Genomic DNA, 72,089 nt, shown 5'->3' with positions numbered 1-72,089 from the left:
CTGACAGTTGAAGCTTTACCTATGAGAATTGAAGATCGAAAGCTGAAACAATTGCGTGGCAAAGAGATACCACTGGTTAGAGTAGCTTGGGGAGGACCAGCAGGTGGGAATGTGACTTGAGAACTGGAAAGTCAGATGAAGGATTCCTACCCGGAACTATTCGCCTAAGGTATGTTTTCGAGGACGAAAACATCTTTAGTGGGGGAGAGTTGTAACACCCCATAAAATTCTTTATTTAATTTAATTAATTTTTAGATTAAATATTAGAATTATTGGAGTTAATTGAGAATTATTGGGAAATTAATCAGATGGGCTTGAGTCGTGATTAGTAAAGGAGGGGGTGCATTGATAGGCCCTATTACTAATTAAAATAGTTTTATTTTATTTTCCACAAAATAGAGGAATTGTGGGAAAGAGGAATAGAACCAAGGAGAAGAGAAAGGCTTGAACGTGAAAAGAGAAGAGAAGCAGAGAAGTGCGACAGAGGAAGAGCGAAGAATCAACCTTCAGGTAAGGGGGGACTCTTCCTTTTATCTTCTATTATGGGATTATAGGTAGTAGGATAGAATTGATCATGTTGTTTATGTCAATTGAGTTATGCTTAGGTTGTAGAAATGTTAGGTTTTTGGGAGAATTGATTGATAATGTTGCATTGATCATGTATGGTGTTGATTGAATGGTTGAAATGTATTATAAATGTGTTATAATATACGGTTGTTTTACTGTATGCGAAATCTGGTTGAAATGGAATTGGTTTGGTAATGATTCGGTGAAAGAAGGGCGAAATCGTAGGCTGTTCTCTGCGATTCGGAGTTCTGAAAATCACCAGTTCGCGCCGCGTCCTGGGGTTGGCGCCGCGAACTGCTTGGCAGAAAGCCAGGAAGTTTTGTTGTGTTCAGTACGTGCCGCGAGCACAAGGCTGCGCCGCGAAGGCGTACTTCCCTTCTCGTTTCGCGCCGCGAACACATGTTTGCGCCGCGAAGTGCTTGGCAGAATGTTGGGGATTTCTGACTCGTTCAATTGGCGCCGCGAACCAAGGTTGGCGCCGCGTGCTGTTGGTGACAGACCATTTTGAAAAGTTAAAAATGTGTAACTTTTAAACCGTAAACCGGATTTTGGTGCCGTTTCCAGCATGGTGAAGCTATTCAAATAATTTACATAATAAAATGGTGTTTTGAGTCGTGACTCCAAATTATTTTAAAATACTCTATTTTATTTGGTTGTGGTGGTTTATGCTTACAGGTGCACTAATGAATGTTTTACCTGTATGATGTTGTGGTTGTAACCGATGTTTCTTATACATGTATTGATGGTATAACATATGTGTTTTACTATGGTTGAGAAATAGCATGATTTTGTGTAGCTATTGATTATTGTGGTTGATGATTATGAAATTTGGTTGATTTATGTGGGTGATGAGCATGTTATGGTTGATACATGCATTTCATAATCATTGTGTGGCTGGTCCTTGACGATGGTGGATCAGTGGTAGCTAATTCCCATCGTGAGGAATTAGTGAGTGGGTGTTGCTGTATCCTTGACGATGGTGGGTCAGTGAGTTGGGTTATCCCATATTTTGGTACCACATGCATGTAGTTGCATTGCATTAGGTTACTTGTGCTATTATAACATGAATGGAAGATTGTCCAATGTTATAATACGTGTGATTATGTATTGGTTGTGACTAATTATGTTGTTGTGAACCTGATCGTAACTGTAATTGGGTGAATGGCATGTGATTTGATATTTTGTGATCTATACCTTATAACATTAGTTAAATGTGAATGAGACTCACCCTTACTGTTGTTATTTTTCAGATTGAGGAGTAGCTCTTGTACTTGGTGAGGATTAGCTCGTTAAGTAGTTCGTTAGAGTCGGTTGGGTCTGTGTCATGCTCTGGTCGTGTAACACTGGGGACGTTGTTTAGAGTTACTTGTTAAACTCTTTTATTTGGGTGTTTCATTATGGTGGTGTTTTAAGTCTATGACTTTGGATGTTGCATTATTCAGATGTTAAATATATTTCCGCTGTGTTAACATGATGATCTGAATAATTTTGGGTTTAACGTTCTATTTTATGGCATGACATGAGTATTTGTTTGATTAATGGAAGTTGTAATGCCCTTTTCATGTTTTACTCTGATTATTTTTTAATATTTTTGCGGGGTATTAGAAGGGTGTTACACATAATTACTTTCATGATGAAGACTTCACTTAGTGAACATGACTATGAAGACAAAAGTTCTATGATCAGATCAACACAGCTAAGGATAAAGGAGAATCTCTTTTGTTCAAGGAGTATGTTAATCAATGTGTGAGATTGAAAAACACCTTATCAAGAAGGATTTCGAAGTGTCTTAAGCAGATCAATATCTGATTCAAACATGATAGGGTTAGGCTCAACAAAATTCAAGGAGTGGCAGTTCTGTTTGTTGAGATTGTGGCAACCTCTCTGTGTGTGATTCTAGTATCAAGAGGTCATTTGTTGATCGTTTCTGAAGGAGATAAGTTCTTAGGCAAGGGTCTGTTGGAAAAAAAGGGATGAAATTTGTGAATATTACTAGTAGTACAAATGTTAGACACAATGTTATGACATTCTACTTCTGGTGTAAGTATTTAGTGTGAGGATCAAATTTGCTATAATGAGTGTGTTCAGCAGGATTGTTGTGCTTCTGGTGTAAGTATTTAGTGTGAGGAACAAATTTGCTATAATGAGTGTGTTCAGCAGGATTGTTGAACAGAGGGTGCGGCTCTTAAAGATATGAAGACGAGTCTTATATTTCCCATTCATCATTTCAAGCTTATTCCGTTGGGGAAGCTCAGACTATCTCGGATAGGGGGAGTAACTTCTTTTGTCAAGAAAAATTCTTGGTTAAAAATACTTTTACATCATGAAGAAAATGTGATACTTTTGTCAGTTATTTGAATGGTTCAAGTTAACCATGAGCAACTGGTAACCACTATTCCTTCTCTACACTAATGAGGTAGCTGTGTGCTTACAGTCTCAAGGTGTCCAAAACAATAGAAGTCTATGTCTATGACTAGTGAGTAAGTAGGGAGTCTATTAATTGGTCCAAATGATGCTCTATCTTAATTTTATACGGAATCTTGGGCTATGTGCCTGAAGGAAAGAAAAGTGACAATGTTTGACATAATGTCATGACATGTTTAAAGACATTGAATCTTCAAAGTCAAACAAGGAAATCTGAATTGAAGTTTATCTACACATCAACGTTCGGTGTAAAGTTCATTCAATGACTATGCATGCACTGGTAATTTCAGATAACTCCTATCAGAAAAACACTCAAAAACTGCTTTGGAAAGAGTAATAGCTTTTGAAACTGTTTCCTATTTAACTGTTTGACCATTGAACAAGACAAAAGACCATAGTTATTTCCAATAATCTCCATTTGCTATATAATAGCATCTCCGTGAATTGCAGAAATCAAACTGACTCAAAATGTTGTTCGTGTGCGTTCTTGTGAGTCGAGTCTGGGTTTGGTATTGTGATGGGTTACTATACCAAAACCATCTCAAAAAAAGAAAAACACGGGCTGGGGATGTTGATGGTCTCTACCATGGGTTTTTATGCAATAACAACAAAGATGTTCCACTATATACAACCTTCAGTATAGGAATCTTTTTCGTTGTGATTTGTGATCTGGGTTATGAACACAAATTGTGATTTGTGTTCTGAGTTACAAGGAAGAACGGCAAGAATCCAGTCTTGGTTCTCTTGAGAACTTGAGCTAGGAGTAAATTGTGACACACACAACAAGTATCTCCCAGTCTTTGTCATATTATGGCTAAAAAGGGGGAGAGATACAGATGCTACTGAAAGTAATGACCAAGTCCTTGTTGTCTAGAAAATTGAAGTTGTTGCTGACTGTTACAAGAATAGTTTTAGCCAAAATAAGCCAAAGGGGGAGATTGTTGATGCTCTGTTTGTTCTGTATTATTGTCTAATGTTTTGCTAAAACATATAATAGCAGTAAATGGTCAAAATGTGAATCTTGCAAGTTTATAAAGAACAAAACAGGTTTAAGCAAGATGTTAGATGGAATGTTATGACATCAACTCATGACACCGCGCCTGCAGAACTGGAAGGAAGATTCAGTTTGTACTTAACAGATACAGAATATTCTATGTGAATATTATGTAATCCTATGTGGCGCATATTTAAAGGTCAAAAGAATAATTGAAGAATCAAATTAGAAGATTGAAGATTCAGGAAGAATCAGATCAGAAGATTGAAGATTCAGCAGTTTCTAATTTAGGAAACTCATGATTGAAAGACCTTATTTGTAGCAGAATATTTTCTGCATATTTGTAACAACAAAGTGCTGCGATTTGTAAGCCCAAATCCAATTGGGATCAGGTTATAAATAGGAAACTTTTGTAACCTAGTTAAAAATAGAAAACCTGGTTTTAACGATGTAGTCATTAGGGTTTCTATAGGTAGACCACCCAAGTTGTGGGATGGCTGCCTTGTCCTTCTCGAAACCTGTAGGTTAGAGAAGTGATTGTCCTCACTCAAAACCTGTAGGTAATAGTTGAGTATTGTAAGCTTGATTGAAGCTGTGAAGCAAGATCAAGTATGTGTTCATTGTTAATTGTGTAAATAGTTGTTCCAGGGTTGTAACAATTAAGTATCACCAGGGAGTGAGCAGAGGTTTTCTTATCTTGGATGGAGTTCTGAGATAAAGGTTGCATTGGGTAGTGACTAGGTAAACCAGAGGTTATTTATCTGTAAACCAGAGGTTGTTTATATAAAATAGTACTATTGATAGTGGAATCTTCTTCCTGGCTTGGTAGCTCCCAGAGTAGGTAGTTAGACCGAGCTGGGTTAACAATTAACTGTGTTATTTATCTTCTGCATTGTTTGTTCATTTATGAATGTTATGACTTTGTTTATAACATCAGGTTCAGAAGTGTTAGCTGTTCCTATACAGAACCATGTAAAAATTATAATCTGGTTATGTATGCTGAATGTGTGTGTCCCAGGTCTCATTGACTCTTTTCTAAGAGTAATTATATAATGGCGGATCCTTCTATTCTGCTTGTGCTACGTGATCGCGACTTTGCGTGTCTATTAGTCGGGGTAACTGCAAGTGCACAGTCGTGTCGTGTAGTTTTAAAAGATATCGAATCCACAGGGACTATAAATCGACCTACCGTTATCTAAAGTTACTATGTAAAGCTAAGGCTAATGATATTTGGGTTTTTTATAAATGGGGAAACTAAAATCTTAAATCAAGGTAAAAATATAATAATAAACGGATATCAGTATGTATTTCATCTAACTTAGGTGATCCGAAGTTCCATTGGCCAGATTCTAATTAAATCAAAGATCTTTACTAACTATGTTATTTAAAAGTCCTCCTCTCAAACTCTCGCTCTATTGATTCAGGCTACGATCCTAACTCTTAATGTACGCTTTCGCCATCCCACCAGATTTAGAAACGCTGTTTGAAAACAACATTGTTAATAAAATGCTTGTTTTATGAAGTCGTTATCTACTTAAATCTCCTAATCTCAAACTCTCGCTCTGTTGACTCGGAACATGCTAATATCCCTAACGTACGCTTTCGCCATCCCGCGTGGGTTTAAAAACACTTTTTGAAAATACATAAGTTCTAATTAGTTCTAATACGCTTTCGCCATCCTTAAAACTAATGTCCTATGTCTACTATCCAGTTAAAGATCTCAAACTTTCGCTCTATTGATTTTAACCTTTGACCGTCTTAAGCCATCAAACTTTCGCTCTATTGGTTTTAAGACTTACTAATTAAATTAGACATACAAACCAAAAACAAGTGATATTTAATAAAACATAATTAAGCCAATTTATTTTGGATCCCACGGTTAACTTACTTTACATACCGATATCTAAATAAATTAGCCAGACATATTAATATGGTTAAACATGCATAAATAAATTCGGTTCATAATATTAGGCATATTAAATGGCATACAATATATCATGCAAATAAATATAAATAAAGGCGGTAAATAATAAACCTGAATAAAATTAATCTGGAATAAATCTTTAGATCTTCAAGTACTCGAACTTCTACCACAAATCGGTTAGATTGTTCTTCGATAAATTCTTCGATCAAATAATTATAAAAACAAGGAAATAAAATACTATGATCTAACGTAAGGTTAGATCCAGTAAAAGGTTCACAACAATTTCCGGTGGAGAAATTGTTGTGAGAAAAGATGAACGAGATAGAAAATAATTGCTGGAAATATAATGCTGGAAATAAAATACTGGAATAAAAATAATACGAAAGCTTAAAACTAAAATGTTGATCCTTGCTGAAAAACTCGGACACTAGAAACTGAAGTATCAGTCTCCTTTTATAGCTCAGCGTAGGCAGTTTCGTTCCGTGAATATAGCACCTTCTGACGCAGACTTGGGAGACGCGCGTCTCCACTTCTTCAGGAAGACTAGGCAAACAGACTTGAGACGTGCGTCTCAAGTGGAGCTTTTTTAGGGAGGGTTGGAGACGTGCGCCTTGTGTGAGAAAGAAGTGGAGAAAATAGTGGAGAGGTGGAGACGGGCATCTCCATTTGTGACGTGGTCATTTGTGGGCTTTGGGCCTTTGGAGACGGGGGTCTCCAACTTTGGAGATGGGCATCTCAACTTTGGAGATGGGGGTCTCAGTTTGGAGACGGGGGTCTCCATTTGGAGATGGGCATCTCCCTCTATCTTCGTGGATTGGGCTTGCATCTTTGCACAATTGGGTCTTCTTTGCACCCCTTTCTTACTTCAGCACCCCTTTTTCATCATTTAAGCATAAATAGTAGTGGATTTAGCTCCATTTCTTCTCCTTTTCACAAATAGTCCTCAAAACGAACATAAAACCTAAAACAATGAAAATACCAGCATAATACCAACATAAAGCAACATAATTAAGATAAAATAGGGAAATAATATATGTAAATCAAGCCAAATATGTGATACATTTTCGTGTTATCACTACGTTAATAATAGATCAGATGTCTTGACATCGGGATTGACATCCAAGTCTGTCATACAAGAATTTTCAAGAAAGACTTAAACTTAGGGTAGGTTAAATGCTTACTCATTATTCAAATTCAAACACTTTTTTTCCACTTCTTTTCAAAGAATATTTTCAAAAAGACTACGCTTATTTACAAGCTAAAGTTCTTATTCAAACATTTTCTTATTCACACATTACACTTCAAACATTTTGAAAACTAAGTGAGCTAAGCAATTAAGAGCCCATAGATAACCATGGATTCAAAGGGTGCTTACACCTTCCCTTTGTATAACCTACCTCTCGAACTCAAAATCTTTTTAAAAGGTCTTTTTCTGTTCTTTTAGACTTTCTAAAATTGGATAAAATAAAAGTCGGTGGCGACTCTTGCTATCCCCAACATTTCAAAAAGTCAGTTCTCCCACCGTATTACACAATTACACCTGGTCATCAAGGTAACACCTTTCACTTGTCACAATTTATCAAGAATATGCATTCACAGTGGAAATAATAAATACTCTGCATTTCATAAATGACATGTCCCATACCATAATCATATTTCAATAATATTCCTTAAGATAATATAACGTCATATCCAAGATATTCGGCACTATGACCTCTCAACAACAAATAACAAACATACATGTTCACAAGATAGTATCATAATACATATCCAAAATAAAAAATAAGTTCAATACTACTAATCCCAACCCAGTGTTACATGACCAGAGCATTAACTCACTACCTAATCACACAACCAATAAACTCGGATGCTTTCCGGCTAAACCTCGCACGAGATACTAAGCGTCAGAACCTGCATGTTACCAACAAAGGGTAGCATTTAAACAGAAGGGTGAGAATTCAAATCATCATGAAGAAAGTATAATAAAGTACAATAATTTAATTAAAATCATAGGAATTCATCACACCTTGCATAATCATGTAAATAGTATTATTCAATATACTTCACATGTTCAAGTATGCAACAAAGTTCAATAGTATAATATTCAAAAGGATTCAATACTATTATTCCAAATATGTACACAAGCCATCATTATCACATATTCACATTTATCACCAAATTGTGTATCCAAACATCACCAAATTCAATTATCATATCTCATACACACATAACAATCACACAATTGCATATATTCAAATATCACATAACATCAATGTGACTCGATGCAAGACATGTGACTCTATGCATGTGGTACCGAATGTGAACCCAACGTTTCACCGCTTTCCAATTCAATATCTAGAATCCAAGCCACGCTTCCGATCCGAAAAAGACCAAAGCCAATACGCCTATCTCCAATTACGGATCACGTCTTCTACGCCTATTTACATTCAAGGATCAATGTCTCTTAGCATGTGAACCCATAGTTTCACCGCTTATATCTCCATTACGGATCAAAGCCACTACGCCTATTTCCAATTAAGTATCAACGTCTATCTTGTGAACCCAAAGTTTCACTGCCTCTATTTCAAAGCCACCAATGCCATGAATGCATGTACAATCATTATCAAACATATGCAATTAAGATCCTCCAATAATCTTAACATACAGCATACCATAATATTTCAAAAACTTGAAATATCCACCAATTGTACATGACACATTCATAATACCAACATTCTCAATAATGTATAGCATTTAGCAATTACAATCACCACACCAAACAATTAACGTAACCAACTCATGCCATTACATGTTAATCTCAACAATTGCTAAACACAATACATTCATCATGTAAACAATCACAACAATACATACCAATTAGCATTCACTACTCAACACATTACCAAGAACATATAGCAATTCTAGCTCTACAAGGTTATTATCACCCAACATCAATCCACATATTACTTTCATACAATTCAAGCAACATGTTATCACTCACCTATTAATCACATTTAGAGCATTCATAAATTTAACACATCACAATAACATAAGGTAAACAATACCAACACATGTTATTCACATTTAACATTATTTTATGACATACATGTATATAAACACATGTAATTTTCACAATCACCAAATGATTAAATCATCTAATGCAAACAAACCTAGTTTTATGATAAAGATTATTTTGTTAGCTTTCTAACGCTTCGAACGGCGCTTAAAACGGACTTACGGTTCAAAAGATATGAACTTTTTCAGTTTTATAAAAATGTTGTCCCAGCATTGTGCAATCGATTGCACCCAGACAGCAATCGATTGCACCCTATCCAGAAGCTATTTTTCGCTAATTTTTAACAGTGCAATCGATTGCACTCTAATGCCAATTGATTGCTTACTGAACATAAGTAGTTTTTAACCAATTTGAAGTACGAAAATCAATATCTTTCAATCCTAAACCCCATACTTGAACCCAAAATCATAATTCTTCATACATCACTTCATACCCACATATCACATAACATATTGCTTCAATTCAAAGTATCAAAACATCATTCAAAAATCAATTTCATAGATTTCTATACAAACCCTAACATGTAAATCATGAAATCAAAACCCCAATCCTAATACATGTATCACTACCAATTGCAATCATTATACAAGTCCATAATAATGAAGATTCTCCCCTTACCTCTCGATAGATCTCCTTCTTCTTCAAGTTTCTACACTTTCCTCTTCTTCTCCTCTTTGCCTCTTCTCTTCTTTTCTCCCCAAATGAAATGTTATCTTTCCAATCTCACAAAACCCTTACTATCTCTATTCTCTTATTGGGCTTACTAACTTAGCACCTCACTTATTATTTATGTCACTAATATCTAGACCCAATTAGCTATATCTCATAAATAACTCAACTAGCCCAAATAATACTAATAAACACATAATTAAATAATTAAATAATTATCATACCACATAATAATTAAATAAATAAATAATTAATTAAAGACCAAACAAAATAATTAAATAAAATAGCTAATAATAATCAGGATGTTACATCGTTGCCCAGGGGAATGAGCTTGAAATTGCCACTGGGACAGGACGGATGGGGTGAGTGGGCGCTTTACTGCTCACTGATGTCTGAGGTCCTTCTCCATTCTTCTTTGAGCTCGTCTTTTGTGAAGCGATTGTCGAGGTCAATTGAGCCGACATTTGGTAGGGTCTTTGAGTATTCCCGAGCAGGCTTGTCCTCCACTCGCAGTTTCTGGTTGGTGATGATTGACTGGTAGCCTTTTATAGAAGCGTCGAAGACCCTTCTTGTAACACCCTTCTAATACCCCACATAATTATTAAACGATAATCAGAGTAAAACATGAAAAGGGCATTACAACTTCCATATAATTAAACAATACTCATGTCATGCCATAAAAAGGAACGTCAAACCAAATTATTTAGATCATCATGTTAACACAGCGGAATTATCTTTAACATCTGAATAATAAAACAACCAAGTCATGTACTTAAAACACAACATAAATAATCCACCCAAATAAAAAAAAGAGTTTAACAAGTAACTCTAAACAACGTCCCCAGTGTTACACGACCAGAGCATGACACGGACCCAACTGACTCTAACGAACTACTTGACGAGCTAATCCTCACCAAGTACAAGAGCTACTCCTCAATCTAAAAAATAACAATAGTAAGGGTGAGTCTCATTCACATTTAACCAATGTTATAGGATATAGATAATAAAATATCAATCACACATTATTCACCCAATTACAGTTACGATCAGATTCAAAACCACACAATTAGCCACAACCAATACACAATCACACATATTATATCGTTGAACAATCTTCCATTCATGTTATAATAACACAAGTAGCCTAATGCAATGCAACTACATGCATGTGGTACCAAAATCTGGGATAACCCATCTCACCGATCCACCATCGTCAAGGATACGGCAACGCCCACTCACTAATTCCACACAATGGGAATTAGCTACCACTGATCCACCATCGTCAAGGATCAGCCACATAATGATAATGAAATGCATGTATCAACCATAACATGCTCATCACCCACATAAACCAACCAAATGTCATAATCATCAACCAACAATAATCAATAGCCACACAAAATCATGCTATTACTCAACCATAATAAAACACATATTTTATACCAACAATATATGTATAACAAACACCAATTACAACCACAACATCATAACAGGTAAAATATTCATTAATATACATGTACGCATAAACCACCACAACCAGACAAAATCAAGTGTTTCAAAATAATTTCGAGTCACGATCCAAAAAACTATTTTATTATGTAAATCATTTGATTAGCTTTACTATGCTCAAAACGGCACCAAAATCTGATTTACGGTTTAAAAGTTAGGAGTTTTCAAAATTAAGAAAATTTAGAAAAGTTAGGCAGAACCCGGTTCCTCCATACGTGGGAACCGGTTCCTGAAATCCTTCAGAAACTCCTCTCTGATTTTTACTACTAGGAACCGGGTTGTACCTACATGGGAACCGGTTCCTGCTGTTCAGAATTCCTTCGCCTCTAGTTTCTACTACGGGAACTCGGTTCCTCCCATCTAGAAGCCGGTTCCTACGCTGCTGTGACAGAAAATTATCATTTTTCCGACATCGTATCGACTCGAATCCATACCAATTCGCACCCAAATGTATTATAACACCAAAAGAGCAACCACAAACACCAATAACACATTTATAGCACATTTTAATCATCTAATTTACACCATACATGATCAATACAACATTATTAATCAATTCTCCCAAAACCTAACATCTCTACAACCTAAACATAACTCAATTGACATGAACAACATGTTCAATTCTATCCTACTACCTATAACCCCATAATAGAAGATAAATGGAAGAGTCCCCCCTTACCTGAAGGTTGATTCTTCGCTCTTCCTCTGTCGCACTTCTCTGCTCCTCTTCTCTTTTCACGTTCAAGCTTTTTCTCTTCTCCTTGGTTCTATTCTTCTTTTCTCACAATCCCTCTATTTTGTGGAAAATAAAATAAAACTATTTTAATTAGTAATAGGGCCTACCAATGCACCCCCTCTTTACTAACCACAACTCAAGCCCAATTGCTTAATTCCTCAATAATTCTCAATAATTCCAATAATTCCCCATAGTTCAATTAAATTAATTTTAAATTAAATTATGAAAATATGGAGTGTTACAACTCTCCCCCACTAAAAGAGTTTTCATCCTCGAAAACATACCTTAGGCAAATAACTCTGGATAGGAATCCTTCATCTGACTTTCCAGCTCCCAAGTCACATTCCCACCTGCTGGTCCTCCCCAAGCTACTCTGACCAGTGCTATCTCTTTGTCGCGCAATTGTTTCAGCTTCCGATCTTCAATTCTCATAGGCAAAGCTTCAACTGTCATGTTATCTTTTACCTGCACATCATCTACTTGGATCACATGAGATGGATCCGCGATGTATTTCCTCAACTGTGATACGTGGAATACATCATGCAGATTCACAAGCGTTGGTGGCAACACAACACGGTAAGCCACCTCTCCAATCCTCTCTGTAATCTGATACGGACCAATGAAGCGCGAAGTCAACTTCCTCGATTTCTGTGCTCTACCAACACCAGTCGTAGGAGTCACCCTCAAGAACACATGATCTCCTTCTTGAAATTCAAGTGTCCTTTTTCTTTTATCATGGTAACTTTTCCGGTGACTCTAAGATGCCTTCATCTTCTCTTGAATCAATTTAATCTTCTCTGTGGTCTCTTGTACAATTTCTGGTCCAATCACCGTACTCTCACCAGATTCATACCAACACAAAGGTGTTCTACATCTCCTACCATACAAAGCTTCAAATGGAGCCATACCAATGCTTGAATGAAAACTATTGTTGTAGGTAAATTCGATCAACGGCAAATAGCTATCCCATGCACCAGCTTTCTCCAATACGCAGGCACGTAACAAATCTTCTAATGACTGAATTGTCCTCTCAGTCTGACCATCAGTCTGCAGATGATAAGCAGAACTCAACCTCAATTTAGACCCAAAGCCTTCTGCAAACCTTCCCAGAATCGAGATGTAAACCTTGGATCTCTATCTGACACGATACTCAAAGGAATACCATGCAGACTTACTATCTTCTCAATATCCAATTGAGCTAACCTCTCCATCGGATAATCCATTCTCATCGGTATAAAGTGAGCAGACTTCGTCAACCTATCCACAATAACCCAAATAGCTTCACAATTCTTCACCGTCCTCGGCAAACCAGAAACAAAATCCATAGATATACTATCCCACTTCCATTCAGGAATAAATAACGGTTGCATAGTTCCATACGGCTTCTGATGCTCAATCTTCGACTTCTGGCAAGTCAAACAAGCATAAACAAATTTAGCTATTTCCTTTTTCATTCCAGGCCACCAAAACAGCTTCTTTAATTCATGATACATCTTGGTAGCACCAAGATGAATACTCAATCCACTACGATGTCCTTTTAATGGCGGTACTGTTGAAACCCTGGAGATCGGATCCCACATAAGGAGTGAGGTGGGAGTCGTCGAGCTGGAGTGTCTTGAACAGTTGGGAGTACATTATGTCGATGGAGCTACCCTCGTCCATTAGGATTCAATGGACGTCAAAGTTGGCCATTCTTTCCCGCATGAGTAGTGGAATGTTAGCATTGGGGGAACCCCCGGACAGCTCCTCGAGATAGAATGTAATGGGCTCGGACTTCCCTTTGAATTTGTTGAGGGTTGGGCCCAAGTCCGAGTTGGCGCTGATTAACTCGTCAAATTTTCTTTTCACCGAGCTAATCGTTATTGATGACCTATTACCTCTATTGAGCTAGCAACCAAGAAAAAAACTTTTGTCTAATATGATTGATGAAAAAAATTAAGTAATGAATCTTTGTCATGTATTTTAAAGTAACAATAGTCAATACATTTCCAACTAATCAATCCACGTGAAAAATCAGTTATCCACGTGAAACTCTCACCAACCAATCAAAACGTGAATGTCACAATGATCCATCTTGAATGCAAAGTGTTGAAATGCAAACTTAACGTAATAAAAATTGTGAGAATGAAAGTGGTTACATGAAGTACAACACCATTCTTTGAGATAGATAACAAGAGCATGAAAATGTTTCAACATTGGTTATGTTCTGGACCGACCCAATTGTCTCAATTGGGCCATCCTACTCTTTGATCCAAGACGCCATGGCCCAAGGCATCCGAGTGAACACCAGATGCAACCGAGCACGCTGTAGCCTCGTGCTCGGTAACGACCAACTCGCGTCATTCCCCCACCGAGAAATACCGTTCCACATCCTCGAGACGATCTAACAGCATATTCGTCCCCAAAAGGTTTCCACGACGATACCGTCCATCACCTCGGAGATACCAGCGGCAAAGACAACCACGAAGAGGTCCTGGAAAACCCTTTCTCCTCCAACGGTCCGACTCCCCAGGACCAGACTATGGCGCCGGTCTAGCCGCCCTTGCGCAGACAAACGCCCTTATCAAACAACAGAAGGACAGGATCGGGGTACTCGAGCAGAAGCGCCGCTCAAAGATTCCCCCCGGCCGCAAAACTCGCCCCCATCATGAGGAAGTCCCCAAGAAACGCCCCGTTCCCCCTCCCCTAGGGAAAACGCGGACCCCATTTCCAAGAAAGGGTCTGACGACCACCGTTCCCGGCACCGTTCGCAATCTCTTCGACCAAAAAGAAGATCCAAATCACCTCCCGCGAGACATGATGACAATTGAGGCGACGCAGGCGAAGCCGCGGCTGGTCCACCACGCCTTCCGCCAGCGACGAGGAGGAGGAGCGCCGGGGCCCTCTGTCCCACACAATCTTGGAGGCGCCCCTAACGACCGGTCTTGAGAAGCCTCCGCCACTAGGCACATACGACGGGACAACCGACCCAGACGAACACATCGAGAACATCGACGCCCTCCTGGATTATAGAGGGGTGTCGGGCGCAATCCAATGCCGGTTATTTCCGACCATTTTACGCAAACGAGCCATGACGTGGTACAAGAGTCTGCCCAACGAATCCATCACATCATGGAAAGTGCTCGAAAAGCTTTTCTCCATGCACTTCACGGCCTCTCGCAGACATCCAAAGTTGGAAGCTTCCCTAGAAGCCATCATCCAAGGAAAAGACGAATCGCTTCAAGCCTACATAGAAAGATTCAACAAAGAAGCCGTGCAGGTGTCCACAACCGCCCACATGAAGACGTTTCTACTCGAACGAGGTCTCCAACCGCGTTCAGATTTTGCCAAAGCCTTCAGGATCCAGACGCCCGCCACTCTGGACGGATTTTTCCTCAAAGCCTAAACATATATACAATACGAGGAAAAAGAAGCTGCCCACGTAGTCCTCAACTCCAGGCAGGAAGAAAATACCAAAGGCATCTGTCAGAACGATTCTCGTCGGGGATTTGACAAAAAGAAAGAAGACAAAAGTCGAGATCTGAAGGACTACAAAACCCCAGCGGGGAAATTCCGGGAGTACACCCCACTGAACGCATCCTGAACGAATGCGCGAACGCCGAGTTCCAAACGGACAAAGTCCGTTTCCCAAAATCCATGCCTACACGGCCAAACATCGACAAATCAAAGTTCTGCCGTTTCCACAAAAGCCACGGGCATAACACCGAGGACTGTATCCACCTAAAGGACGCAATAGAAATCTTGATCCGAGAAGGCCACCTGAAGTAGTACGCAAAGAAACAAGAGGCCACCAAAGAAGCCAATCCGGTTGTCGAAGAGAAGCCAGCAGAAGACACGCCCGTCATGCAAGTGGCCATGTGTATCACCAGACCGAAAGACTTTTACCTCCCTGACTGGGCTAGGGTGTCTTCCACCCTCTCTCCTTACAGTCCTTGGGAATTCTTCCCCTCCGCCATGGTCATCTCCAGAGGAGGATTCAGCAAACTCACCGTCGGATCCGTAAAACGGAAGTTCAACAAGCTAATTTCAGCGAACTCGAGCAAAGCCGCTATTCTCGACCTTGCCAAGGGTGGCTCATCACCCATAGCGTTCTACAGGGAAGAACTTCCTGGCGGAGCGCCCAACGCAACCATTCCCCTCCTTACTCGAGCTCAAATGGCCAACTTTGACGTATGCCGCATTTTGGTCGATCAAGGGAGCTCGGTGGATATTATGTACTCCTAGCTATTCAAAACATTGCAGCTGAACGACAACCACCTCACTCCTTACGTAGGCTCCGACCTACAAGGTTGTAATGGCATTGTGACGAAACCATGGGGATTCGTTGAGCTTATTGTCTCGGTTGGATTTGCAGAAACCGCAAGGGCAATCAAAGTCCAATTCCTAGTCATCGACTGCCCCTCGATCTACCAATGCATCTTGGGGTTCCCAACACTGGTCGAACTGGTCGCTGTCCCCTCAACCGTGCATCTCAAACTCAAATATTACCCGGCTAAAGGACAAGTCGCCACGTTCCACGGAGACATCGAAGCAGCCAAGAGATGTTTCGAGGCCTCCGCCAAAGACCTCAGTTCAATAAAGGCAGCCGCTCACGACAAAGCAGCGACCAACCCAAGTTCCGAGCTCAACAAATCAATGCCTCGCATCGACACCATCGACCTGGACAGCAGCTTCCGTAAAGAATCTGAGGGGAAAGCAGATACGAAGACATCAGAAGAGGGTCTCTGACCAATCCCTGACGGGGATTTCGAGTTAATAGCCCTCGGAGATGATCCGACCAGAAGAGTCAAGGTCGGGACAGACCTGCCCTGGCTAGAAGACAATTCAAAGCCTGTCTCAGGGAGAATGCCGACCTATTCGCCTGGAGTGCAGCAGAGATTCCCGGCCTCGACCCCGATGTAGCGTGTCACCACCTAACGATCGATCCCGCCTGCAAGGCTGTCGCTTAGAGGAGAAGGAAGCAATCCCCGGAGAAAACGACAGCGGCCGAACTAGTTGTTAAAGACCTCTTAGATGCTAAATTCATATCCGAGGCCAAGTAAACTACTTGGCTCTCCAATGTCGTACTTGTAAAAAAATCCAATGGAAAATGGCGCATGTGCATTGACTACACCGATCTTAATAGGCCTTGCCCAAAAGATGCTTATCCTCTACCTAACATAGATAAATTAGTTGATAATTCCGCGGGTTTTAAATTGTTATCATTTATGGTCGCGTATTCTGGGTACAACCAAATACCCATGTCTAAAACAGATAAAAAATATACGGCTTTCATGACTGAATCAGGCAACTATTACTACAACGTAATTCCATTCGGCCTAAAAAACGCCGGAGCAACGTACCAACGAATGATGAATAAAGTATTCCGAGTTGAAATCGGCGATATGCTCGAGGTATATATGAACGATATGATTGTTAAATCCCAAGAGGAAACCTACCATGCCGCTCATCTCAAAAAAGTCTTCGAGCAAGCTCGAAAATGCAAAATGAGGTTTAATCCCAAAAAATGCACTTTTGGAGTACGAGCGGGAAAATTCCTTGGATTCTACTTGACAAAAAGAGGAATCGAAGCAAATCCGGACAAATGCTGAGCCTTCTCAGGTTTCCCTACACCAAACTCGAAGAAATCTATCCAATCCCTGAGCGGCATGCTCACGTCCCTATCCAAGTTCGTGGCCAAATCAGCCCAGCACGCCCTCCCGCTCTTCAAACTCCTGCGTAAGGAAACCACTTTCAAATGGACAAACGAATGCGAGCGCGCCCTCTCCCATCTCAAGCAAGCCCTCTCCTGCCCACCTGTCCTCTCGAGACCTGAAAACGGAGAAATCCCCTACCTCTACCTCACCGTCGCCGCCGAGGTTGTCAGCACTGCCCTCATCAGAGAAACCCTAGAGGGCCAGAGGCCCATCTATTTCACGAGCAAAGCGCTCCAAGTTCCCGAGGTCATGTACCAGCAGATCGAGAAAGTCGCGCTTGCACTAATCACCACAGTCAGATGACTGAGACACTACTTCTTAGCACACACCATAGTCGTGCGCACCGAGCAACCCATAAAGCAGTTACTCGGACGCCCTGACATGGCCGGAAGGATGCTTAGCTGGTCACTAGAACTCTCAGAATTCGACATAAAATATGAAGGGGAAAAGCCCTTAAAGGACAGGTCCTAGCGGACTTCATAGCCGAAATGGCCTTCCCCGAGACAATGACCTGCAACGCCCGAAGATGGACCTTATACGTGGATGGAGCTTCTAGCTCGTCCGGAAGCGGGGTAGGTATCATATTAGAAAACGGAGAAGGGACTCTAATAGAAGTATCACTATCGCTCTCTTTCCCGACCTCCAACAACCAAGCGGAGTACGAAGCGTTGCTCGCTAGACTACGCCTCGCTAACAACCTAGAGGCCGAGGAGATCGAAGTGTTCACTGATTCCTAACTAGTAGCATCTCACGTCTCGAGTGAATATCAAGTCAAAAGCGGCCACCTCGCTGAGTACCTGAACCTCGTACGCGAAAGGATGGCTCGATTCAAAAACGCCAAGGTAAGGCATATCCCGAGGGAACATAATTCCTAGGCAGATGTTCTGCCAAAACTAGCCAGCACAAGGAAAAAGAGGGGCACTAAGTCCGTGATCCAGGAGATACTGCTCAGATCCAGAAGAGCCTGCTCATACGTCCTGGTCAAAAGATGATTATATCGACGAGGATTCTCCATTACCATCCTTAAGTGCATCGACGAAGGCACAGCCCCTCGCATACTCTAGGAAATACACGAAGGAATCAACTCCCAACACCTAGAGGGAAGGTCCCTCGCCAGGGAAGCGTTTTGGGAAGGATACTACTAGCCCACCATGCAGCACGACACAGAAGAATACATAAAGAAATGTGATAAGTGCCAGCGCTTCGGGGACATGCACCTCGCACCCCCCCAACAAACTTAAGTCTCTATCATCTCCCTGGCCATTCGCGTGGTGGGCATGGACCTTCTCGGTCCATTCGTGACTGGAAGCAACCAGAACAAATACCTCATAGTCGCCGTCAACTACTTCACCAAATGGATCGAGGTCGAGCCATTGGCCAAAATCACATCCTTAAACGTGCTGTGTTTCTATAAAAGAAACATCCTCGCTCAATTCAGAGTGCCCTTGGCCATCATCACCGACAACGACACCCAGTTCACTGACAGACGCTTCCATGAATTCGTCACGAAATTAGGAACTAAACAGCACTTCGCATCGGTCGAACACCCCCAGACAAACGGGCAAGCCGAAGCCACTAACAGAGTAATCCTAAGGGGCCTCAAAAGGAGGTTGGACGAAATCAAAAAAGGATGGGTCGAGGAACTTCACAGCGTCCTCTGGGCCTATCGCACCATCCCATATTCTACCACCGGGGAGACTCCTTTTCGGTTTACATACAGAACAAAAGCCGTGATCCCCGTTGAGGTACACGTACCCACCAGGCATATCGAAGAACCCCTCGAGGAGGAGAGCAACCTTGAGGCCATCAGAGAAGAGTTAGACCTGGTCGAGGAAATCCAAACAGTAGCAGCTTTGCGCGAGGCTTCGCTCAAACAGAAAATTACCCTAAGACACGAAATAAAGGTCATCAGACGAGAATTCCAAGTAGACAGTTTAGTACTCAAAAGAAACCACAAAGTCCTCCGCGAGGGAAAATTGGCCACGAACTGGGAAGGTCCCTATTGTGTTCGAGCAAAGACCGAAAACGGGGCATACTACTTGGAAAACTTATAAGGAGAAGAACTCGCTCGACCTTGGAACGTTGAAAAACTCAAGCAGTATTACAGCTAAACACAGGTGCGGCCTGAGTACATGCCGAGCACCTCACAATGAAACAAAACGACAGAAGTCTGCTCTCTTAATCGAGCGGACTCCTTGTCCTTCAGGGGGGGCACGAATGCCGAGCATCCCCGTCGTAAACAAGTACCATGACGGCAGAACACCCTGCTTGCGAGGGGACCGTTCACGCCATGAGAATCAGAACTCAGCACAATGAGGCCTGAGACTCACCCTCGCCAGGAACTTGCCCCCGGCCATTGACCATAGTTCCATACACTTGGCGATCAATACATCGTAAACGAGCGGACCTCCTAACTAACAAAGATACGAGCAAAAACTAAAAACAACAACAGTACTTTATTCATTATCCACGAAAGTTACATAATACATGCATTAAACAAAAGAAAAACACATCATTCTTCCCGATGCGCGAACTCCTCCGAGTGAAGGTTCTGATACCAGTCCTCATCCCACTCCGTCTCAGAGCCGTCAGCATTGGTCACGACCCTCACACCGGAAGACTGAACCTGCGCGTCCGGACTGCGAGCCCCTTGAGAGCGGGAAGCAGACCCAGCGGAGACCTTCTTCTTCTTCTCCTTCACCTCTTTGACTCCACGAGAGCATGAGACTGTGGAAACCCTCTTCCCCTTTGCGTAAAAATGAAGAAAAAGAGGCCCATAAGACCTCCTTTTATAGGAATTAGGAAAGGGAACAGAGACGTTTGGGAAATAGACAAAGCATTAAAAGGTGAGACCCTTGGAAACCAGTGACACGCCGTCCAAGGAGTCAAAGCGCGTGCGCACAAACTTCGAGAAACGAACATAGCAAATAAAAGCATTAAAAATAAAGTACGTTCAAATTAAAATCGAGCAGGCAGCCTGAAAATGTGCCCAACTAACGGCCACTAAGGCCGAGTCGGTGATATCCTTACAAACCAAAAACGGGGGGCATCCCCCCCGGTACATCACAACAAAATAACAAATGGCACGTAGGCCATAAACTTAACATAATAAAACTTCATACACCTTCTTCCATCCATGCCTCCTTTGTCTTCTAGGTTGCTGGCTCTTCCCCGAAATTTGGAGAGACGATCTGGTCACCTTTCACACGATGATAAGGCCCGGCGCCCTCGGTCACCAAATCCACCCCCGGGTTCTTCAATTTAAGCTGGGTCACGGTGGAGTTGTAGGTGTCCTCGGTGGCAGCAACACAGTCACCTCCCAGGACTCGTATGTACTGAATCAAATTCGCCCGGTTCAAGAGGGCTTTCTCCTCCTCCGTCTCATCCTCAGCTGGAGCCTGAGATCGGCGCAGAGAAGCCTCCTTCACCGAAGAGGACATCATCACTCCATACAAAGTCCGGTAGAGCAAAGTATATTTCCCCTGCACGTCAGCTAGAGCATCTTCCTTAACAGCCAGCCGACCCTTCACGGCCTCTAGCTCCTCACCCTGTTCCTTCAGCTCCTGATCCCGCATCTCCAGAGAAGATTCCTTGCTCCTGACATCCTCCTCAAGCCTCCTCGTAGCCTCCACAGACAAGGGCGCCGAATGGTCATACAGAGCAGCCAGCTCGAGGACCCTGACCACAGCAGTGGCATCCTGCACCAAAAACCGCTGACAAACAGACGGATCTAGGCCTTCAATATGAAGAGACTCTGCCCAAGAAATAGTCAGAGAAGGCCCTCATCAATCCCACTGGCCAACAGGTCCTTAATACTAATAACGCCCGACTCCGTAATGGGATCCCCGCTATCATCAACCACAGGCCACCTCGATCGATCCAGCTTCGTGACCGGTGGGAGACCCTGCACAAATTTATGGAGAATAGCATAATCAGCCCGAGCATCCTCGTCCAGATCCGATACCCTAGTGATTTATTGATTGGTCCCGTACACAAGAACCTGAACATTTAAGGTTGGTCTCGGGAGACCCTGCAGAAGAACCTGAACTTCCTCCTCCGAGAAATAACAGGTTCTCCTATGTCGTTAAGGACCGGGCGACCATGCACATTTAAGGTTGGCACCCGGGCAAAGACACTGTCACGGACCTCCCGAGACTGGGGATGAATGAGATAGAAACGCGACTTATAGTTTTTCAAAGAGTCCGAATAAGACTTGAAGATCTTCTTGGACTGTTTCAGGGACACCCACCCGAAACGGCCATCAACTACCTTCCGTTGCACACAGAAGATATAGAAGAACAAGGGAATAATTATCGCTATCTTCAAGTATAAGCAGGTCAGCTCAAATGCCCGGATAAACGGGATCGCGTTGGGATGGAGTTTCCTGGGAGCCACCTCCAGGTGGTTAAAAACGGCCATCTGAAATTCAGTAAAAGGCACACGAAATCCCATCTCCCTGAAGACCACCTCATACATCGGAATCAAATCAGGGGAATATGCATCACAAATACGATCCTCCTTTGCGGGGATAAGCACAGACCACTCGTTCTTGGTCGCATCCCCCGCAGGATCTACATGACCCCCAATCTCCAAGAAAATATCTGAACTGTCCTCTACAAAAATGCTCTCGATGTCGAGCGCCTCCTGCAGCACCCAAAACTCTAGAGGCACCCCCCGCTGAGCCGGGGGAGTCGCAGACGATGAGCCCGACGTAGAAGGGCGTCCTGGATCGACCATACTCACCTGAAAAACTGGGGAGAATAGTGAATTCGACAGTACAATCAAATCCACCCTTCCACCACCGTTCAGAGTGAAAGGGCGCACCAACAATCTGGGGACGACGCGACCCCCAACCATATCCTTCCCGAGGAAAAGGCCGTAGAGCAGAAGGTGACTCGCACCAAAGGGAAGATTGAACATCCATGCTACGTCAGGGTAGTACACTTTCAAAGGAAAAACCTAAAAATAAACTAAAGGGTGATCAAAACCCCCAATAACAATCAAGCAAATCAAAAACTAAAATCGAAACTGACAGTCTAGTCATTCACAGCCGTCAGCGGCGGAGAAGCTAACCAACTCCACCGTCTACCACCAACAAGCCTTCAAACTCTCTCCCAAATTCGTCTTAAAAACCCTATCCTAACCGCATGCATACAATTTCTAAACAATCAAAACATAAAAAACTAAAAACGAAAGGAAAAAGAGAACTTACAAGCAAGATTCTGGAAGGGAGAACAAATAATTGGTGATGAAACACTGTGGCGGAGCACACGATCGAGGATAGGGGGAGAGAAAGTGAAGAGAACAAATTTGAAAAGTTTGGGGGAAATGACAACCCCTGGTATTTATAAACGCCTAAGGACGTCACGTGCGCCGCACACGACCTTTGGCATCAGAGTGCCTTGCAGGTACAACCACCTTTTTTCCCTTCAACCGCTCCGGATATCAAGCTTCACCGTTGCTGGCCATCTGATCTGCTCGGTCTGGATTTCAAGCTTCACCGTTGCTGGCCATCTGATCTGCTCGGTAAGATCAGGTTCCTTAATGTAATTTTCTTCCCTTATAATTGCTTGTTAAAAATGTTTAATGTTAGTTAGGAAAGCATGAGCGTCACTTAACAATTTTAGTTGTTATTGACGTGTCAAGTAAAATGTTTAATGTTGTGGTTGTTATTGTTGTTGAAATTTAATGTTTAACAATTCTATTGAATTTGTTTTTTATTCTTGTTGAAATTTAATGTTTAACAATTTTATTTACTTTATTTTTGTTATTATTGTTGTTATTGAAATTCAATGTTTGACGGTTTATTGATTTTGTGTTTTTGTTGTTATTGTTATTGTTGTTGATGAGGAAGAAAGTGGCGTCCTTTTCAATTTCAAATTCATTATGAGCTCCATTTTTTTTCCCGATTGACAATTAATTCGTGAGAGAAAAAATGACACACTTTCTATGATATTCTCATTTTCTCACCCACCAAACTGATGTAAATATATTTTCCAATTAAAATAAAATTACTGATTCGTAATAGTGAGAATTGCATTTTTTATATGTGATTTATAAGTTAAAGAAAACTAATTTAAATATTCAAAATTAATTATATAGATGAGCTTTTTATTTTTAATTTTAATTTTTAAATTATTTTTATTTAATAAACTAATTACATTATCCTCTATAATTTACTACTCCTTTAGTTCCACTTGTAAAATAGTCATATTATATATATATATATATATATATATATATATATATATATATATATATATATATATATATATATATATATATATATATATATATATATATATATATATATATATATATATTCTTACAAAAATAATAAAGTATAAATTTGACAAAGATAAATACAAAATTGAAATATTCATATATATTTTAATTATTAATAATATATTTAACTAAAGTTTGACAGCAAGTTTCCTCTTTAACTTTTAAAAAAACAATTACCGGATATTAAGCTAGACTAAAGATATTCAACAAAGAAAATACATAAATATTATTAATTATTTAAAGGAATTTTTAATTTAGAAAAAGAAAAAAATTATTTGAATTTAATTTAATTGATTTGAAAATAATTACACTTTTAATAAAAATAAAACGAATGCAATAAAATAAATTAAAGAAAGAAGAAACAAAGTTTAGATTTAATGTTTAATTGATATATATGACCAGCTTAAAATAACTATTCATAGGTGTGTGAGTGTGTGACTTTGAAAATATTTTTAATTTTATAAGAGATTTATTAGGCTAGTTTGGAAGAAAGAGTCGACATTAATTATCTATTTAAATTTGAATTAAAAAAAGATCTATATAAATTTTTATTTTAGGCATAATTTATTCTTTTAAAAATGAAAAAAAAATCGAATTCCCACCCGCCCATAATATCTTGCTATCAATTAAATTGACTTATCAAAATTTAATTAAAAAGTTCTTATAAAATTAAGAGAAATTTTCAATCCACTTAAAATTTTTATCCACTAGGTGAAATTTCAATTATGTCCTTTGTTTTTTTGTAACTGCACATTCTGAAGTATATTTTTTTTAAAAAAAATTATTTTTTTAGGTGTATCTACGGAAGCATTTTAAACTAGTGTTTGTTGGCGAAAAATACAAATAAATTCAATTCAGGGATTGTTCCGTAGGTACATCTATAGAATGGCTTGGCGCCAGAATATTCCGTAGATATACCTACGGAAGCATTTGATATAGTTTGAATCAGTATGATCACTCCCCCATTGTCTCATTTCTTCTTCAACATTCACTCTCTCCACCCTAAAAAACCATACTTCATCAATATCATTTTTCACTCCAAAGCTTCAACTTTTTGGTGCAACAAATCAAAGGGAGCAAGAGAAGACTCAATTTCAGGTAAATAGTCATCTTTATCCACTGTATTGTCCACATTATGCTTGAATTTTCTGCAAAAAAAATTTACGTTGCTTCCGTAGGTACATCTACCAGTAGATTTAGCTGGCGATATTTCTTTTGATGTATTTTCTAGTTTCAAAGTATAATTTATGCACTCCTTAACATTGTAATATAATCATTTTTTGTCAAGTATTAGTTTATGTCTTCATGTGTTTTCATTCAACTACTACTGTATTATCCTGTTTTGTTAAAAAAATAGCATGGAAACTTTCATAGATGCATCTATGGAAGACTCTAATTTTAAAATTTATGGTTTTTTTTCATAGATACACTTACAGAAGCAAAATATCTAAGATACTTCCGTGGATATACCTACGGAACTTTCTGTGACAGAAAATGTATGGTCCATATGCACAAAGGTTTTCTATAAGTAAGGGTTTCTAGTTACACACAAACACAAAAAAATTTCAAGAAGATTAGTTCATGGCATCTCTTAGGCCATCATCATGGCAGCGATTATCATCCAAGCGACCTGTTAGAACAAGATTTGTTCTGATCAATATTCTTAGTTTTGATGATAATATTATATATGAATTTTGTATAAGACAATGTGGTACTCCAATCCTATGCATTTTCCATTTCAGGAAATATATTAAGAGTATGCACAATTCAGCGCTAGAAGCACTGACTCACAAGGTTCAAGAATGCAACATCAGAACATGCTCTCGCAAGACATCAGAAGATAGTCAAGCAAAATCAGAGCATGGTCCATGAAGCATCAGAAGAACATGAGATCAGAAGCAGAAGCACTGAAGTTATTATGGTATCACGCTCAAGCACTTCAAAGTCAGAAGACAAGAAGATGCTCTGCACCAAGCTGTTTGACTCTGATAATTCAAACGTTGTATTCTACAAACATCAGATCAGAAGCAAGTACAAGATGACAGGCTACGTTGACTGACAAAAGCAACGTTAGAAGCTACAAAAGGCAAAGTCAGTAGAAGCAGCAAAAGCAAGGCTCGAGGTAGTTGACAAATGAGTGAAACATTAAATGCAGAGCTGTACGAAACACACAACGCATTAAATGCTCCCAACGGTCATCTTCTCAAAAATGCCTATAAATATGAAGTTCTGATCAGAAGCACATAAGGAACTACTCTTGCAAAATACTGAAACGCTGCTGAATTCATTACTTACGAACTTCATCTTCAACCTCACTTTACTTGTAATATCTTAGTGAGATTTAAGCTTAGAACTTAAGAGAAATATCACAATTGTGATTATAGCTTTCTAAGAAGCATTTCAATTCTCTTGTAAACTTTTATTTTTACATTGATTTGTAAAAGGTTCCTAGAGTGATCATTGAGATCAGTAGACTCTAGAAGACTTAGAAGTTTCTAAGTGGTGGATTCCTAGAGTGATCAAGTTGTGATCAGAATACTCTAGAAGACTTAGAGGGTATCTAAATGGAAAACCATTGTAATCAAGATTGATTAGTGGATTAAATCCTCAGTTGAGGTAAATCACTCTAATGGGGTGTATTGGAGTAGTTTCGTTAACAACGAACCAGGATAAAAATAATTGTGTAAATTGTTTTTGTCTTAAGAGTTTTTAAAGTCACACTTATTCAACCCCCCCTTTCTAAGTGTTTTTCTATCCTTCACGACCCGCTCTTGAACTAATTATTTTCAAAAGGGACGGGCATGTTGTTTTTCTTCTCTCAAACCCCCGATTCAGATGAAATTTTTGGCGAAGTCATCAGAAGGATTCAGAGGTTTAGAACAAAGACCTCACATGATACCGGAGAAACATAACATTGGTGGGATGAAGTGGAAAACGACATTGATGTCATTCAAATGACGCATGGATCAGATGAAATTGTTTTGATTGTTGTAATTTCTTAGATGTAGTATTTAATTTTTTGTTTGAAATTTCAATGTAATCCCAATTTTAATCAATGAATGTTTCTTTTATTATTGGTTTTTTGGTTTTTTGGTTTTCTGATTATGGATTTGTCTGTATGTGTACCTACGGAGTGTTCCGTATGTGCATCTACGAAATATGTTCACGCAAATGTAAAAAAGATGCTTCCAGAGATACATATATGAAAACAAAATAGTAATTTTGTCAAATCAGTGGTGCGTGAGAGATTTAAGGAGTGTGGTTAGAAATTCTCAAAAATTAAAGACATAAGAAAATTAAGAAGTGAAACCAAAATATTGTATTGGCCGTCAGATATTGTTTCAGTCAAATACGGACTCGCATTAAAAAAATATATCTTAAATCATTTTCTTGCTATGATAACACTTCTCAAATGTTTTTATTTTGGCTAAATTACCTCCATGGTCCGTTAAGTTATTTAATTGTAACAAGTTAGTCCTTTATGTTATTTTTGCTACGTATGAGTCCTTTATGTTAACTAACGCCTGCACCGTTGATCTTTTTTCCCAAATCCTTTCCAAAAACGCTGAAGTGACACTAATGATACTGATATGTCATTTAACATAGGTCAGAGACCATCATAGAATAATATAATAAATTTTCAGAATTTTTTAGTGCATAAAAGTATTTTTAAACTAATTAAAATGCACGCAAAAGAATAAATAAAAGAGATATAATAAAACAAAAAATAAAATTCTCATAAAATTACACGAAGTGTAAAATGAGAAGAAATATTTTTATGAATTTTTTCATAATTGTTTGACCAAAAACGGATTTAATATGAATTTTAGAAGTTAAAATAAAATTAATAGAACAAAATAAAGCAGGAAAAATGTCAACAGTGAAGACGTTAGTTAACATAAATGACCCACATGTAGCGAAAAAATATAAAAGATTAACTTGTTACAATTAAAATAATTTAAAGGACACAAGAGGTAATTTAGCCTTTTATTTTTATAATCAATATTGAATTCAGAGAGTACAAACAAAGGGGTACTCAAATCCCTCTGTATAATTGTTAATTGTAACTAATTACATATAATTTTAACGATATTTAGTCCATTCTCAAATGGTTAGAGTTAATAGATCAATAACAATGAAAATTATGAATAAACTAAAAATATGAAATTTCAAACAAATAACACAAATTCATATTAATAGTATAAAATGGAAAACAAAACCTTTTGGGTGCATCTGATTCAGTTTTTGGTTTAAAATAAATTTATACTTTTAAATAAAAAAAATCAAATGAAAATTGATTTAAATGATTTTATTAAAATGTTATTATGAATACTTTTATCATTTTATCATAATATTTTTAAACTAAAAATAAAAAATAAATCACTTAAATTTGAAGATATTTCAAATAAAAGAAAAAATATATATATTTTTAAAGTAAAAATAAAGGATCATATATTGTATATAAACAATCTATTAAAATAAAAAAGAAAATAAACAAGATTAAGAGGATGATTCTATCGAAACTGACTTTAAATTATCTCTTCATTAGATGATGAAGAAGAAATAAAACTATTTTATTAACCCAAAATCTCATTATATTGATAAATTATTGTCACATTGGGTTCTAAATGGACTCAAATACAACATTTATTCAGAGAGAAAACAATGTATTACATGGGTATTTAATGATCCCAAGAATAACAATCCGATTTCTGCGGAGATATAACCTTACATGGCCCTGATTGTGTAATATACCAATTGCAAGAAAAAGGACCATCTCTCTCCACCCAGTATATTAAAAAATCATCATGTGTTTCACCCTTCCATTGAAATCTACAGTAGTAAGACTTTCCACTATATTCATAACTTCTGAGCCAACTAAAAGTAGCGCCAGGTTTAAGAACATGAACTCCAAGATCATAAGTCCGAGGTCCTGCCGATTTGCAATGAAGGGTTAAATCTAAGTTTCCTTTCAAAGAGTTAGTAACATTCAAACGTATTTCAGTTCCAACAATATCATCAACGCATAACAACATCAACACACACAATAACATCAACTTTTGGATAAAATGAGACATTGTACTTTCAAATGTAATTATTCTTATGCAACTGAATAGACAAAGGTTAAAATCATGGTTGAAAGAGATTCATATATTTATAGGAGGTTTTATGTATAAAGAAGTTAAATGTATTAATATTTATTTATTAAATCTAATATAAAATTTATAAAGTATCTTTAAAAAAGTTGTAGAATAAAAAATAAAAGACATGATTTTAAATCTAATCTTATCATATAAGTTTATATATAATAAAAAATAAACTCTTATCGCTTTTTACACTTTATGGAATATAAAATAAATAAAACCATTTATTTTAAATCTTCTTAAAGTAATAAAAGGTGCTATTTTTTTTAGAATTATTTTATCCACCCTCTGTCTTTTTGGTGACCCCTGGTGAAAACCCCAAAATGTCTCTTGTTTCGGAAATGCATTTTCGAAGTGCAAAAAAATGTTGTTTTCGGAGATGCATCTCGGAAAATGCCTTTTTCTTCTTTAAAATTTGTCTTATTTCGGAAATGCATTTCCGAAAACAGGATTTCAGAAGTGCATTTCCGAAATACTGCGTGTTTTGCAGATTAAGAAAAACAGCCCTTCCCCCCAATTCATTTACCCTAAATCAATTTCAAACTCAACCTCAAAGAGATTTTCTGCAAACCAACTTCCAAGGCTACATTAAAGGCTCCATCTACTTGCTCTACTACATTCAAAAGCTTCTCAATCACTTCAATTTGTAAGTTTCTTAATCTTTAGATCCATGATTGAAATGCATGTTAGGATTGTTAAAAATTACAAAAATGATATAGGGGTAGGTTGTTAGTAGTATTTAGGTTGTTTAGAAGCATTATAACATGTTTGAACTATTGATTTTGGGGTCTGCCATGAAAGCTGCAGAAATGGAGTTCGCAGGGGTGTTTCAGAAGTTCATTTCCTAAAACATCTCCCTCACCAGTTTCGAAAATGAACTTCCGAAATGTGTCCAGAATTGGGTTTTTTTTATTTTTTTAATTGTTTCGAATTTTAATGGATTTCAATTGTTTCAGGAATATGGTAGGAAACCCAACATGTATCAGATAGGGGAGAGAGACACAAACAGCGTCGGCTAGACGCGAGTGTGCGGCGCAGCTTGCATCGACGCGGAGACGGGGTGGAGTATGAGCACCCGTACATACTGATGAGCCCGGTTCCTCGTATGGATCGAGGAGTCGGCTGGCTAGGGTATCTTCTTCCCGTCAGGAGGAGGTACGAGAGGAGGAGGAGGCAGTTAGATACCAGGAGGCTGAGGAGGAGGTACCGAATGTTAACCCTCCGCACGGGGAGGAGGAGGAGGAGGGCTACCCGGGAGATCCTAGTGACACGTCCGTGCTGATTTTCTACCACGAGCACGTCGCTCGACGTGTCTTGGAGGGAGAGGTATTTTTTATAATTTATCCGACTTTATTATTTTAATCGTTTTTTATTTAGCTTTTTATTCCTTTTTAATAATTAACAATGTTTTTTGATTTTGTTTTTGTTGTAACAGGAAAGGGTGACTTTAAAAATGGTGAACCACATGCAGAAGATTTTTGGTCTCTTTAAACCAGCGGCGCAGTGGTTTAATGATGCGGTGACTGCTTCCGGGCTTGGTCGGTTGTGCATGACCGGGTATACCACCAGGGCCGGCCGATACGTTCTCTAAAGGGGAACAATGCAGTGGGACCATATCGTGGGTACCTCGACCGCATAGCTCACGATGACATCCGTTGGAGGCCATTCAGTGACAACACTGCTGTTGTCGACTTTGACCGCAACTCGTTATATTGTGGCTGGTTGGCATGCGGGACCAACACCATGGTGAGGTATCTCCCTGAGCGGTGCATGCGACAATTTGGATTTGTGCAGATGATACACATGTCACCTTTTGAGGCTGCTCCCGACACAGTTACCCGAGTGGAGCTCACTGGCATATTTGCGGATTGGGAGGGTCATGTGGTCCCAGAGGAGTATCGTCACATGCAGGTCACCCAGGACTGGCACAGTGTGGAAGGGTATGTCACATGGTTCTATCGGGCGTCACATCCTCTAATGACACCCGACGCTCCCGGCGCTCCTAGGCCAGCATACGAGGAGGTCCTTGAGAACCAGCAGGCCGAGGATGACCATGCCATTGATCTCCTGCCGATCTGCCAGCGGATAGAGTTGCTTGGGCGGGACGCGTTGGAGCGATGTATCATTGATCAGGGCGGTCCAAAGGCAGTTTCCGTGGTGGAGAGGATGGTCGGTGATGCGGGCCATGCGGCGACATATAGGAGGCAGAGGAGGTCCCAGGGAGTGAGGGTTAGGCATACCCAGTAGGGGTTCGGGTTTATTTTTCTTGTATTTGGCTTGTATTTCACACACTATTACTCGTTTTGTATATATTATTCGGATTTTATTTATTATATTAGTATTTTATGTTGATATGTCGTTTATTTTGTTCGGCGTTTTTGTTTAATTAAAAATACGGGACTGTTAAGAAAAACATAAAAAAAAGAGAATTTAAGCATAATTCAGAAATGCACTTCCGAAAATCCCCAAAAACTGTGAAAAAGGTGTTTTCGAAAGTGCGTCTCTGAAAATACCCCTATTTGGTGTTTTCGGAAGTACACTTCCGAAGTCTGGAAAAATTTAGAAAAAAAATACTTCGGAGATGCACTCCGAAGCAGGGGCAAGTTGGGGCTTTCGCTGGGGGTCACCCCCATAGGGAGCTGGATGAAGAAATGTTCATTTTTTTAGTAACAAGATCATAATACTAGCCAAGTGCTATGGTTTCCACTAAGAATCAAATTTGGTATTTTCTGAACTTTCATTTTCAACAGGAGTTTGTTTATCACTCGAGCCCAATTGTTTAGTTAGATGCTACTTAAATATCTCAATATCAAGACTAATAATGATCTATGAACATAATTAATAATTTGAGTCGACAATTAAATTGTTGTAATTCCTTCCTGAACCAAATGTGTTTTATATAAAAAAAACTAAATTTACTAACTAAATAAATTGAACTGAAATTATTTATTATTCAACTTATTAAATTTACGAGTCAATTCGATTATATATATAAGTAATATTTTAAATTAGACTTTATTTATTAAATGTGTAAAGAAATTAAATGAATTAAAATTTACTTATTAAATGTAATATAAAATTTATAAAGTATTTTTAATAAAGTTGTAGAATAAAAAACAAAAGTCATGATTTTAATTTTTTTCTGACTGAGTCATGTTTAAATCTAATCCTACCACTTTATTGGAATATAAGATAATTGGTTAAATATAGTTACAATACTCATAAAATTATAACATTCAATTTTAATCATTAAATTTTTTTTTTTAAAAAAAAATAGTAGTCTAAAATTTTTCCTCTAACAATTTTGATCTATGTCGTGTATTTGATCTATCAGAAACTAATCATGGCATATCACATTTTACTCCAGATCATTTAACGTCAACGTTAAGTATGACTATACAAAGTTGGTTTAACTCATTCTTGTTCATGTCATTCCTCACACCATCGCAATACCAGCTATGGTTTAACTCATTCTTGTTCATGCATAAACACAGTGTATGTGCCTGCTAAGATAGTAAAAAATAATCTAAACTTTTAACCTTTCACTGCCCCAACTACAATTGGACTCCTAACATAGTGTTTACCATCTTCCCAACTTAACCCTCCAAACACAGTAGCCAAACCTGATCTAGTAACTTCAACTGTCAACTTAAAGCTCTTCTATTCACCAATCTTGTCAAATTCCAATTTCTTAGGATTCACAGATATGGAAACTCCTACTGTTGCATTGCACGAACCTTTGCAGTGTATGTGCCTGCTGGACCAACATTTTTCACCTTCCTACTCAAAGATTTCTGCTTCTGTAACGCCTTCACCATGATCATGTGATCCCAAGTACACTATGTAACACTTTTTCTCTGCCAATAAAGATGATTGTAACAGGAAAAGAAGAATAATGGTGAAGAATAAGAAGTAAAGTGAATTATTTTTTGCAGACCACATTATGTTTTGAATCACGAAAGAAAAGAAAAAGTATAGGTGAGAAAAGTGAGGAATTGAGTGGAAAAAGCTCTGTTATATTTATAGAGAAATGCTTGTTTTCATAAAAGATTATTTCCGGACAACTTCGCGAGTGGCAATATAAACAAATGTATACTGCGTGCTCTTTTTTTAGTTAAAATCTCCATATTAAAACTTTATGCTTTTAATATTTAGTAACAAATTATGGAAGTGTATTTTTTTAGAATTTTATATTTAGAGGGATGGATTAGAATTAGATAGAGGTACATGAAGGCAATTGATTATGCAGATTATTGAAATTTATTTTTAACGTTTTTTAGATTACTATTTTTCTAGAAAAAGTAAAAAGTAAAACACACATGGAAAAGAAAATAACTTTTGACTTTGGGCAGAGTGAAAGGATTTTGAGAAAACAATAATAATTTACTTTGAAAAGTGAACACAACTATGAATGTCAACAAAAGTCCAATTCTTGCTAATCCTTCCGTGCTTCACAAAATTTGGCCTTTCCAGTTCTGGATCATCTCCAGTAATTACGTCAACCTTTGGATGAACAGGATTGATAAAGCCTCCACTATGGAACACTTCCTTGAACAGGCGAAAAGAAGACTTTGGCTTTGCAGCTTTAACATTCTGGTAATAAAATTCAAGACTAACTCTGATCTCATTTTTTGGAAGATCGATAACTTGATCCCAAACATCAAACAGCCCTCGCTGCACCACCTGTTGTGCATCTTGTTAGAACAAGATTTGTTCTGATCAATATTCTTGTTTTGATGATAACATTATATATGAATTTTGTATAAGACAATGTGGTACTCTAATCCTTTACATTTTCCATTTCAGGAAATACATAAAGAGTATGCACAATTCAGCGCTCAGAAGCACTGACTCAGAAGGTTCTGGATGACTACATCAGAACATGCTCTGGCAAGACATCAGAAGATGGTCAAGCAGAATCAGAACATGGACTATGAAGCATCAGAAGAACATGAAGTCAGAAGCAGAAGCACTGAAGTTCTGAACGGTATCACGCTCAAGCTCTTCAAAGTCAGAAGACAAGAAGATGCTCTTCACCAAGCTGAATGGATCTGATATTCAAACGTTATATTCACAAATCTGAGTTCAGAAGCAAGTACAAGATGACAGGCTGTTAAGTTTAATCTCTGACTGACAAAAGGAACGTTAGAAGCTACAAAAGGCAAAGTCAGTAAAAGCAGCAAAAGCATGGCTTGAGATAGTTGACAAAAGAGTGAAACATTAAATGTAAAGCTGTACTATTCACGCAATGCATTAAATGCAACCCAACGATCATCTTCTCAAACGCCTATAAATATGGAAGTACTGATCAGAAGCAGTAATCCAACTCTTGAAAAATACTGAAATGCTGTCAAATTCAAAGTTCACGAACTTCATCTTCAACCTCACAAACTCTTGTAATATTTAGTGAGTGTTAAGCTTAGAACTTAAGAGAAATATCACAGTTGTGATTATAGATTTATAAGAAGCCATTCATACTCTTGTAACATTTATTTTACATTGATTGTAAAAGGTTCCTAGAGTGATCAGTGAGATCAGTAGACTCTAGAAGACTTAGAGGTTATCTAAGTGGTGTATTCCTAGAGTGATCAAGTTGTGATCAGTATACTCTAGAATACTTAGAGGTTATCTAAGTGGAAAACCATTGTAATCAGATTGATTAGTGGATTAAATCCTCAGTTGAGGTAAATCACTCTAAGGGGGTGGACTGGAGTAGTTTCGTTAACAACGAATCAGGATAAAAATTATTGTGTTCATTGTTTTTATCTTAAGAGTTTTTAAAGTCACACTTATTCAAACACCCCTTTTCTAAGCGTTTTTCTATCCTTCAATTGGCATCAGAGCGCCGGTTCTAGGTGCAAGCACTTAACCGTGTTAGATAAAAGATTCAGGTAGAAAAACACTAAGTCTCTATGGGTGATCCATCAACTCCTACACATGTTCCTACTGAACAATTCAATGGAAATGGAAACAATGGCTACACTAGACCACCGGTGTTTGATGGTGAAAACTTTGAATACTGGAAAGATAGACTTGAAAGTTACTTTCTTGGTCAAGATGGTGACTTGTGGGATCTAGTTTCGGATGGTTACAGACATCCTATAAATGCTTATGGAGTAAAGATGTCAAGACAAGAAATGAGTGATGATCAAAAGAAACAATTCAAAAATCATCACAAGTCAAGGACTATTTTGCTGAATGCTATTTCTCATGCTGAATATGAGGAGATATCAAACAGAGAAACTGCCCATGACATCTTTGAATCCTTGAAGATGACTCATGAAGGGAATGCCCAAGTCAAGGAGACAAAAGCTCTTGCTTTAATCCAGAAGTATGAAGCTTTCAAGATGGAGGAAGATGAAAACATTGAAGCAATGTTCTCAAGATTCCAGACTCTGACTGCTGGATCATTGCCCTGAGGAGTCATGAAATAGAGTTGGATGCAAATGAACCTCAGAAGAAAGGTAAGTCAATCGCTTTAAAATCAAATAATAAAAAATGCACTAACGCTTTTCAGGCTAAAGAAGAAGATTCTGAAGAGTCAGAATCAGAAGAAGAAGAAGATGAACTCTCCATGATCTCCAGAAGAGTAAACAAACTTCAGAAGTTCAAAAAGGCCTGAAAGAGGAGAATCTTCTGGACACAGAAGATCTGAAAAGAAGAAGGTGACATGCTTTGAGTGCAAGGAGCCAGGTCATTATAAGAATGAGTGCCTAAAGCTTCAGAGGGAAAAGCCCAAGAAGAAGTTCGAAAAGAAGAAAAGCTTGATGGCTACTTGGGATGAATCAGATTCTTCTGACCAAGAATCAGACTCTGAAGATGAGCAGGCAAACATTACGCTGATGGCCACTGTTGATAATGAATCAGAATCTACATCAGACTCAGACTCTGAAGAGGTATTTTTTGAACTATCTAGAGAAGAGTTAGTTTCTAGTCTAACTGAACTTCTAGAACTCAAGGCTCAACTTAGTATCAAATACAAAAAGCTGAAGAAGCTATTTGAATCTGAAACTAAGAAGCTTGAAGTAGAAAATTCTGAACTTAAGGAAAAAGTTTTAAAATTATCCAAAGATGTTGAATCATCTTCTAGTTCAGAAAAGTCTATTCTAAGTATGAACAATATTCTTAAGGAATATGATTTGAGTTTTAGAAAGTTTCTATCTAGAGGTATAGGCAGAAGTCAGCTAGCCTCTATGATATATGCAGTTAGTGGAAACAAGAGAGTTGGCATAGGCTATGAGGGTAAAACACCATACAAACTTGAATCTGTGGATGATATGAAAATCACATACAAACCTCTGTATGATCAACTCAAGTATGGACACTCCCATGATATTAGGCTCACATCACATTCTAAGAGTTTCCACATTACACACACTAAGAAGCATGTTACACATACTAGAAAATATCATGTAACTCAGAATAGGGAATATCATGCTGTTCCTCCTTTTAATTATCATGCTAAACCCAAGTTCAATCAGAACTTGAGGAGAACTAACAAGAAAGGACCCAAGAAATTGTGGGTACCTAAGGAAAAGATTATCCCTGTTGCAGATATCCTTGGCAGCAAAGAAGAAAAAGGAAAACATGTCATGGTACCTGGACTCGGGGTGCTCACGGCACATGACGGGAAAAAGGTCTATGTTCCAAGACCTGGTGCTTAAATCAGCTGGAGAAGTTAAGTTTAGAGGGAACCAGAAGGGCAAGATCATTGGCTCTGGAACCATAAGTTTTTGTAACTCTCCCTCTATAACTAATGTTCCGCTAGTAGATGGATTAGCTCATAACTTATTGTCCATAAGTCAATTAAGTGACAATGGTTATGTCATAATCTTCAATCAAAAGTCTTATAAAGCTATTAGTCAGAAGGATGGCTCAATCCTATTTACAGGCAAGAGAAAGAACAACATTTACAAGATTGATCTTCAAGATCTTAAGAATCAGAAGGTTACTTGCCTTATGTCTGTTAGCGAAGAGCAATGGGTCTGGCACAGAAGATTAGGTCATGCTAGTTTGAGAAAGATTTCTCAGATTAACAAACTTAATATGGTCAGAGGTCTCCCTAATCTGAAATATAAATCAGATGCTCTTTGCAAAGCATGTCAGAAAGGGAAGTTCTCAAAACCTGCATTCAAGTCTAAGAATGTTGTCTCTTCCTCTAGGCCGCTAGAACTTCTGCACATTGATCTTTTTGGCCCAGTCAAAACTGCATCAATCAGAGGGAAGAAATATGGATTAGTCATCGTTGACGACTATAGCAGATGGACGAGGGTAAAGTTCTTGAAACACAAGGATGAGTCTCATACAGTGTTCTTTGATTTCTGCACTCAGATCCAATCTAAGAAAGAGTGTAAAATCATAAAGGTTAGAAGTGATCATGGTGGTGAATTTGAGAACATATTCTTTGAGATTTATTTCAAAGAAAATGGTATTGCCCATGATTTCTCTTGTCCTAGAACTCCATAACAAAATGGATTTGTAGAACGAAAGAATAGGCCAGAATCATGATCAATGAAACCAATATGGCTAAGAATTTCTAGGCAGAAGCAATTAGCACTGCATGTTATATTCAGAATAGAATCTCTATCAGACCTATTCTCAATAAGACTCCTTATGAATTGTGGAAGAACAGAAAGCCCAACATTTCATATTTCCATCCATTTGGATGTGTATGTTATATTCTGAACACTAAAGATCATCTGCATAAGTTTGATTCTAAGGCACAGAAGTGTTTCCTTATTGGATATTCTGAACGCTCAAAAGGCTACAGAGTATACAATACTGAAACATTGGTTGTTGAAGAATCAATCAATATCAGATTTGATGATAAGCTTGGTCTTAAAAAGCCAAAGCAGTTTGAGAATTTTGCATATATAGAAATCTTTATTTCAGACGCTAAAGAACCCATAAGCAAAGTATCAAAAGATCAAGTTGCTGATTCACTAGAGAATCTTAGAATTTCTGAAGAGCCAACTATCAGAAGATCTTCTAGACTCAACTCTGCTCACTTAGAAGATGTTATCATTGGGAAGAAAGAAGATCCTATCAGAACAAGAGCATTCCTTAAGAACAATGCAGAATGTCAATTTGGTCTTGTATCTCTTATTGAGCCAACTTGTGTTGATCAAGCTCTGGAGGATGCTGACTGGATAATTGCAATGCATGAAGAATTTAATCAGTTTACAAGGAATGATGTCTAGGATCTGGTTCCTAGACCAAAAGGATTTGACATCATTGGAACTAAGTGGGTCTTCAGAAACAAGCTAAGCTAAAAAGGAGAAGTTGTAAGAAACAAAGCCAGACTGGTTGCTCTGGGCTATAGTCAGCAAGAAGGTATTGACAATACAGAAACCTTTGCACTAGTGGCCAGTTTATAATCTATTCGCTTATTAATTTCTTTTGCCACTCAACACAACATTACTCTGTATCAGATGGATGTTAAGAGTGCCCTCTTAAATGGTTATATAGATGAGGAAGTATACGTCCACCAACCTCCTGGTTTTGAAGACTCTAAGTCTCTAGAACATGTTTTCAAATTAAAGAAATCATTATATGGCCTGAAGCAAGCTCCCAGAGCTTGGTATGAAAGATTAAGTTCTTTCCTTCTGGATAATGGTTTCACTAGAGGACAAGTGGATACAACTCTCTTCTGTAAAACTTTTAAAAAGGATATTTTAATTTGCCAAATTTATGTTGAAGATATTATATTTGGAACATCTAATGCTACACTTGGAAAGGAGTTTGCTAAGTCTATGCAGGCTGAGTTTGAAATGAGCATGATGGGAGAACTCAAGTATTTTCTTGGGATCCAGATCAATCAAACTTCTGAAGGAACTTATGTTCATTAAATCAACTATGTGAAAGAACTTATAAAGAAGTTTAATCTTTCAGAAAGCAAAGAAGCAAAGACTCATATGCATCCAACGTGTGTTTTAGGTAAGGATGAGGTAAGTAAGAAGGTAGATCAGAAGCTCTACAGAGGTATGATTGGATCTCTTCTATATCTTACTACTTCTAGACCTGATATTTTATTTAGTGTTTGTCTGTGTGCAAGATTCCAAACAGATCCTAGAGAATCTCACTTAACTGTTGTTAAGAGAATTCTGAGGTATCTGAAAGGTACTACTAATGTTGGTTTAGTCTACAGAAGATCTGAAGAATACAACTTAGTAGGATATTGTGATGCTGATTACGCTGGAGATAGAGTGGAAAGGAAAAGTACTTCTGGAAGTTGTCAGTTTCTAGAAAGTCATCTGATCTCTTGGTACAGCAAGAAGCAAGCTACAATTGCCCTTTCTACAACAGAAGCAGAATATGTTGCTGCTGCTGGATGTAGTACAGAGATGCTCTGAATGAAGAGTCAGCTAGAAGATTATTAGATATATGAGAGTAACATTCCTATCTTCTGTGATAATACTTCGGCTATTTGTTTATCTAAGAATCCAATCTTACATTCCAAAGCTAAACATATTGAGATCAAATATCACTTCATTAGGGACTATGTTAAGAAGGGTGTTCTTTCTTTAAACTTTGTGGATACAGAACATCAATGGGATGATATCTTTACAAAACCCCTTGCTGAAGATAGGTTTAAGTTCATTCTGAAGAATATCAGTATGGATTTATGCCCAAAGTGAAAGGATGAGAAGTTCTGATATATGGACTAGATTTGAAATGATTATATATTTTCTTATCAAAAGTTCTAAAAAATCTTGATCAACTAGATATTCTGATTCTGTTATTGCTAACGTTTCATATGTCTAAGTTGATTCAGAATCTCTTTTAAAACAAAACAGCTGTCACCAGCTATTCCAGAAGATGAATACGTGTTCACTCTAAAGGGACAAGCATGCGTGCAGTTGATGAAACACCGCCCTAGGTAACTATGCAAATCATTTCAAATATCACGTTTTACCCCAACGTCATTCAACATTAAATGCTAATTGATTCAAACTCTGTAATCTCTTTCATTCAGAATCTTATTGCATATCATTTCAAATATGTGCCTATATAAACACATCTCTATATCATTTCATCTCTTTCCATTCATCTTCATTGTTCATCGTCTGTGTTTTTTCGTTTCTATCTCTCTCTCTTTTCATAAACCCTAGTTACATACCCAGTAATCTCAGTTGTGTATCAATGGCTTCTTCATCAAATGCTCAACGCAAGGTCTCATCTTCAAAACAAGATCTTCAAAAGAAGAAATCTGCAGACACTCCTTTGAAGACTTGTCTGATTCCTTATGAGGAACTGGAGGTTCTCTGTGAAACTATGGTGGATTTTGAAAATCTTATGACTCATGATTTTAAAATCAAAACTGGAATGCTAGTACAAGGATGGCCAAACTTCTTTGAACGGTTAATTTAACCAGTTTACCCTACTTTGGTTAAGGAATTCTGGACTCATGCCACTGTTACTTCAACTGCTATCATTTCCTTCGTGTTAGGTCATGAAGTTGTTGTGACTGAAAAGCTGGTAAGGAAAATGTACAGTCTTGATGATATAGGTGGAATTACTGGAGCTCTCCCAGGTATAACTGATTGGGAAAAAGTTGACCCAGAGTTGTTCACTTCTTGAATTGCTTCTCCTAACACTACTGATTTGAAGCCTTCCTACAGAGTTTAGTCAAAGATCATTCTGGGATCTATCTACCACAAAAAACAAACAAACTCTACGACCTACGTCAATCAAGATCAGAAGTATGTTTTATTCTGCATTGGAAAAGGCATGAGAGTCAATCTACCTCATATTCTGTTTCAACATCTGAAGACTACTGTTGAAGAATCAAGAGATGAAGAACGTTTGAAGTATCCCAAGCTTAAGAAGAATACTATTCCTTTTGGAAGAATGATATCAGATATTCTGATCTGAGAGTGGTTTGATAGATTCTCTGAGAGCAGCTAGCTCTTCTCCGAATTTGACTGTTACTCGTGGGAGTATTCTAACTGCTCAGTCTCTAAGAAGGATATAATTAATTGAAAAGGTGATCACTCCTCCAAAAGTGTTTCCAGATATTCTGACCAGAAGAACTCTTGTGGTTAGTTTTTCTCATATGTTCAAAGAGGAGCTAGAAAAATATGTTAAACGCTATCTAAAATCCTGTGTTAAAGCACAATGTACTGTTGATCCTGCTTGGATTCGTGGAAGAACTCTTCCATCTCTGGATGAGTTAAGGAAGAAGGATAAGAAGAAGAAAGAGAAGAAGCTGAAAAGAAAGGTCACAAAAGAAGGACCTGATGGTAAGAAAGCAAAGAAGCAGAAGAAATCTTCAGGTATTGTTATCTCTGATTCTGTACCTAATAATACTAATTCTGAACAAATATCAACAGAATCCCTGAAAATACCCAGAACTTCTGAGCAGCTTCAGAAGCTCATAGAGGAAATTGATAATGTAGACACTTCTAGTTTACATTCTACCTCTGACCCATCCCCTCAAAAAAGACCACCTCCTTATGATCTTCCATCATCTTCCACCACTTCTAAAAAAAACCATCCACTACCAACTCTTAACCCCCAACCTCTAAATGTTGTCTTTCCACAAATCCCTTCTGAAAATATATTCTCAACCACATCCATTCCTTCTGCAATCTCACCATTAATTGATTCCTCAACCACCTCCACCGCATATTCTTCATCCTCTCTATCCTCACCTCTGTTTTGTTCTCAAGAGAACCTGAACCCTATTGTATTCTTAACCCTGACTCTCGTTTCACCCATGTCAGAATTAACCCTCCTGAACCCTCTGTTGATATTTGTTGTGAAGTTTTAAAGTATAAGGTCAGAACAGGGTTAGATTCTCTGAAAGCTGCTCATGACTCCAAGATGGATCATGTTGCTGCTGGCAAGTAGTGGAGAATCATTGAGAAGGATATTCAGGTTATTTTTCTGGATATCAAGAAGAGATGCTTGGATAATGCTCCTGGTCCTTCTGGATTCCTTCGGGACTATGAAGAAAGTTACTTCTATCCCATCACCAGCTGGAAACCTTTTGAAGAGAAGAAGTCTGTAGATGAGCTTGAAGAAGTGCATCCTCTGGCTATGGTTGTGTGGAAGCCACAATACAATGTTCTGATTGGCGACTTTCAATCCTTATTCAACTGGCTTAGGGAGAATCCCTCTGTTAAAGAACCAAATATGGTATATCCAGAAGTTGAATATCCACCAGAACCTGTTGCTCCAACATCTCCAGAGAATCTGGCTGAAATACTTCTTGCTCTTGAACATCCAGACGCAGAGAATCCCTCTGCTAAAGCTGCTGTTGAGAATCATCCTGCTGAGAAAATTCCTATTGAGGAAAATCCTGGAGATGTTCTCATGATTGAAGCTAATGCTGAGAATCCTCCTGTTATGGACAATAGCTTTGATACTTCTTCTACTGGACCTTCTGTTTCTATTCTGGTGAACACTATGAAGGCTCTTCAACAGAATCAAGCTGATTTGGCTACTCGTCTGGACAAGCACGAGAATACTCATAATGAGTTCAGATCCTTCATCAAGGATCAGAAGGAAGACACTACTGAGATTAAGAATCTTCTGGCCGTCTTAGCTTCTAGGCTTAGCCAGTCGTAGTCTGTCTTTTGTCTTAGCTTGTTTTCTTGGTTTTTGCATCTGCTTCTATCATTTTGTATCTTCTGATTAATCAATGAAACTTTATCTTCTTCACTCTGTGTGTCTTTTTCATCTGAATCTTTTATGCTTTTTGATGTTATGACAAAAAATGGAAGAAACATGATAACTGAAGTCGATTTATAATATCAGTTGCTGGGATTAAGTCTCAACATTCCTAACATTATTTGTAAGTTCTATGTCTTTGATAGTTTTTTGCAGGAATGAGACATTCTGAAAAAGCTCAACATAAGAAGCAAATACATGGGGAAAAGAAATTCTAAGAAGAAAAATGTTCTGATACATTTAAGAATGCTTTGATAAGAATCAAGTATGATCTGATTCAATTTATTACATAGAGAAATTCAAAGCTCTGAAGCTGTCCTACGGAAGCAAGAAGCAGAAGCTCTGAATGTTCTGAAGTTCTAGTCAAAGTGAAGGTCTCGACTGAAATGGAAAAATACTCAGGGAAGTCTTTTATTTATAAATTCTTCTAGTATTTATTTTAGGGGGAGATTGTTAATATCAGGGGGAGACATATTCACACACTCTGATCATATGCTTATGTTATATCTGTGTTTTGTTTTTGTTCATATGATATTCTGGATACAAATTCATATTAATTATATATGTTTTTGTCATCATCAAAAAGGGGGAGATTGTTAGAAGAAGATTTGTTCTGATCAATATTCTATGTTTTGATGATAACATTATATATGACTTTTGTATAAAAAAATTTGGTACTCTAATCCTTTGCATTTTCCATTTCAGGATATACATAAAGAGTATGCACAAAGCAGCGCTCAGAAGCACTGACTCAGAAGGTTCTGGATGGCTACATCAGAACATCCTCTAGCAAGACATCAGAAGATGGTCAAGCAGAATCAGAACATGAACTATGAAGCATCATAAGAACATGAAGTCAGAAGCAGAAGCACTGAAGCTCTGAATGGTATCACGCTCAAAGCTCTTCAAAGTCAGAAGACAAGAAGATGCTCTGCACAAAGCTGTTGGCTCTGAAATTCAAACGTTGTTATCTACAAATCTGAGTCCAGAAGCAAGTACAAGATGACAGGCTATTAAGTCTAATCTTTGACTAACAAAAGGAACGTTGGAAGCTACAAATGGCAAAGTCAGTAAAAGCAGCAAAAGCATGGCTCGAGGTAGTTGATAAAAGTGTGAAACATTAAATGCAGCGTTGTACTATTCACGTAAGCATTAAATGCAACCCAACGGTCATCTTCTCTCAACGCCTATATGTAGAAGTTCTGATCAGAAGCAACACAGGGAATACTTGTGCATAATACAAAAACGATGTCAAAATCAAAGCTCACGAACTTCATCTTCAACCTCACAAACTCTTGTAATATTTAGTGAGTGTTAAGCTTAGAACTTAAGAGAAATATCACAGTTGTGATTACAACTTTATTAGAACCAAAACATACTCATGTAAACTTTATTTTTACATTGATTGCAAAAGGATTCCTAGAGTGATCAAGTTGTGATCTGTAGACTCTAGAAGACTTAGAAGTTATCTAAGTGGAAAACCATTGTAATCATTTGGATTAGTGGATTAAATCCTCAGTTGAGGTAAATCACTCTAAGGGGGTGGACTCGAGTAGTTTCGTTAACAACGAACCAGGATAAAAATAATTGTGTTCATTGTTTTTATCTTACAAGTTTTTGAAGTCACACTTACTCAAACCCCCCCTTTCTAAGTGTTTTTCTATCCTTCAAGGACATCCTACCCTCTTTATGGTATGGATATCCCCTTTCAAACAAAAATCTTAAAGAACAAGAAAGTGTTGATGCTCCGTCTGTCATGTATTATTGTCTAATGTTTGGCTAAAACATATAATAGCAGCAAACGGTCAAAATGTGAATCTTGCATGTTTATAAAGAACAAAATAGGTTTAAGCAAGATGTTAGATGGAATGTCATGACACCAACTCATGACATCGCGCCTGCAGAATTGGAAGGAAGATTCAATTTGTACTTAACAGATACAGAATATTCTATGTGAATATTATGTAATCCTATATGGAGCATATTTAAAGGTCAAAAGAATAATTGAAGAATAAGATCATAAGATTGAAGATTCAAGAAGAATCAGATCAGAAGATTGAAGATTCAGCAGTTTTTAATTTAGGAAACTCATGATTGAAAGACCTCATTTGTAGCAGAATATTTTCTGCATATTTGTAACAGCAAAGTGCTGCGATTTGTAAGCCCAAATCCAATTGGGATCAAGTTATAAATAGGAAACTTTTGTAACCTAGTTAAAAATAGAAAACCTGGTTTTAACGATGTAGACATTAGGGTTTCTATAGGTAGACCACCCAGGTTGTGGGATGGCTGCCTTGTCCTTCTCGAAGTCTGTAGGTTAGAGAAGTGATTGTCCTCACTCGAAACCTGTAGGTAAGAGTTGAGTATTGTAAGCTAGATTGAAACTGTGAAGCAAGATCAAGTATGTGTTCATAGTTAATTGTGTAAATAGCTATTGCAGGGTTGTAACAGTTAGGTATCACCAGGGAGTGAGCAGAGGTTTTCTTATCTTGGATGGAGTTCTGAGATAAAGGTTGCATTGGGTAGTGACTAGGTAAACCAAAGGTTGTTTATCTGTAAACCAGAGGTTGTTTATATAAAATAGTACTACTAATAGTGGAATCTTCTTCCTGGCTTGGTAGCCCCTAGAGTAGGTAGTTAGACCGAACTGGGATAACAATTAATTATGTTATTTATCTTCTGCATTGTTTGTTCAGTTATGAATGTTATGACTTTGTCTATAACATCAGGTTGAGAAGTGTTAGCTGTTCCTATACAGAACCATGGAAAAATTATAATCTGGTTATGTATGTTGAACGTGTGTGATCCTAGGTCTCATTGACTCTTTTTTAAGAGTAATTAAATAATGGCGGATCCTTCTGTTCTGCTTGTGCTACATTAATAACAGATCAGATGTCTTGATATTGGGATTGACATCCGAGTCTTTCATACCAGAATTTTCAATTGGTATTGGAGCAGGCATCCTGTCTGGTTTTGGATGAGTTCCATAAGGGATAAATTCTGGTTGTGGTAAAAGTAGAAGAGTGTTTAAACAAAGAATGTTCATATTGTATGGTCCCTTGAAGTGGAGGATGGTCCTATATGATTAGACCAACTTGACCTAAGAGTTGTGATGCTGGAACGAGGAGTGCTAAGTCCAAGGACTTCATGCGGGAGTGAAGAACTTGAATTTTAAAACAAATCCGACTGGTATATATGAATAGAGAAGAAGCTCATCAAAACCTTCAAGCGGGAGTGAAGATATTGACAAGGTAACCTCTGTTGTTTGTGAGTTTGTCAAGTCAGGATTTTGGTTTGGTCTAGTCAGTTGCTTAGTGCAGAAGCAAGCATTGTGCAAGGTTGAGTAGTAATCAATCTGTAGTTATCCGCTGCATAGTCTCTGAGAAACCCTAGGGTTATGAAGGTTCAACAGAATGTATGGCAGGTATTGACAGCTATAATTAAAGTGTCAAAGATACTTGAGTATTCTCTCAAGTCCACTCATACTGACATGGTTTATTAGAGCTGATGAATGTCAACTGATCAATGATATTCATAATTATATGCAAATGTGTACCTTGAAATCTTCAAGGTTGAAGTGTTCCTAGAAGGAGGAACAAATATCCTACTAGACGTTAGGACATTAAGAATTGGTATGCAGCTACCAGCTGAAGAACAGATGTTTTGGTGCTAAACTAATGTAGTGTGAGAACATTGGTTTGGAACCTACTCCTGGTCTGGAAGAGGAGACATCTGGCTAAGTTAATCAGGACACGATTAACATGTGCTCAGTTCCACTAAGAAAAACTCATGAAGGTATTCCTTTCTAATCCTTTATGTTGTACTTTTGAAGAGCCTATATCTCTAAGTTTCCCCTGATCAACGAAACCAGATAAGTATTTGTAACCATAGAGCAGTTGTTGGAGCTAAATACTGTGTCTCAATCATAGTGAAATATGGTTAAGAATGTGTACTGCCCTAGTTGTTATCCAGAAAGGGTAGTATGATTTGAAATCAAGGAAGTCAGATGGATCTGACTAATTCAGTGTTATGCTATGACTAAGTCTGTTCCAGAAACCTAGCTGAGGGAATATCCTCTTTAGGTACAGACCATGGCATCCTTCATCTCAAAATTAGAATTAAATTCTGAAGAAAAGGTTATTGAGATGCTGGCTATTTTATTCCTTGATGTGTCTGGATATTGCTGATTATTGAATTATTCTGCTACTAACCTGAGTGTTGTCAATTTGACATTAAAGATGTTAACCAAGAACCATGAAGGATGATGTCACATCTGATGTTACAGCATCTCAAGATCTTCAGTTATTTTATTTATTTGCCAAGAACAGAAAGTATAAATATGAAGAGGTAATCAGTCAGAATGACCTAGTGTGAGTAGTAAATTCTAACTGAAAAGCTGGTAAGTACTTTGACGGGAGACTTAGTACTTATTAGGTTTAGAACCTGGTTGTTGAGAAAAAGTTCTTCTAACCATGAGTTCTCAATTATCTTCACACATCAAAGAAGAAGGCAAGAGTCTCTGATGTGGGATACTGACTCTGTTAAATATCTTGATGGGAACTGGATATTTCCAAGGTCTGTATAAAACAACTCAGACGTGTATATTGAAGATCAATTTATGTTTATACAATCATAGTTTCTTCTATTTCAAGTTACATAATATGGAAATCTGGATCTTGTATAGCAAGCAAACTGAGGTTTCTAAACTTGGAAACTGTGGCAAATTCCAAATGAAGGGAACTTCAAGGACGAACATCAAAGATGTCCTAAAGATGTATATCTCAGGGGGAGTAAAAGAGTATGAAGATCAGCAAAGACAATGTTTTTCTACTTCTAACCATTTGAAAAGTCTTTCAAAGACTAATCTTGAAGAAAGAAGAACAAAGTCACACAAAAACCTCAGAACACAACTCATGTCATGTTTATTCTCAAAGACCAGCAAAGAATATTCTTTGCATTATCATCTGACGACATGAATTGATGGTGTGCATCACTTGTTCTGATCTAAGTGCATGATCCAACCTATGCACAAGTCCACCTGGTGCAGTTTGTTCTCAAATAACATTTCTTGATTAAGACTTTGGGTAAAGTCCAGGTATGTTGTTTAAATTGTTCAGGATTATAGAGTCTTTTCATTTTGTTTGAGTCCCTCATGTTCTTCTTTCGGATATGAGAAGTGTCTAGAGTCTAGGTTATGATTGTCTAATTGAGTCAATCATAGGGTTTAAGGGTAGTGTTCAGGCATTGTTAAGTCTGAGGTCATTCTTTACAACTGTTTGGTAAAGAATAAAGAGTCTTGTTTCGAGTCGTGAACACAATTCGTTTCTCGTGTTCCAAGTCCTCTATAGAGAAGTATCTCTATGGATAGTCAGAGTTTGTTTGAGTTCAGATGAACTTTTGTCTTAGTTATCAACATCACAAAGTACATATTTGCTGGTAGAAGGACTGGGAATATACAGAAGTTTGAAAAAGCAACATTATTGTCTAGAGTGGCAGTTTGGGCATAATGTGGATTAGAATGGGCAGGTTCTGATCTGGATGTAAGTAATGTGTTCTGGCCATACATAATGTAACACCCCATAAAGTTCTTTATTTAATTTAATTAATTTTTAGATTAAATATTAGAATTATTGGAGTTAATTGAGAATTATTGGGAAATTAATCAGATGGGCTTGAGTCGTGATTAGTAAAGGAGGGGGTGCATTGATAGGCCCTATTAATAATTAAAATAGTTTTATTTTATTTTCCACAAAATAGAGGAATTGTGGGAAAGAGGAATAGAACCAAGGAGAAGAGAAAGGCTTGAAAGTGAAAAGAGAAGAGAAGCAGAGAAGTGCGATAGAGGAAGAGTGAAGAATCAATCTTCAGGTAAGGGGGGACTCTTCCTTTTGTCTTCTATCATGGGATTATAGGTAGTAGGATAGAATTGATCATGTTGTTTATGTCAATTGAGTTATGCTTAGATTGTAGAAATATTAGGTTTTTGGGAGAATTGATTGATAATGTTGCATTGATCATGTATGGTGTTGATTGAATGGTTGAAATGTATTATAAATGTGTTATAATATGCGGTTGTTTTACTGTATGCGAAATCTGGTTGAAATAGAATTGGTTTGCTAATGATTCGGTGAAAGAAAGGTGAAATCGTAGGTTGTTCTCTGCGATTCGAAGTTCTGAAAATCTCCAGTTCGCGCCGCGTCCAGGGGTTGGCGCCGCCAACTACTTGGCAGAAAGCCAGGAAGTTTTGTTGTGTTCAGTATGCGCCGCGAGCACAAGGATGCGCCGCGAAGGCGTACTTCCCTTCTCGTTTCACGCCGCAAACACATGTTTGCGCCGCGAAGTGCTTGGCAGAATGTTGGGGATTTCTGAATCGCTCAGTTCGCGCCGCGAACCAAGGTTGGCGCCGCGAACCAAGGTTGGCGCCGCGTGCTGTTGGTGACAGGCCATTTTGAAAAGTTAAAAATGTGTAACTTTTAAACCGTAAACCGGATTTTGGTGCCGTTTTGAGCATGGTGAAGCTAATCAAATAATTTACATAATAAAATGATGTTTTGAATCTTGACTCCAAATTATTTTAAAATACTCTATTTTATTTGGTTGTGGTGGTTTATGCTTACAGGTACACTAATGAATGTTTTACCTGTATGATGTTGTGGTTGTAACCGATGTTTCTTATACATGTATTGATGGTATAAAATATGTGTTTTACTATGGTTGAGAAATAGCATGATTTTGTGTAGCTATTGATTATTGTGGTTGATGATTATGACATTTGGTTGATTTATGTGGGTGATGAGCATGTTACGGTTGATACATGCATTTCACAATCATTGTGTGGCTGGTCCTTGATGATGGTGGATCAGTGGTAGCTAATTCCCATTGTGAGGAATTAGTGAGTGGGTGTTACCGTATCCTTGACGATGGTGGGTCGGTGAGTTGGGTTATCCCAGATTTTGGTACCACATGTATGTAGTTGCATTGCATTAGGTTACTTGTGCTATTATAACATGAATGGAAGATTGTCCAGTGTTATAATACGTGTGATTGTGTATTGGTTGTGATTAATTATATGGTTGTGAATCTGATCGTAACTGTATTTGGGTGAATGACATGTGATTTGATATTTTGTTATCTATACCTTATAAAATTAGTTAAATGTGAATGAGACTCACCCTTACTGTTGTTATTTTTCAGATTGAGGAGTAGCTCTTGTACTTGGTGAGGATTAGCTCGTCAAGTAGTTCGTTAGAGTCGGTTGGGTCCGTGTCATGCTCTGGTCGTGTAACACTGGGGACGTTGTTTAGAGTTACTTGTTAAACTCTTTTATTTGGGTGTTTTATTATGGTGGTGTTTTAAGTCTATGACTTTGGATGTTGCATTATTCAGATGTTAAATATATTTCCGCTGTGTTAACATGATGATCTGAATAATTTTGGGTTTAACGTTCTCTTTTATTGCATGACATGAGTATTTGTTTGATTAATGGAAGTTGTAATGCCATTTTCATGTTTTACTCTGATTATTGTTTAATATTTTTGCGGGGTATTAGAAGGGTGTTATAATAGTGGTATCAGAGCATAGTCGGTCGTTTGAGTCAGAGTCTTAGTGTCGATTAATCCCTCGTATGCGATTAGTGTAAGGTTGACACTATCGATACTTCTTGTTCTAATAAATATTGTTTCATATTTAGCAGAACAATGGCCGGAAGAGGAGGAAGAAACGACGACACGATTTCTGAGGCTCTGGGTATGATTGCTTGTGTGTTGGGAGGGAATGCCAATGGGGCTGGAATTGGTGTGGACAGGCAGCTGAACAGTTTTCAGAGGAACAACCCTCCGTTGTTCAAAGGCACTCATGATCCCGAAGGCGCTCAGAGGTGGCTAAAGGAGATTGAAAGGATCTTCTGAGTGATTGATTGTGATGAAAACCTAAAGGTGAGATATGGTACTCACATGCTGTCTGAAGAAGCTGATGATTGGTGGATGGCTAGTAGGGATGAACTGCAAGCTGCTGGTGTTGCAATTACTTGGGCTGTGTTCAATAGAGAATTCTTGCGAAGGTACTTTCCTGAGGATGTTAGAGGCAGGAAAGAGGTTGAATTTTTGGAGCTGACGCAAGGTAACATGACTGTGCCGGAGTATGCGTCCAAGTTTGTTGAACTGGCAAAGTATTATGTCCACTACAACAATGATGAGGCTAGCGAGTTCTCGAAGTGTGTTAAGTTTGAGAATGGTCTCCGTGATGAGATTAAACAGGGTATCAGGTACCAGAGGATTCGCAGGTTTGTTGATTTGGTTGACTACAGTCGAATCTTTGAAGAGGACAATATTAAGCTGAAGTCGTCATACTCTCGTGAGTTAGTCGACAGGAAAGGGAAGAAGCATATGGACCGTGGTAAGCCATATGGTAAAGGTAACTAGAAAGCTGGAGACTGGAAGAAGCCTAGTGGGGGAGACTCGAGTGCCCCTATTAAGTGCTTCAAGTGTGGAGAACCTGGACATCGCATTCACGAGTGCAAAAGTGAAGAAAAGAAGTGCTATAAATGTGGAAAGGCAGGTCACATTGCTATTGAGTGCAAAGGAAACACTGTAACTTGTTTCAACTACGGAGAAGAGGGCCATATTAGTCCTAAGTGTCCTAAGCCGAGAAAGAATCAAGATCGTGGTAAGGTGTTCGCCTTATCTGGTTCCGAGACTACTCCAGAGGATCGGTTAATTAAAGGTACGTGTTTTATTCATGGCACTCCTTTAATTGCGATTATAGACACTGGTGCGACACATTCTTTTATTTCTATGGATTGTGCTAAAAGGTTGAATTTAGAAATATCTGATATTAATGGGAGTATGATCATTGACACTCCTGCGTCGGGTTCAGTGACTACTTCGTTTGCTTGTTTGAACTGTCCAGTTGATATTTTTGGTAGAGAGTTCGGAATGGATTTAGTGTGCCTTCCATTGGAGCAACTCGATGTTATTCTGGGACTGAATTGGTTACAATTCAATCGGGTTCATATCAATTGTTTTTTGAAGACGGTTATTTTTCCTGAAGATCTAAGTGGGGAAAGTTTGGCGATGACTGCTAGGCAGGTAGATGAAGCATTTAAGGACGCGGCTGTCGTGTTTATGATAATTGCATCTATGGCAGTGAAGGAGAATGTGATGAGTGGTGAATTACCGGTAGTATGCGACTTTCCCGAAGTCTTTCCAGAAGATGTTAGAGAGTTGCCACCTGAGAGGGAAGTGGAATTTGCTATTGAGTTAATTCCGGGAACTAGTCCTGTGTCGATGGAACCTTATCGTATGTCAGCATCGGAATTGACTTAATTGAAGAGTCTATTGGAAGAGTTACTTGAGAAGGAATTTATTCGTCCTAGTGTTTCACCATGGGGTGCACCGGTGTTACTAGTAAAGAAGAAAGAAGACTCGATGAGGCTGTGTGTGGATTATAGACAGCTGAATAAAGTTACTATCAAAAATCGGTATCCATTACCGAGGATTGATGACTTGATGGATCAACTGGTTGGGGCGTGCGTGTTCAGTAAGATTGACTTGAGGTCGGGATATCATGGGATTATAGGTAGTAGGATAGAATTGATCATGTTGTTTATGTCAATTGAGTTATGCTTAGGTTGTAGAAATGTTAGGTTTTTGGGAGAATTGATTGATAATGTTGCATTGATCATGTATGGTGTTGATTGAATGGTTGAAATGTATTATAAATGTGTTATAATATGCGGTTGTTTTACTGTATGCGAAATCTGGTTGAAATAGAATTGGTTTGCTAATGATTCGGTGAAAGAAAGGCGAAATCGTAGGTTGTTCTCTGCGATTCGAAGTTCTGAAAATCTCCAGTTCGCGCCGCGTCCAGGGGTTGGCGCCGCCAACTACTTGGCAGAAAGCCAGGAAGTTTTGTTGTGTTCAGTATGCGCCGCGAGCACAAGGATGCGCCGCGAAGGCGTACTTCCCTTCTCGTTTCGCGCCGCAAACACATGTTTGCGCCGCGAAGTGCTTGGCAGAATGTTGGGGATTTCTGAATCGCTCAGTTCGCGCCGCGAACCAAGGTTGGCGCCGCGAACCAAGGTTGGCGCCGCGTGCTGTTGGTGACAGGCCATTTTGAAAAGTTAAAAATGTGTAACTTTTAAACCGTAAACCGGATTTTGGTGCCGTTTTGAGCATGGTGAAGCTAATCAAATAATTTACATAATAAAATGATGTTTTGAATCTTGACTCCAAATTATTTTAAAATACTCTATTTTATTTGGTTGTGGTGGTTTATGCTTACAGGTACACTAATGAATGTTTTACCTGTATGATGTTGTGGTTGTAACCGATGTTTCTTATACATGTATTGATGGTATAAAATATGTGTTTTACTATGGTTGAGAAATAGCATGATTTTGTGTAGCTATTGATTATTGTGGTTGGTGATTATGACATTTGGTTGATTTATGTGGGTGATGAGCATGTTACGGTTGATACATGCATTTCACAATCATTGTGTGGCTGGTCCTTGATGATGGTGGATCAGTGGTAGCTAATTCCCATTGTGAGGAATTAGTGAGTGGGTGTTACCGTATCCTTGACGATGGTGGGTCGGTGAGTTGGGTTATCCCAGATTTTGGTACCACATGTATGTAGTTGCATTGCATTAGGTTACTTGTGCTATTATAACATGAATGGAAGATTGTCCAGTGTTATAATACGTGTGATTGTGTATTGGTTGTGATTAATTATATGGTTGTGAATCTGATCGTAACTGTATTTGGGTGAATGACATGTGATTTGATATTTTGTTATCTATACCTTATAAAATTAGTTAAATGTGAATGAGACTCACCCTTACTGTTGTTATTTTTCAGATTGAGGAGTAGCTCTTGTACTTGGTGAGGATTAGCTCGTCAAGTAGTTCGTTAGAGTCGGTTGGGTCCGTGTCATGCTCTGGTCGTGTAACACTGGGGACGTTGTTTAGAGTTACTTGTTGAACTCTTTTATTTGGGTGTTTTATTATGGTGGTGTTTTAAGTCTATGACTTTGGATGTTGCATTATTCAGATGTAAATATATTTCCGCTGTGTTAACATGATGATCTGAATAATTTTGGGTTTAACGTTCTCTTTTATTGCATGACATGAGTATTTGTTTGATTAATGGAAGTTGTAATGCCATTTTCATGTTTTACTCTGATTATTGTTTAATATTTTTGCGGGGTATTAGAAGGGTGTTATAATAGTGGTATCAGAGCATAGTCGGTCGTTTGAGTCAGAGTCTTAGTGTCGATTAATCCCTCGTATGCGATTAGTGTAAGGTTGACACTATCGATACTTCTTGTTCTAATAAATATTGTTTCATATTTAGCAGAACAATGGCCGGAAGAGGAGGAAGAAACGACGACACGATTTCTGAGGCTCTGGGTATGATTGCTGGTGTGTTGGGAGGGAATGCCAATGGGGCTGGAATTGGTGTGGACAGGCAGCTGAACAGTTTTCAGAGGAACAACCCTCCGTTGTTCAAAGGCACTCATGATCCCGAAGGCGCTCAGAGGTGGCTAAAGGAGATTGAAAGGATCTTCTGAGTGATTGATTGTGATGAAAACCTGAAGGTGAGATATGGTACTCACATGCTGTCTGAAGAAGCTGATGATTGGTGGATGGCTAGTAGGGATGAACTGCAAGCTGCTGGTGTTGCAATTACTTGGGCTGTGTTCAATAGAGAATTCTTGCGAATGTACTTTCCTGAGGATGTTAGAGGCAGGAAAGAGGTTGAATTTTTGGAGCTGACGCAAGGTAACATGACTGTGCCGGAGTATGCGTCCAAGTTTGTTGAACTGGCAAAGTATTATGTCCACTACAACAATGATGAGGCTAGCGAGTTCTCGAAGTGTGTTAAGTTTGAGAATGGTCTCCGTGATGAGATTAAACAGGGTATCAGGTACCAGAGGATTCGCAGGTTTGTTGATTTGGTTGACTACAGTCGAATCTTTGAAGAGGACAATATTAAGCTGAAGTCGTCATACTCTTGTGAGTTAGTCGACAGGAAAGGGAAGAAGCATATGGACCGTGGTAAGCCATATGGTAAAGGTAACCAGAAAGCTGGAGACTGGAAGAAGCCTAGTGGGGGAGACTCGAGTGCCCCTATTAAGTGCTTCAAGTGTGGAGAACCTGGACATCGCATTCACGAGTGCAAAAGTGAAGAAAAGAAGTGCTATAAATGTGGAAAGGCAGGTCACATTGCTATTGAGTGCAAAGGAAACACTGTAACTTGTTTCAACTACGGAGAAGAGGGCCATATTAGTCCTAAGTGTCCTAAGCCGAGAAAGAATCAAGATCGTGGTAAGGTGTTCGCCTTATCTTGTTCCGAGACTACTCCAGAGGATCGGTTAATTAAAGGTACGTGTTTTATTCATGGCACTCCTTTAATTGCGATTATAGACACTGGTGCAACACATTCTTTTATTTCTATGGATTGTGCTAAAAGGTTGAATTTAGAAATATCTGATATTAATGGGAGTATGATCATTGACACTCCTGCGTCGGGTTCAGTGACTACTTCGTTTGCTTGTTTGAACTGTCCAGTTGATATTTTTGGTAGAGAGTTCGGAATGGATTTAGTGTGCCTTCCATTGGAGCAACTCGATGTTATTCTGGGACTGAATTGGTTACAATTCAATCGGGTTCATATCAATTGTTTTTTGAAGACGGTTATTTTTCCTGAAGATCTAAGTGGGGAAAGTTTGGCGATGACTGCTAGGCAGGTAGATGAAGCATTTAAGGACGCGGCTGTCGTGTTTATGATAATTGCATCTATGGCAGTGAAGGAGAATGTGATGAGTGGTGAATTACCGGTAGTATGCGACTTTCCCGAAGTCTTTCCAGAAGATGTTAGAGAGTTGCCACCTGAGAGGGAAGTGGAATTTGCTATTGAGTTAATTCCGGGAACTAGTCCTGTGTCGATGGAACCTTATCGTATGTCAGCATCGGAATTGACTTAATTGAAGAGTCAATTGGAAGAGTTACTTGAGAAGGAATTTATTCGTCCTAGTGTTTCACCATGGGGTGCACCGGTGTTACTAGTAAAGAAGAAAGAAGACTCGATGAGGCTGAGTGTGGATTATAGACAGCTGAATAAAGTTACTATCAAAAATCGGTATCCATTACCGAGGATTGATGACTTGATGGATCAACTGGTTGGGGCGTGCGTGTTCAGTAAGATTGACTTGAGGTCGGGATATCATGGGATTATATGTAGTAGGATAGAATTGATCATGTTGTTTATGTCAATTGAGTTATGCTTAGGTTGTAGAAATGTTAGGTTTTTGGGAGAATTGATTGATAATGTTGCATTGATCATGTATGGTGTTGATTGAATGGTTGAAATGTATTATAAATGTGTTATAATATGCGGTTGTTTTACTGTATGCGAAATCTGGTTGAAATAGAATTGGTTTGCTAATGATTCGGTGAAAGAAAGGCGAAATCGTAGGTTGTTCTCTGCGATTCGAAGTTCTGAAAATCTCCAGTTCGCGCCGCGTCCAGGGGTTGGCGCCGCCAACTACTTGGCAGAAAGCCAGGAATTTTTGTTGTGTTCAGTATGCGCCGCGAGCACAAGGATGCGCCGCGAAGGCGTACTTCCCTTCTCGTTTCGCGCCGCAAACACATGTTTGCGCCGCGAAGTGCTTGGCAGAATGTTGGGGATTTCTGAATCGCTCAGTTCGCGCCGCGAACCAAGGTTGGCGCCGCGAACCAAGGTTGGCGCCGCGTGCTGTTGGTGACAGGCCATTTTGAAAAGTTAAAAATGTGTAACTTTTAAACCGTAAACCGGATTTTGGTGCCGTTTTGAGCATGGTGAAGCTAATCAAATAATTTACATAATAAAATGATGTTTTGAATCTTGACTCCAAATTATTTTAAAATACTCTATTTTATTTGGTTGTGGTGGTTTATGCTTACAGGTACACTAATGAATGTTTTACCTGTATGATGTTGTGGTTGTAACCGATGTTTCTTATACATGTATTGATGGTATAAAATATGTGTTTTACTATGGTTGAGAAATAGCATGATTTTGTGTAGCTATTGATTATTGTGGTTGATGATTATGACATTTGGTTGATTTATGTGGGTGATGAGCATGTTACGGTTGATACATGCATTTCACAATCATTGTGTGGCTGGTCCTTGATGATGGTGGATCAGTGGTAGCTAATTCCCATTGTGAGGAATTAGTGAGTGGGTGTTACCGTATCCTTGACGATGGTGGGTCGGTGAGTTGGGTTATCCCAGATTTTGGTACCACATGTATGTAGTTGCATTGCATTAGGTTACTTGTGCTATTATAACATGAATGGAAGATTGTCCAGTGTTATAATACGTGTGATTGTGTATTGGTTGTGATTAATTATATGGTTGTGAATCTGATCGTAACTGTATTTGGGTGAATGACATGTGATTTGATATTTTGTTATCTATACCTTATAAAATTAGTTAAATGTGAATGAGACTCACCCTTACTGTTGTTATTTTTCAGATTGAGGAGTAGCTCTTGTACTTGGTGAGGATTAGCTCGTCAAGTAGTTCGTTAGAGTCGGTTGGGTCCGTGTCATGCTCTGGTCGTGTAACACTGGGGACGTTGTTTAGAGTTACTTGTTAAACTCTTTTATTTGGGTGTTTTATTATGGTGGTGTTTTAAGTCTATGACTTTGGATGTTGCATTATTCAGATGTTAAATATATTTCCGCTGTGTTAACATGATGATCTGAATAATTTTGGGTTTAACGTTCTCTTTTATTGCATGACATGAGTATTTGTTTGATTAATGGAAGTTGTAATGCCATTTTCATGTTTTACTCTGATTATTGTTTAATATTTTTGCGGGGTATTAGAAGGGTGTTATAATAGTGGTATCAGAGCATAGTCGGTCGTTTGAGTCAGAGTCTTAGTGTCGATTAATCCCTCGTATGCGATTAGTGTAAGGTTGACACTATCGATACTTCTTGTTCTAATAAATATTGTTTCATATTTAGCAGAACAATGGCCGGAAGAGGAGGAAGAAACGACGACACGATTTCTGAGGCTCTGGGTATGATTGCTGGTGTGTTGGGAGGGAATGCCAATGGGGCTGGAATTGGTGTGGACAGGCAGCTGAACAGTTTTCAGAGGAACAACCCTCCGTTGTTCAAAGGCACTCATGATCCCGAAGGCGCTCAGAGGTGGCTAAAGGAGATTGAAAGGATCTTCTGAGTGATTGATTGTGATGAAAACCTGAAGGTGAGATATGGTACTCACATGCTGTCTGAAGAAGCTGATGATTGGTGGATGGCTAGTAGGGATGAACTGCAAGCTGCTGGTGTTGCAATTACTTGGGCTGTGTTCAATAGAGAATTCTTGCGAAGGTACTTTCCTGAGGATGTTAGAGGCAGGAAAGAGGTTGAATTTTTGGAGCTGACGCAAGGTAACATGACTGTGCCGGAGTATGCGTCCAAGTTTGTTGAACTGGCAAAGTATTATGTCCACTACAACAATGATGAGGCTAGCGAGTTCTCGAAGTGTGTTAAGTTTGAGAATGGTCTCCGTGATGAGATTAAACAGGGTATCAGGTACCAGAGGATTCGCAGGTTTGTTGATTTGGTTGACTACAGTCGAATCTTTGAAGAGGACAATATTAAGCTGAAGTCGTCATACTCTCGTGAGTTAGTCGACAGGAAAGGGAAGAAGCATATGGACCGTGGTAAGCCATATGGTAAAGGTAACCAGAAAGCTGGAGACTGGAAGAAGCCTAGTGGGGGAGACTCGAGTGCCCCTATTAAGTGCTTCAAGTGTGGAGAACCTGGACATCGCATTCACGAGTGCAAAAGTGAAGAAAAGAAGTGCTATAAATGTGGAAAGGCAGGTCACATTGCTATTGAGTGCAAAGGAAACACTGTAACTTGTTTCAACTACGGAGAAGAGGGCCATATTAGTCCTAAGTGTCCTAAGCCGAGAAAGAATCAAGATCGTGGTAAGGTGTTCGCCTTATCTGGTTCCGAGACTACTCCAGAGGATCGGTTAATTAAAGGTACGTGTTTTATTCATGGCACTCCTTTAATTGCGATTATAGACACTGGTGCGACACATTCTTTTATTTCTTTGGATTGTGCTAAAAGGTTGAATTTAGAAATATCTGATATTAATGGGAGTATGATCATTGACACTCCTGCGTCGGGTTCAGTGACTACTTCGTTTGCTTGTTTGAACTGTCCAGTTGATATTTTTGGTAGAGAGTTCGGAATGGATTTAGTGTGCCTTCCATTGGAGCAACTCGATGTTATTTTGGGAATGAATTGGTTACAATTCAATCGGGTTCATATCAATTGTTTTTTGAAGACGGTTATTTTTCCTGAAGATCTAAGTGGGGAAAGTTTGGCGATGACTGCTAGGCAGGTAGATGAAGCATTTAAGGACGCGGCTGTCGTGTTTATGATAATTGCATCTATGGCAGTGAAGGAGAATGTGATGAGTGGTGAATTACCGGTAGTATGCGACTTTCCCGAAGTCTTTCCAGAAGATGTTAGAGAGTTGCCACCTGAGAGGGAAGTGGAATTTGCTATTGAGTTAATTCCGGGAACTAGTCCTGTGTCGATGGCACCTTATCGTATGTCAGCATCGGAATTGACTTAATTGAAGAGTCAATTGGAAGAGTTACTTGAGAAGGAATTTATTCGTCCTAGTGTTTCACCATGGGGTGCACCGGTGTTACTAGTAAAGAAGAAAGAAGACTCGATGAGGCTGTGTGTGGATTATAGACAGCTGAATAAAGTTACTATCAAAAATCGGTATCCATTACCGAGGATTGATGACTTGATGGATCAACTGGTTGGGGCGTGCGTGTTCAGTAAGATTGACTTGAGGTCGGGATATCATCAGATTCGGGTGAAGACAGACGATATTCAAAAGATTGCATTTAGAACGAGGTATGGTCATTACGAATATACTGTGATGCCATTTGGAGTTACTAATGCACCTGGTGTTTTTATGGAATATATGAACAAAATATTTCATCCCTGTCTCGATCAGTTTGTAGTGGTACTTATCGATGATATTCTAATATATTCTAAGAATGAAGAAGAGCATGCAGATCATCTTAGAGTGGTATTGGAACTATTGAAGGAAAAGAAACTTTATGCGAAACTGTCAAAGTGTGAATTCTGGTTAAGTGAAGTAAGCTTTCTTGGGCATGTAATTTCTAAAGATGGTAGTGTCGTTGACCCAACGAAAGTAGAAGCTGTGTCTCAGTGGGAAGCTCCGAAGTCAGTTTCCGAAATCCGTAGTTTCCTTGGTCTTGCGGGTTACTACAGGAAGTTCATTGAAGGTTTTTAAAAGTTAACGTTGCCGTTAACTAAGTTGACTAGGAAGGGTCAAGCGTTCATCTGGGATTCGAAATGTGAAGAAGGATTCCAAGAGTTAAAGAAGATGTTGACTAGTGCGCCGATCTTGATCTTGCCGAATCCGGCAGAATCTTTTGTTGTGTATTGTGATGCTTCATTGATGGGATTAGGAGGTGTGCTAATGCAGAATCAACAGGTAGTCGCTTAAGCGTCAAGACAACTCAAAGTGCATGAGAAGAATTATGATTTTGATTTTGGACTTTCTCAAGGATTATGATTTTGGACTGAATTACCATCCGGGTAAAGCAAATGTTGTTGCCGATGCTTTGAGTAGGAAGTCCTTGCATATGTCTATGTTAATGGTGAAGGAGTTGGACTTAATTGAACAATTCAGAGATTTGAGTTTAGTATGCGAAGACACTCCTAACAGTGTTAAATTGGGTATGCTGAAGCTGACTAGTGGTATTCTTGAAGAAATTCGAGAGAGTCAGAAGGCTGATGTAGAGCTGGTGGATAAGTTGACTCTGATTAACCAAGGTAAAGGAGGTGAATTCAGAATCGACGAGAATGGTATAATGAGGTTTGGCAATCGTGTTTGTGTCCCTGATGTTGTCGAATTGAGAAGGACTATTCTTGAGGAAGGACCCCGTAGTGGATTGAGTATTCATCCTGGTGCTACCAAGATGTATCATGACTTGAAAAAGCTGTTTTGGTGGCCTGGAATGAAAAAGGAGATAGCTGAATTCGTTTTATGCTTGTTTGACTTGCCAGAAGTCGAAGATTGAGCATCTGAAGCCGTATGGAGCTATACAACCGTTATTTACTCGTGAATGGAAGTGAGATAGTATATCTATGGATTTTGTTTTTGGTTTGCCGAGGACGGTGAAGAATTGTGAAGCTATCTGGGTTATTGTGGACAGGTTGACGAAGTCTGCTCACTTTATACCGATAAGAATGGATTATCCGATGGAGAGGTTAGCTCAATTGTATATTGAGAAGATAGTTAGTCACATGGTATTCCTTCGAGTATCGTGTCAGATAGAGATCCAAGGTTTATATCTCGATTCTGGGAAGATTTGCAGAAGGCTTTGGGTACTAAATTAAGGTTGATTTCTGCTTATCATCCGCAGACTAATGGTCAGACTGAGAGGACAATTCATTCATTGGAAGATTTTTTACGTGATTGTGTGTTGGAAAAAGGTGGTGCGTGGGAAAGTTATTTGCCATTGATTGAATTTACCTACAACAATAGTTTTCATTCGAGCATTGGTATGGCTCCATTTGAAGCTTTGTATGGTAGGAGGTGTAGAACGCCTTTGTTTTGGTATGAATCTGGTGAGAGTACTGTGATTGGACCAGAGATTGTACAAGATACCACGGAGAAGATTAAATTGATTCAGGAGAAGATGAAGGCTTCTCAGAGCCGCCAGAAAAGCTACCATGATAAAAGACGAAGGACACTTGAATTTCAAGAAGGAGATCATGTGTTCTTGAGAGTGACTCCTACGACTGGTGTTGGTAGAGCACTGTGTAGTGGGGAAAATCTAATATCGAAGCCATAGGATTGACTCGAATTAATATTTCAGTGAAAGTCGCCACCGCGCTTTATTGTTTCCAAAGGAAAATGGAAAAGAACGAATAAAACCCAAAGTTTGTTTTTAAAACAAAAAGAAGAGATCTAAGGTACGGGTGTTGTTTATACAAGGGGAAGGTTTTAAGCACCCCTCATATATGTGGTACTCCACAGGAACCTTTTTGAAAATCTGTGTCGTGTGTGTGCTAAAAAAGGGTTTATTTTATTTTAAAATAAGCTTGGCAAGACGTTAAGCCTTGTGCCTACATACCTCCTCGTTGCAATGGAGAAGTCAGAGCTAATGTAGTTCCGCTTAAAGGGAAAAAACGTTTAAAAACGAATAAACACTTTATCGTCGTCTGAGAGAAATACTCAGCCGTGGATTTTGAGCATGAGAACAAATGAGTTCTTTGCATCGCAAATGAAAGAAGGGCTCGAACTCGGATAGAAATCAACAAGTATGCCACTAGCTCTCTCACGTGGAAAAGATCTCATTATATCAATCAATTTCAAAATCGTAGGGGTATCGCTACTCGGTTCGGCAATTAGTCGTGTCTAAACTTTTCAAGAAAAAGGCCACTAAGGGAAAATGATGTTTTAAAAGAAAGGTTTTGAAAAGGTTTGCAAACATAAGAATATTTTGGAAAAAGGGAGAAGATTTTGAAAATTAAAGAAGGGGAGGAGATGAAGAGGCTATCCTATTGCGTAAAATAAAAGCTAAGGAAAGAAACGGTCTAACCGAAATAAGAAGCCAACACTTGACATTGTGAGTCAAGGTAGATTTCCCATCCTTTGGACTTATCATTACCAAACCGACACATTGTCACTTGGGGATCCAGATGAATTTATTATCTTAGCACCATTTTGCATTAAGCACATTAAAAATTCTGACGAAAATCGGGAAGAGTAACGGCTGTTTTCGGGTAAAATCCTTATTTCAATGCCTTGGAATTAACCATCAAGGACTTTCAAGGAAATACCTGCACATACGAACAGACAACAATCCAATGCCAGACAGACAGAATAACAGCAGAGAACAATATCATAAGGGTCTAGAGGTACTAAGTCCACAAGTCTGAATCTCCAAAATGCTCGGGATAGTAACCAATAGTCCAAAAGAGAGCCTTAAGTTTTTTTTATATTTTTGTTAATTATTAGTGTTTTAGCGTAAAAATAAAGTATGGTCCAAGTGGACAAAGAGAAAATAGCGGAAACATAAACATAGCGTCCAAATGGACAAAGAAAAAATAGCGGAATATAAACGTCCAAATGGACAAAGAGAAAATGGCGGAAACATAAACATGATGAAATGATAAAATAAAGCGATAAAGCGAGAAATATAAAGAGCAATATAATAAATTGCGGAAATTAAAGTTAGTAGTTAGATGTTAAAGATAACCATCTTGAAACTTGTCAAGTATGTTATCAAAGTTAGTAAGGAAGATCGATGGTGAGTGAAGGATGTTCTCGGATTTAAATTCAATGGACATTTATCAGAAGCTTGATAAAATCATAGTGACTACACGATAAACCTCCATAAGTCTTAAATCAACCGCATACAATTCTATTCCATACTTAATCGTTTTTCGATTCGGGACACGAAATATTGCGTTATGTTAAGCAGATCGCCAAGTGATTTATGTAGAAATCACCCTACAACGAGGCCGGTCAAAACTTTATGTGCTAATGCATGCGAGAAAAGTGATATGTAGATCACTCTCCGAAAGCAATACCGCACGAAAAGAAAATAAGGAGCTATCTAGTCTTTACCAAGAATCCATAAGAATTCTCAAGGTGTTAAGACTTTCATCGATCAAAAGAAAAAAAGGAGAAGAAGAACATAAAATGTATAAAGTAAAATCAACTCACACTATCATTAATATCATTCAACTAATATTATGGATTTGGTCCTTTCAAACCTATCAATATCCTAGATCCAATGATATTAATGAAGTGGAGGAAGAAGGAAGCCAAAACAAGCATAAAAAAGGCAAAAAACACATTCTGTCCCAGGGGAAATTGATTTGCCTAAGGAGGAAATCGATTTCCTTAGTGCAGGTTTTCAAATCTGGCGCAAAAACGGAATGGAAATCAATTTCCCTAAGGAGGAAATCGATTTCCTCAGTGCAGTTTTCAAAAAATCAGCATTAGGAAGCATAAAACTTGACTTAAGCAAACATACAAACACCTTATGATCACATATCAATTGGAGCACGAATTTTCCATCAAATCACCATCAAATAGGACCAATATAGCATCAAAGATGCATCACACACAAGCACAAAAGAATCACATTATGATGGATGAATAAAGATGAAGAAAATTACCAAATCTTGAACAAAACTTAGATCTACTTCAAGAATCACAAACACAAATCTTGATCTCTCAACAATTGAAGAAAAAAGAGTGAAATGGATGGTGGTTTAGCTCAAAGTTTGTGAGGTTCAAGATGTGACTCACAAACTTTATGAAAGAAAAAGAGCTTTGGTGAATTTGGTAAGGATGAGGAGAGAAATTGCAAAGGGTTTGTTGGCTCTCAAAGCTTGAGAAATGAGAGAGTAGAGACCTCTATTTATAGGATGAGAGCAAGAGTAGTGGTAGTTTGGTCATTTGGCATTTGGTAATTAGCTTATATTTAATTGGTGTTTAAATGGTATTTAAATGGTAAAATGGTATTTAAATGGTAAAATGAAGGGAATTAATATTGATGAGGTGGAAAATTGGTAAAATAACAAAAATGATCAAAGAAAAAAGGTGCCAAAATGATGTCACACTTCCCTCTCTATTTTTTTGAATTTTCGCCCCAGGGAAATCGATTTCCTTCTTAGGTAAATCGATTTCTTTCTTCAAATTTTCAAAAATTTGCTTCCTTGCACTGTTTTGATTTTTGCCCGATCTTTTACCTGTAAAATATAAACAAAAGAGACAAAATGCATATTTTTGGATTTTGGTTAGTATAAACAAATAAAAAGCTAAAAGTGCTTGATGATTCCCCTCAGAGACGATCACAATATCAAGGATAGAGCTTCACAATGGTGCTCTTGATTAATGAGTGAATGCAAGTGATGTATGATCTTAGGGTCAAAAATTGTGGTATGACAGATGTCCCTATTTAAGTTTCTTCGATTCGGAGATACGATGATTGGAAATCTTCGTTTTGACGAAATCGAAGAGACTTAAACATATAAAACACAATTTCTAAACCTAAGATGCTATGCAATGTTTAATGAATGCATATGATGAGGATAAAACACGGCAGCACCGGGGAGAAAAAGGAATTCCACTGGGGAAAACAAATGTCTTGTGGGCAGGACTCCACAGGGGAAGGCAAGACTTTGTTGGAGAGATGAAACTTTGGTGGGAAAAGAAACTTCCTTGGGGAAAACATTTCACACCAGAGAGGTTAAAGCATCACCTTTCACCAGGGGTGAGAAAAGGGGGCATCCTCTTTCACTGGGGATGAGAAAATATGCATCCTCTTTCACTTGGGAATCAGAATGCCGATCTTCCATTAATAGAAAACACATCATCGTTCCACTGATGATATGAAAAGATATGCATCGACGTACCACTGACGATGAATAAAATATACCAACGTTCCACTGAAGGTGAGCTACCAACTCAAAAGTTGAAGGTAGAAGAAAATCGAATCACCGCCCCAATAGTTGACGATAAGCTACCAACTCAATAGTCGAAGGTAGAAGGAAATTGAATTACTGCCTCCATGGTTGACGATAAACTACCAACTCAGTAGTTAAAGGTAGAAGAAAATTGAATTACCGCCTCAATAGTTGACGATAAACTACCAACTCAATAGTTGAAGGTAGAAGGAAACTGAATTACCGTCTCCATGGTTGACGATAAACTACCAACTTAATAGTTGAAGGTAGAAGAAAATTGAATTACCGCCTCAATGGTTGACGATAGACTACCAACTCAATAGTTGAAGGTAGAAGAAAATTGAATTACCGCCTCAATGGTTGACGATAGACTACCAACTCAATAGTTGAAGGTAGAAGAAAATTGAATTACCGCCTCAATAGTTGACGATAAACTACCAACTCAATAGTTGAAGGTAGAAGGAAATTGAATTACCGCCTCCATGGTTGACGATAAACTACCAACTCAATAGTTGAAGGTAGAAGAAAATTGAATTACCGCCTCAATGGTTGACGATAAGCTATCAACTCAATGGTATAAGGTAGAAGGAAATTAAATTACAGCCTCAATAGTTGACGATAAACTACCAACTCAATAGTTGAAGGTAGAATGAAATTGAATTACCACCTCAATAGTTGACGATAAACTACCAAATCAATAGTTGAAGGTAGAAGAAACTTGAATTACCGCCTCAATAGTTGACGATAAGCTACCAACTCAATAGTTGAAGGTAGAAGAAAATCGAATCACCGCCTCAATAGTTGACGATAAGCTACCAACTCAATAGTTGAAGGTAGAAGAAAATTGATTTACCGCCTCAATAGTTGACGATAAACTACCAACTCAATAGTTGAAGGTAGAAGAAAATTGAATTACCGCCTCAATGGTTGACGATAAACTACCAACTCAATAGTTGAAGGTAGAAAAAAATTGAATTACCGCCTCAATGGTTGACGATAAGCTACCAACTCAATAGTTGAAGGTAGAAGAAAATTGAATTACCGCCTCAATGGTTGACGATAAACTACCAACTCAATAGTTGAAGGTAGAAGAAAATTGAATTACCGCCTCAATGGTTGACGATAAACTACCAACTCAATAGTTGAAGGTAGAAGAAAATTGAATTACCGCCTCAATGGTTGACGATAAACTACCAACTCAATAGTTGAAGGTAGAAGAAAATTGAATTACCGCCTCAATAGTTGACGATAAACTACCAACTCAATTGTTGAAGGTAGAAGAAAATTGAATTACCGCCTCAATGGTTGACGATAAGCTACCAACTCAATAGTTTAAGGTAGAAGAAAATTGAATTACCACCTCAATGGTTGACGATAAACTACCAACTCAATAGTTGAAGGTAGAAGAAAATTGAATTACCGCCTCAATAGTTGACGATAAACTACCAACTCAATAGTTGAAAGTAGAAGGAAACTGAATTACCGTCTCCATGGTTGACGATAAACTACCAACTCAATAGTTGAAGGTAGAAGAAAATTGAATTACCGCCTCAATGATTGACGATAAGCTACCAACTCAATAGTTTAAGGTAGAAGAAAATTGAATTACCACCTCAATGGTTGACGATAAACTACCAACTCAATAGTTGAAGGTAGAAGAAAATTGAATTACCGCCTCAATGGTTGACGATAAGCTGCTAAGAACAATAAGTTGCCGCTAAGAATAGGGATCAACTTCTTCTCTAATCAAGGACATGTCTTGAGAAAAGGAACTGGATGCAAACTGTCACTTACACTGAAGCGACTTACCATTTGCTGAGCTTATTCCATTTGGAATCAAGAAGTTCATAATGCCTGAGAGATTATCACTTGCTGTGAAGATAAGATTGATATGTAGAGACACTCAAACTTTCTCAAATAAAGAGGCTTCCATTTGTTGTCAACCAAAACATGATGGGGATAACACAAGTTGCTCAAAGTCAAAACCTGCCCCTTGCTTTCAAGCACATCACTGCTGGAAAATAAGCCTTTCAATTATCTGATAAGAACATCAATCACAAATGAATTTTCCATTGTTGAGGAAAGAAGAATCCTCAATAGGTGCAAAATAAATGCCCTCTCAATCTAGATTTCCCAGCCTAGAGAGGTTCAAAATAGTATTGCAAGAGACCAAAGTTCAACTCCAAGAACAAACTGGATAGAAACGGTCAAACAAAGCTTTGCCCCTTGAGGAATAAACTCAACTGGGGATTAATTCCATCCTGAAAAATGAGCTGAGGAGGAACACCGAAGCAAAATTCTCCCACGAGGAACAAACTCAGTGGGGATTATCATTCTCTGCGAGGAATTTACAAATCCTCTTCTTCTTATCAAAAAAATTGGACAACACATTAAGCTCTATTATGGGGAATCAGAGAAAATTTATTTGGAGAAAATCACCATTCCGAACTTGCAGAGGAAATAAGAAGTTAACATCAAAGCAAACAAGTTAACATGCGGAGGATTTTAGTTCAAAACTCAACACAAGGTGAGAAAGAAAACCCAACAGTCAATCGTTGTCTCGAAACTTCTTGGTAGAGAGTGACATACTCTGGACTAATCATGGCAACAACCTTTGTACTTCAAGCTAATGAGGTGATCAAGGTAACTTCTGATTCACAACTTGCCCCAGACTACATGGTCTATGAAAGGAAACTACCTCAAAAAGGTTCACAGAGATCCTTGGCGTCATGAAGACTTGGAATAATCTGCCCCAGATCAACAGATTTTTGGAGAGATTTGTCAAATCTCGACGTAGCTACCCCAAATTGACTAAACTTGGCACATTCTTTTACTCGACAAAGTCTTCGAGCTTTGCCCCTTGATGGTAATCAAATTTGCAAAAGCATTATACTGGGAAAACAACATGCCCCTGGCAATGTTTTAGTTTTCTACTGATGATCAGATGTAAACTTCCTGGATGTCAAACAAATGTTTACAAGTAGAAAAATGTATATTCTGAGAATGATAATGAAAATGCAACAATTATGTAAGTCTTGAAGTTTCAAAAAGATGTCGCAAAACCTTGTGAACGAATCACTGGTTAGGAGATGATATTGATTTTTGTATGCATATGATACCAACACAAGTTTTCAGCATAACCGATAGGAGTCAGGAACGCTTTCTTGTTTAAGTATGCTTTCGAAATAAACCCTGCTTCAATTAGGACTTTTAAGGGTTGTAACGTGGCCTGGTTCACGGTTTTTTTAGAAAAAAAATACTTTTAGGCTCAAAGTTTATTTAGCCCACCCCATCTTCGTGATGTTCTCCAGTCCTATGTTCAGTTAATTCAACATGAGTATTCATCTCTCAAAAGGATTTTGTGCCATTAAAGATCCAATGAAACTTTCTTGGGAGTAGCAGTCACCTCTTTTTGTCTTCGTTTTTGTATTCACACAGATTTGTTCATTGTTGAGGACTTTTGCTTTGTAGTCCTTTCTTTTCACTTTTCACTTTTTTTTTTATTTTCCCTAACTTTTGCCTGGACTAATTCTTTTGAATTGGTCGTCCAGCAGGATGCTCTAACTTTTGCCTAAGTCATTTATTTTCAAGTTTCTGACTTAGCGAGCTTTTCTTCTTTATTCTTTTCTTCTTCTTTTTTTCTTCTTTTTTTATTATTATTTTGATTTGAACAAATCATGTGATATTGACTTTGTCTTGACTTGTTGAGAGGGTTGTGACTGCCTCATTCCTTGGCGTATGGAGGATAACCATTGTGGTTTCACATTTTCCAGCCTTTTGATGCGCGGGGAATAACCATTGTGGTTTCCCATGATCCATCCTTTGATGTGGATATGACGTATTCGACCCTTGGATGCACCATCCTTTCTGAAATATGAACACTCGGTCAAATTAACTGAACACTACGCTGCCCCAGGTTAAAAATTAGGGTTTTTTTGTTTAGAAAAGAAACTCCTACTTCGAGGCTCAAAGGGGTTAACAAGGGATTATCTTCCTTATATCTCCGGTGTTTATGAATTTGAAACAATGCCTGTACATCATCAGCAGGGTTTTATTCAAGAGCGTACAACCAGAAATTTTGCATTATCAAATCATCATCCTCCCTCCAATCTTTGCATAAGCAAGAGTTTGGCAAAAGCAATTGGTATCATAATGCATAAAAAACAAATAAACATGAGTGAAACGAATGGATTACTTCAAGACAAACATTATCATTGTATTGGCATTAACATTAAAAAATAAACAAGTTTCTACATGCAAATAATGCATTGAAAAACAAGAAATATTACAAATGGAAATCAATAAGAATACTAAAAACTGAGAATGCTCTCTCCATCTGGATTTGTGCTAAAAGAAACATCTTTCGAACTTCAGGCTACCATCAATAGTGATTCAATCATGCTTTGGCAAGGGATTGCTTGAACATCATAACCAACATCTTGGAAAGTCAAAATACCAGCATGGATTAATCTTTGAACTTCATTTTTTAGAGGCCAACAATTCTCTAAGTCATGTCCAGGAGCATTCGGATGAAAAGCACAAGTGACATGAGCATTGTACCACCAAGGGAGTTTCTCGGGAACAGGAAGCGGTGACCTTATCTGAACCAAATTCTTACGAATCAAAGCAGGGTACAATTCTGTGTAAGTCATGGGGATAGGACCAAAATTTCCCTTTTGAGATTGATTTTGCTCGTTCGGTGGAGGAGCTCGTTGACGAGTACTTTGCTGATAATCTGGCACTGATGAACTGAATTGGGCACAAGGATGACATGCTGACGTCGATGATGATTGTTTCCTCCCCTGATTCTCTTCTTTGAAAAGTCATTACCAAACTTCTTCACACTACCAGCTGAGTTACCTTCTTCAAACAAACATTCCTTTCGGACATCTTTTTCTAGAAGCGCATTCATATCCACCTCCCCATGGGAGTCAGTAGGTGTACGGACTAATATCCCCTCAGGAAAGGATGAGTTCAGAGTTTCAAGAAAGACCTTTGCCATCCTTTCTTCCATCATAGAAGGATTGACTTGGGCAGCGACTAGAGCCTCAACCAGAGCAGTCAGATGCTCCATACCAGCCTTCAGAGTAACCACTTCTTTGCGGGGTTCAAGAATCTCTTGTTTGATGCTTTCCATTTCTTCTTAGCATGAGTGTTGTACTAATGATACCAGGAGAAAGGAAATAAGGCTCTAGAAAACTTCTTTAGAAAGCAGGACCAAATGTAGAATGATGCATGCAATGCAGATGATTTGTTTTTTTTATTTTAATTTTTGAGTTTCAAGGAACTTAAGATATTAACTTGTAAACACTCAAACATTGGACTAAAGCATCGATTAAGTTATCATCAAAATCAGTCATCCATTTTGGTGGATTAGAATTTTCACCCCATCAACACTCAAGATCCATTGAGTTTGATGAAACTTATGATGTTTACAAGGAAATACCTCTAAGTTCCTTGAAAATCAAAAGAAAAAGAGTTTTCATGGATGCATGGTTTATGCATCAATCACAACCAAGAGCATGCAAGGTCTCATAAGATCATAGTTCAAAGGTTCGACGTCACGAGCATGAAGCCATGGGTCCAACCATCCCAAAAGGTATGATCTAGGGAATTTTGTACCTGCCGATCGGGTTCTACAAAGGTTCCCAGAGTTTTCAATCTTCCATCGGATATGCCTAAAAAGACCCCGTCTGAGCGTAGTATCGCATGACAACAAGCTCAAATTGGTACTTGATCTTGTTTCTGCACTACATCCTAAAAAGGCTTAGATGGGTTAAAAGGTTCTAGGCCATTCAGCTTCTACGGACACTCACTATTGAAAGTAATAGCGTTCTTACGATGGTTCGTAACAACATCTACTACCTTCCATGAGGTCTCCACTAATTGGGGTTCCACCATATGATGCTCATGTTAAGGATTGCTCCTGACATGCAACTATTGGCCTTACCACCTCCTTTCTCAAGTCACTCACAAAAGTCCGGGTTAGAACTTTATCTCATCACAGAGGAACCATCGAGCACCAAAAAGAAAAAAGAAAATAAACAAACAAAGCACACAACAATATATACAAATAAAACACACAGATAAACAAAAATAGGCTTAACACACTTAAAACTGGTTCCCCAGTGAAGTCGCCATTTTTCTGTAGCGGGGAAAATCTGATATCGAAGCCATAGGATTGACTCGAATCAATATTTCAGAGAAAGCCCAAAGGAAAAGGGAAAAGAACGAATAAAACCCAAAGTTTGTTTTTAAAACAAAAAGAAGAGATCTAAGGTACGGGTGTTGTTTATACAAGGGGAAGGTTTTAAGCACCCCTCATATCTGTGGTACTCCACAGGAACCTTTTTGAAAATCTATGTCGTGTGTGTGCTAAAAAAGGGTTTATTTTATTTTAAAATAAGCTCGGCAAGACGTTAAGCCTTGTGCCTACATACCTCCTCGGTGCAATGGAGAAGTCAGAGGTAATGTAGTTCCGCTTAAAGGGAAAAAACGTTTAAAAACGAATAAACACTTTATCATCGTCGGAGAGAAATACTCAGCCGTGGATTTTGAGCATGAGAACAAATGAGTTCTTTGCATCGCAAATGAAAGAAGGGCTCCAACTCGGATAGAAATCAACAAGTATTCCACTAGCTCTCTCACACGGAAAAGATCTCATTATATCAATCAATTTCAAAATCGTAGGGGTATCGCTACTCGGTTCGGCAATTAGTCGTGTCTAAACTTTTGAAGGAAAAGGCCACTAAGGGAAAAAGATGTTTTAAAAAGGTTTTGAAAAGGTTTGCAAACATAAGAATATTTTGGAAAAAGGGAGAAGATTTTGAAAATTAAAGAA

This window comes from Vicia villosa, linkage group LG1 (genome assembly GCF_029867415.1).
Source record: "Vicia villosa cultivar HV-30 ecotype Madison, WI linkage group LG1, Vvil1.0, whole genome shotgun sequence".
Classification (NCBI taxonomy): domain Eukaryota; kingdom Viridiplantae; phylum Streptophyta; class Magnoliopsida; order Fabales; family Fabaceae; genus Vicia; species Vicia villosa.
Note: the sequence above shows the minus strand (reverse complement) of the source record.